The following is a 72,089-nucleotide window of genomic DNA, read 5'->3' on the forward strand; positions in this document are numbered from 1 at the left end:
GCCCTTTCCATGGACAACACACCGCGTATGCGTCAAATGAAAGCCAGCTCTGATGTGGCCTTTCCCCCACTGACCTCCTCACCCCATCCCCCCTCCAGCCTGAGACCCGGCGGGAGGATCCCAGCGAAAGGCCAGTTACAAGTATGGGCTCTTAGGTTCCCTGGGTGGGTCCCACGTTCCCAGCAGGACAGCGGGAGGGGGGGATGCCGGCGTCTGGTATGTGGGGGACCGTCTCGGGCCCCCGTGGTCCGGTCAGGTAAGGCCCGGCAGTCCTCCAGCAGGTGGATCGCAGTGGCAGCCCCGAGGGGGCATCCTGTCCTGCAGGCTCCTTAGAGAAAAGCTCCCAGGCTCAGTGTCCAAGCCAGCGCGGCTACAGGGGCCGCGAGGGGTCTACCTACCCTTTGACACGGGGCTGCTAACACCAAGCACCAGAAAACGCCAACATCCCCCTCACACTTAAACCTCAGCAGCACTGTTAACAAATGCACACCTCCTATCTGCGAGCGCGGACCCTGTAATGGCTTCAACTATTTCAGGGACAGTCTCAAGGGCGCACATCTTATCACAAGGAGTGATCCCCCTGGAAGTCTCCAGAGACAGGGAGGTCCTCCCAGGAACCTGGACCTTCCCTCGGCTACCTTGGTGATGCCCTCGTTTCTGCAACACACTTCCCCCAGGAGCCTTACCTTACTCCAGACCCTTCCTGCAAACACAAACCCGGAGCCCCATCCCTAAAGCACTGGGGGAGGGGGCCGCTCTGGCTGCAGAGGACCTTTTCTCCCTGGAGCCATCAAGGCCCCAAGGTTACCAGAAGTTCCCCTCTGCTCCCACCACAGACTACCCTGGGCTCCTTCTGGCTACGCCCCGCCTTCCTTCAAGGCCCCCAAGCCCCACCTCCTCCATGAAGCCTTCTCAGACTACTGCTTCTGAAGACGTCTTCTCTTTAATCAACGCCTGCTCCTCCGTGGCACATACTGGGCTGGTCCCACCGTCTAAGACGGTTAAACCTCTTACGTTACCGCCTCACCTCTGATTTCCTCACTACTCAGTACGATAGAGGACATGGCTGGGATTAAGGAAAAAAAAAAGGCAATTTTTGGAAATTGTTTTATAAATAGACTCTTATAAAAACAAAAACAAAAACAAAAACAAATATACAGAGCACCCAGATTCCCAGGAAGGTAGACCCGCGCACTTCTTGTCCACACTGGGAAAAGAGGAAAAAGAGGACAGGAGAAACGACTGTCTCTTGTTCTTATCCGTGTCCACTATGCGGCCAGTTTTTCCAGTAGCATTTCTACTCCTTTGCTGGTGTTCTTGTTTTTCTCCAATGTGGGAATGAGGCCCTTCAGTCCAGCCTTGACTTTCTGCACAGCTTCTTGATCGGAACTCTGGAGAAGGCTGAAGACAGAAGACAAAGATTAACAAACAAAAAACAATCATGTTTCATAAAGACCCTAATCATCTGCAATCACCATCGCCATGCGAGGTATAAACAGCTCACTGATTTGTGAGACCAGTCCTCTAATGAGAAGTCCATCTTTTGAATCCAGCAGCTGAACGATGGGGGCCGGTAGCCTATGTTGGGAAACCACATCAACAGAACATGTTCTCTCATCTTGCTGGGCCAGTCGCTCCGATGTGGGAGCACCTCCGCCCCGGACAGAACTGGTCCGACCTCCGCTGTGACTGATCATCTCAGGAAAACACCCTGCCTCAGAAATCGCTCCTGCATGTGCTCTATCTGTCCTCCCCCACCCAGGGGAGCTCAAGAACAGAAACCCCGGCTGTTACTTCGTGATCTCCCGGCAGCACACGTGCAGAGCAGATGGCTGAGAAGCGCCGAGGGACCGAATGAGCAGGAGCGGAGGGGCGCACATAGGAAAGGCGGGGGGTAAGCCAGCCTCCTCAACTCTGCAGCTAGAACATGGGAAGGGGGAAGCAGCCTAACGGCTTAGACTTGAAAGCGACCTCGGCCGCTCCGTAACTGTACAGGCAGGGGCATGCTGTTTAAATTCTCTAGGACTGTCTCCTGACCTATAAATGGGACCAACACCACAAGCCACCTGCCATCAGAGAGGGTTTCTGAGGCTCAAATGATCTCATGCCTAAAGCACCTAGACAGAGCCTGACACTTAGGAAGCACTCAATGCTTACTCGACAGGAGCCATTAAAATAAACAAACAAGTACGCTCTGCTTTCTGAAACCTTGCTAGAAGGCTCTGTCCCCGAAAGTGAATGAAGTCCTGGAGGCTGGTGACAGGAAGGCCCCTTTCTCTGTGAACAGGGGCCTGACTGCAGAATGGAGGGCTGTCTCCCGTTTCCTCCTTCTTCACGGCATTTTAATGCTGATCTGAAACACATCCTAAAACCAAATCGCATGCCGCTTCCCAGAGTCCCTGGTGCTAAGAACTTCCATCACGTGCATAGAGAGGACGGGGAGCCAGCACCACCGGGCAGCATCCTTCTGGGTGCGGGAGACCAGGAGACCCACCTGGGAAGCCGAGAAAGTTGGTAAAAGTCCCTTTTAACAGGCTGATGACTTACTAGGTAGTTTTTATTTTCTATGCTGACATGAAGCACGAAGTCAGTATTTGCTGAGCACACGCATAATGCTAAGCGTGGGACCTCCACCGTCTCACGCAGCCCAAAAACGACCTGTGATGATCCCGAATCCAGTTTTACAACGAAGAAAATGAAGTTTCAGAGAAGCTGAATAATTTACCTAAGACTACACAGTGAGCTGGGCTTGGAACCCAGGCAGGAAGCCTAGAGCCCACGATGATCTAAATGCTAGAGAATTCTGCTTCCCTGAAGCATTTTCAGGCTGTATACAAAGCTAAAGTGTTTTTTTTTGTTTGTTTGTTTTTTGTTTTTTTACCCAGGATGCCTTTTCACTTATTGTAAAAAAGATTTCTAGGGGAAAAACACCGTATGAGTTTGAAGAAAAATATAAAGAAGCAGAGAATTTCACCAAACGAGTCGAGCGCGTAACAGTATTCTAAAACCACGTAACACTGATTATTGTATTAATCAAGCATTAGGTCATTGGTAATTCAACTTCCCTTCAGAACCTCAAACACGGTATGGACTAGTGGTCCACCTCTAAGCAGTGTTCTGCAATAAGCCTGCAGCAGCCTCCCGAGGTCTGCAATCCACCCAAACAGAGCTATGATCGATGAGTGAGCTCTACAAATTAATTGCGTGGCATGGCTGAAATTTTTAGTTAATTGAGTGTTAATGAAAGGATATGTCAGTAGTACGTGTTAACACTCTTAAATGCCTGGTAAAAAACCTCCCATTAAATAAGTCCACGCTTCAGCTAAAGGATTCTGGCTCTTTGACGTCCACTAGAAAATCAGCTAATTTCAATGAGAAATGAACAAAAATGATCTGCACCACCTACGTATTTGGAGATCCTGATCTACCCAAAGAAATGAATGCCCCAAGGGATTGTGTCTGTGAGCCCACGTGTTCCAAGTCAAATTATATAAAGAATAAAGGCCCAACACTTATAAACAGCATAGATGAAACTGCACGGTGTGCTGCACGTGCCACACTATGGGAAATTCAAACTTAAGATCGGTATCTCTTTCTCCAAACCTCACTAACATGGGAAGGAGAAAAAGAATCGACAGTGACTGCTTCACAACAAACAAATCTATTTTAAATGGATGTGGTTAATGGAAGGGTTTTGCATCCAGCAACGGAACGCAAGGAAGCTGAAGTCTCAATGACCTGTGAATTATAAACTCGACGCGACTCTGTCTAGAGAATAATAAATAGGTGGAAAGCATGCCTCGATTTACCAATCATCAGTTTTCTACCATTTTAATTAGAAACAAACAATCAGCTTGCAGACTTCACTAGCAAATGCCTCCAGAATCCTTTTAAGAATACTTGAAAATCAGGAAAGAAAATTGCATGTAAAGTGAGTTGTGGTTTAAAAAGCAGCTCTGTCACAGTTTTCAGAGGGACAAGACTAATTCATTAAAAAGAACGCAATTACAATTTGGTCAAAACCTTAACTGTAGTGAGACCATCAAATGACATAAATACTGTATAATCTCTCTTAGATGTGCAATCTTTTTAAAAATATTATTTATTTATTTGAGAGAGACAGGGAACACGAGCAGGGAGAGAGGCAGTGGGAGAGGGAGAAGCAGACTCCCCACTGAGCAGGGAACCTAACATGGGGCTTGATCCCAGCACCCCAGGATCACGATCTGAGCTGAAGGCAGGTGCTTAACCGAATAAGGCACCCTGGTGCCCCTCTTCTATGTGGAATCTAATGGAAAAAAAAAAGAAAAGAAAGAAAAAAACCCAAAAAACCAAAACCAAACAAGCTCATAAATACAGAGAAGAGATCTGTGGTTGCCAGACGCAGGAAGTATGTGTGCTTGTGGGAGTGTAGAGGGGCCAGGGGAGGTGTGGATAGGGATAAAGGAGATGAAAAGGTGGTAAAACAATAAGAAGACAAAATTTTAAAGAGAAAAAAACAAAACAAAAAGCGACGCGGTCTCTTTTGCATCTCTCGGGATGGCAGGAGTGGGTCACAACAGGCTTACGGGGAAGAGGACCGGGCGAGGAGGGATGGTATTAGATAAACTAATGGCTTATTATATCATAATGTTGATTTTAAGCCGAACAAATACTAAATGCAATAGGTGAGCGTGTTGCTATGGATGTCTATTTTTGAGATAAGTAATTATTAACAGCAAGAATAAACTTCCAGAACACATGGGCTTGGCAAGTCCTCCGACTTACACAATTGAGCATAACTGGGTGTTGGAGGGCTCCCTAATCTGGGGGGAAAAGGAGGGAGTGAAAGGGATCTCGACAAACTAATCAAATGTAAAGAGCTTTCCTGAGAGTGAGAGAGAGAGAGAGGAGAGAGAGAGAATACAATCACAGTTGGTTGAAACCCTAAATGGGGTGAAACCCCGGAACGAGACCTGGTGACAACTTCACAATCCTTGAAGCCGGAACAGGGCAGGTAAGTAAGGACTGACGGGAAGAGGCAGACTTGATTTCCACTATTTGGTACACTCGTCTAGACCCCGAGTGACCGTGAGGAATCCTGAACAATTGGAACAAAGCTCGGAACCGAGGAGGAAGGTGAAGGAAGCATCTTCTGTGGAAACGGCGTTCAGGAGGGAGGCCCTACACAGAAAGGCAGAGATCATACGTACCTAGACAGGACAATCGCCCCACGGTTTACACTAGCCCAGGCCTTCAGGTTCTTCACACCAACACGCTCGACAAGTGTTTTTGCAAAACCACCTGAAAAATAGACTGAAACTCAGTGACCGCATACAAGCTTTAAACTCCCCATCTCTGTCCCTACCGCCCTTAAATCTGCAAAAGCATGTTTTAATAAAGAAGTGAATAAAAAGAGTTCTCACTCAACTTTCCTTAACACTGTAAGTTCCAGCTCTGATTTATTTAATGTCTTTTTAATACAGCCATTTCTTTCAACTCTGGTCCAAGTCTCATGCTATGTTTACTGTAGTTACTCAAGACAAAACTTGAATTCCTATAAAAAGCTCACTTGCTCGTGTTTGCATCTCTTTGTACTCTTTAATGATTTAACCCTGACCTGAAAGGTATTCAGGAAGTCAATGTTTGACAGCAGTACCTCACGCTTGGATGGAATCAAGTTCTCCCCCGTGAAAAATGCTCACTGGGAAGGTCCCACGAGGAACACTAGTGGTCAGGAGACTGTTCCAGCCGACACCAGGTAGTTCCTCTCCACAAAGCTAGACATTCACCCATCAAGAAGATTATTCATCTTTTATTATTATTTCGTGTGTTGTTACCAGATTTCTAAGTTCTCGGTATATCATCTTTAACTCACTGTGCCATCTAAGCGTAACCAATTCTTGGACAACGGAAAAACTCTGAAAGCTAGGACTTGGTGCAGATGGAAGTATGGGCAGCCTATCTCGAAGGCAAGTATCTTGGGTATGCAGAATGCATAATTCCCCCAAAGATACCCAAGAGGGTATCTTTAAAAGCCAAGAGGCCTACGGCTACGTAGCTCTTCAGGGCACACGTTAAGGAAGGACTGTAATCAACTCACGAGACAGACAATGTTTTTGAAACGTGAGCGCAACAGCACTGCTAGAATGCTGCACACCCGCACCCCCAGCCGTGGGGGAATCAACGTCTCCCGAATTCCAGCGGGCCTCTGTGACGGACTGAGCCAAGAGAGTGTGGAAAGAGTTATGTGTGATAACTTCTGAGGCTAAATCAAAAAAGCACTGCGCACTGCTTTCTTCTCTTAAAACCCAACCAAGGGTTGGGGACTGAGTCTGCTGGACTGAGCCCCTGCCAGCCACCATCCAAACAGACATTCCTACCCCAAAGAGAGCAGCCCAAGAGGACTGCTTGGAGCAAAACCAAGCTCCACCGAGTCCTGACGGGATGTTGTTCGAGAGCCACCAAGCTTTGAGGCATCCTGTCACACAGCAACAGATAACGGAGACAGCCACACTGGTTCAGAGTGCACCTGATACACACACAAGGCCCATGCAGGCCTGCTTCATAACTGTCGGTGTAAATGAATTAAGGAAAAGTATCACTAGGAAATTCTTTGGATTTTAAAAGCAAGCCAGACAGCGTTTTGGACAGGAACTCCGCTCAACTGTGCACCAACTTCTTAATAACAAAAAATGACTCCGTATGTTATTTTTTGTTCAAAATTTATTACAAGAAGCTTTCTCCTTCACACCCCTGAGTCTCTATTCCTCAAGGCAGAGTGAGAAGGGACAGTGCGACTGTGTATCGACTGCCTCTCCGGCCTTCAGAACTGCAACTTGCCTCAAGACATAAATTCATGATCTGTCACATTTTTTTCAGACACAATGACAGAAAACCCAAACTGTTCAAACTCGGTGTGGGGAGATCTCCTTAGTGGCTAAAACGCTGGATGGAGCTCGAATTTAGTAACAGAAGGTCTGGTCAAAGACGGGGCTGAGAAAGGAATGGTATGCGACTTTTCAATTCGATTAAAAGATGCGGTCCTTCTCTTGAAAGCGGAGTTTCTACAGAGCAGCTGGGAGTGTTGTGAAAAGCCACGAAGGCGAAGGCTGGCCTGCTCTGTGGTCGCATGTAGTTCAGTGCCCAAACAGGCGTTCAGTTCAAAATTCTGATGAGGACTACCTTCCTTTGCTTTTCCCTTTCTCCAAACTCCAGACAGATATCCTGCTTTACAACTGTACCCCAGTGACACTCACAAATGTCCCCCTCCCAAGTCTCACCAACCCCAACCCCCACCTCACCAAGGAACATAATGGCATTTTTAGGGCCCCGGCAGCACCTGGTCAGAAGACTGAGGTAGCCCGCGAGGAGAGGCAGTGAGGGCGGACAGGAAAGAGCAAGGAAATTCAAGGACCCCAGGACATCAATTTCCAGTATTTCTAACGCATTATCTGCAAGCACTGAATCATTTCTTGTCCACAGACACCATTTCTAAACACTCAACAAATTTCCTGTGAACATAAACGGCGGGCATCGAGTTCAGGGCTGCCGGAGGTTAGGAAATTCCACAGACGATTCAGGAAAATCCATGTTTTATAGCCTACCTTCTCTTCCACTTTTCTTCATCTTCTCATCTTGTTCTATTAACCACTTCAGAACAAGGTGTCCTGCGGGATGCTCTGCAACGTGCAGCTGGAAGGAAAACATAAAAAAGCTGTTTTCAGCCACGCTGCGGCCTACCATGTGTCCTCTACCATGCACAGGTGAGGACGTGGCTACACGGAAAGTTCCACTGTGCTGCGGAGGTCAAGTCACTGAGAACGGACCATGAGCAGCCGGGGGACCAGCAATCTAGTCTAATCCCCACACCGACAGACGGATATTCAAAGGAGCCGCTAAAAAGCTCTGAGGCTCCGCGTCAGGTGCTCCCAGCTGAACAGCCCCAGCACAGTGTGCGCCTCAGATCAAGCTGAGCACCGTCCAGGTGGCAGTATGCAGTGCTGAGGTACAAAGAAACCTTTGGGACAAAAAGTGACAGCAGAAAAGCACGGAAAGCTGGCACTGCTGGTCCCACATACCTAGGATCTCTCCTTATAGAGCAGGGGAGCAAAGGGGGGAACTCATTATGCGTCCATCTTCCCGCCTGCTCATCTGCGCGGCCCCGGGCGGACAGGTCCAGGGCTTCTCTAAGGCCCAGGAGCCACATCAGGACCCAGCAGACTCCACACACGCACCAGCTTGCGATCCAGTGCAGCACAAAGCCTGCAGCGTCGGCCTCCTGCCCTCCTCTCTTCCCTCGGCAAACCCATCTCCTACCCCGAGTCCCTGAGCCTTCTGTTCTCAGCCGAGCCAAGCCCCTTTCTCCCTTAGGGCTGCTGCGTATGTCTTCCCCCCGCCTATGATCTTCTTTGAGGGGTGGGGGAACGGTGCTGACCCTGCCTCACACAAATCAGGTCCATGAATCAATGAACTTCAGATACGAGGCAGAATTACTCAGGGGCCAAGTAAGACAGGCGGGAGGTATCAGAAAGAGAGGAAATTGGGAACAACGTCCATGAGAAGGATGCTGGGGACCTTGCAGGAGGATGAGCAGGGCCTTCTACAGCGACAGCACAGCAAAATGGAGACACAGGGAGCATCTAGGCCCACGGAAGAAACGTGCAAATGCAGAGAGGTGCAAAAATCCAAAGCAAATTCAAAACAGAATTAAGAACACAGCATATGCTAGAAAGGCGGTTTTGGGCCAATCGTGGACAACAGAGAGCCACAGTACAAGATTCTGTTTCTCCTCCTCTGTAGGTACTGTGAAGTCAGGGGAAGACTTTTAAGAAAGACAGGGTTATAACAGCACCGGTATTTCAAAATCGCAACGATCAGATGTGCTGTCCAGCATGTGCAGAGTTGAGACAATTAGCATTCGAATTCTCTCTACGGCAATATTCTCAGTGACTGCGGTTATGCAACACTGCTGCTTTCCACCTGTCTGCCAGTAGCACGTTACCTCTCCATCCTTGCCACCGGGATGGAGCTCGGCCGCTGCCACGCTGGCAATAGAATTCATGGCAGGCTGAAGGTCTCCAACGGCGGCTCCCAGAATGTTGGCCACCAACACACATGCAGACTTATCCAACACCAATTCTTGGGCGTGTCCTTGCAGGTAGCTTAACAAAGCAGGAGAGATGGCCTCTAAGAGCTCACGTCGGCGGATCGCTGTATCTTTCTTACTGTGGGAACATGGTGAATGAGGCGTTAAGGTAAGATGAAAAGCAAAGGGAATACGGCGATCTTATTAGCACAAAAACCTCTAAGGGCTTAAAACAGTCTTTGTCAAACTTACTGTAATTGTCTGTCTCTGTTGTGCACGCAGGTAATAAGCCATTTAAGGGTGGGAGACCCGTCTGCCATCTCCATGCCCCGGCATCTGAACTGTGCCCGGCACAGAACAAGCACTTACTAATAACAAACAGCCCAAACCAATCCAAAACCCAAACAACAGCAACAACAAATTATAAGACAGAAGTAGACCACTTTATGGACACTACTCTCTAGAAGACTTCATTATGTGATGCCAGTAGCTTTAAAAATAAAGAAACCGACTTCCAGGGCACCTGGGTGGCTCAGTGGGTTAAAGCCTCTGCCTTCGGCTCAGGTCGTGATCCCAGGGTCCTGGGATCGAGCCCCGAGTCGGGCTCTCTGCTCAGCGGGGAGCCTGCTTCCTCCTCTCTCTGCCTACCTGTGATCTTTGTCTGTCAAATAAATAAATAAAATCTTTAAAAAAAAAAAAAGAAAGAAACTGACTTCCAGGGAGGATGCCTCCTCCCATGAACACTACTAGGTAACACCCACATCAGTGTAAATAACCCCAAGAATGACCATGGGATTGGCAGAGCAGACTCTCCATAGCTAAATGTAGTCAAGAGGCCATATCGTAGAGGCATGTGGGAAAGCTAAAAGGACCTCCATGACTGACTGTAGGAGGGAGGGATACAGTGGGCGTGGAGAAGGGAGGGAATCAGACCCTCACGTCGGGTACCCCACGCACAGGGTATCTGCGTGGGGAAGACAAACCCCTGTAATATCTGGCTTTGAAGTTCAGCAGGGTCAAAAAAAAAAAAAAGAAAGAAAGAAAGAAGTTAATTAATTCAGTGGGGCATAATTTCATGAGTTTAATGCCTGGAATTTTAAAAAATTAGCGTGCTTGGCTTGAGAGAACTGGGAGGGTGAGAGAAAATGGGAGTCCCTGCCTTTTTTGTGGGGCGGTGTGGGGGGGGGGTTCCCACCTTAAGGACACCGCACAACAAATAGCCCCGTGGAGACACGGCATAGAAGCCAGCAGTTTAAAAAGCATCTGGGGCACAACAGGAAGGAAATCTGTTTACTAATCTCACAGCCTGTGATGGAAGGTCAGGGATCCTTGGGAGACTTCCACGGGAACCAAGAAGAGTGGACATTTCCCTTCCTTGTCCTCTAGCCAAGATACATGGACACCTGCAGGAACCAGTGCCTGGACAACACTCTCCACCCGATTTGGTAATAGCATGCCCTGGTCCTGAGCACTTCTGCCAGCACAACCCCTCCCCAGCCGGCCTCCTCCCACAGCAGACCAGGGCAAACCTTGCTCATACCTCAGCTCTACACTGCCTTGTCCTGTAGACCTCTCTCCTCCAATACCCCCTTGGGCAGAGACCAACCAAAGCAACTCTACAAGCTGAGAGGGGCCAGCCCACTCCAAAGTAACTCCTGCCCTGGCAAGAGGGGAAGTTAACCACACACACCAGTCCGGTCCAGCTCCAGCAGGGGCTGCGGACAGATTCTGGTCTAACTGCAGGCCCCACCCACCAATGAAAGCTGCTCAGGGGACAACAGGGCAGTTCGGTGCTACTACATCTCTGGCAAATGCCTGGTCTGACTCACATCAAGTCCAAGGTGGGCCCCCACTGGCCCACTAACAACAAAGGGACCAAACACTGCCCACAACAGGGAAAGAGAGCCATTGTACATAACGACAATGAAGGAAAAAGTAGCTCAGCCACAATTATAAGGTGCACACAACATACACACTAGATACCCCTGAGTGCCAGCTTCTGGTGAACAAGGGACATGGCACTGCGGGGCGCTCCAGGACTTCTTTTTCATAAGAACACTACCTCCAAGAGCAGGAGACACAGCTGAATGTCTTAACACACAAAAACAGACAGTTAGACAAAATGAGGAGAACAGAGGAATATGTCTCAAATGATAGAATAAGACCAAAAGAGACCTAAATGAAACAAAGATAAGAAGTACGCCTGATTCGGCGCCTGGGTGGCTCAGTGGGTTAAAGCCTCTGCCTTCGGCTCAGGTCATGATCTCAGGGTCCTAGGATCGAGCCCCGCATCGGGCTCTCTGCTCAGCAGGGAGCCTGCTTCCTCCTCTCTCTCTGCCTGCCTCTCTGCCTACTTGTGATCTCTGTCTGTCAAATAAATAAATAAAAATCTTAAAAAAAAAAAAAAAAAGAAAAAGAAAAAGAAGAAATACGCCTGATAATAGTAATGGTCATAAAGATACTCACTGGACTTGAGGAAAGAGCAGAGGACCTCAGTAAGACCTCAACAAAAAGACAGAAAACAAAAAGGAACCGATCAGATATGAAGAATATAACTAAAATTAACAATACAATAGATGGAATGAGTAGTAGACTACAGGAAGCAGAACAGATCAGTGACCTGGAGGACAGAATAATGGAAAGCAATCAAGCTGAAGCAGGAGAAAAAATAAAAAATGAAAACAGATTTAAGGGAACTCAGTGATAACACCAAGTGTATTAATATTCACATAATAGGGATCCCTGAAAAAGAAGAGAAAGTGGGGCAGAAGACTTACTTGAAGAAATAACAGCTCAAAATTTCCCAAATCTAGGAAAGAAAAAAAGATACCAAATCCAGGAGTACAGACAGCCTCCAACAAAATCAAACCAGGGAGGTCCACGCCAAGACAAGTAGTAATTCAAATGACAAAATCTAGTGATAAAGAGATAATTTTAAAAGCAGCAAAAGAAAACATTTATATACAAGGGCAACCCCTAAGACTATCAGCAAATTTTTCAGTAGAAACTTTACAGGCCAGGAGAGAGTGGCTTGATACATACAAAGTGCACAGAGGAAAACCCGCAACCCAAAAAACTACTCAACAAGGTTATCATTCAGAACAGAAGGATAGAGAGTTTCCCAGACAAACAGAAGTTAGAGAAATGCGTCACCGTTAAACCAGGCCTACAAGAAACGTTAAAGTGGACTCTAAGAAGAAAGGAAAGACGATAAGCAGAATTAAGAAAAGCAGGAAGCATAAAAGCAGTAGAATTAAGTAAATATATAAAAATCAGTCATTAATCACAAAATAAAAGGATGTAAAGTGTAAGACCATATACCTACAATGGAGGCGAAATGAGGAGACAATGACGAGAACACTAACACATGTAGCACTTTTGGAATGGGTTCAAACTTAAGTGACCATCAACCTAACACAGACTGTTATATGCAGAAGATGTCTGACATCTTGATGTTATTACTATTAATGATACTATTACTATGATTATTATTAATGATATTATTACTATGATTCCTATTAATGATATTACTATTAATGATAACCACAATTAAAAAACCAGCAATAGATATGAAAAGAATAAAGAAAAAGGAATCCAAGTACATCACTGAACGAAACCAGCAAACTGTGAAAGGAAAGAGCAAGGAACTGAGAACCATACACACAAACAAAAACACCCCATGAAACAAGTAACAAAAGGCAATATGTACATATCCGTTAATATGTACTTTAAATGTAAATGGACTTAACACTCCAATCAAAAGACACAGGTTGATGGAATGTATTAAAAAGCACCTATGTGAATATTGCCTACAAGAATTATTTCAGACCTAAAGACACGCACAATGCAAGTCAAAGGGTGGAAAAACATATATTATGAAAATGTAAGTAAAAAGATAGCTGGGTACCAATACTTATAAGCAACAAAACAGACTTTAAAACTAAGGCTGCAACAAGAGACAAGTGAGGATACTACATTATTATTAAGGGGACAATCCAACAAGAAGATGTAACAATTGTAAATATTCATGCACCCAACATGGGAGCACCCAAATACCTAAAGTTGCTAGTAACAGACATAAAGGAAGTAATCGACAGTAATACAAAAATAGTAGGGGACTTAATACCCCACTGACATCAAGGGACAGAACATCCGAACAGAAAATCAACAAGGGAACAGTGGCTCCGAATGACACATTGCACCAGAGGGATTTAAGAGATATATTCAGAACATTCTATCCTAAAACAGTAGAATACACATTTTTTGCAAGTTCATATGGAATATTCTCCAGAACGGATCACATATTAGGCCACACAACAAGTCAACAAATTCAAAAAGAATCGTGTCACACTATGTATCTTTTCTGACTGCAATGCTATGAAACTAGGAATCAACCACAAGAAAAGATCCGGAGAGAACACAAACACATGAAAGTTAAACAGCTAATATGCTATTAAACAATGGGTCAACCAAGAAGTCAAAGATGAAATCAAAAACTGCTAGAAGACAATGAAAATGATGACACGACACCCCCCAATCTTTGGGATGCAACAAAAATGGTGCTAAGATGTAAATACATAGCAATACTGGCCTGCCTCAAGAAGCAAGAAACATCTCAAAAAGACAATCTAACCTTACACCTAAAGAGATGGAAAAAGAACAACGAAACCCAAAACCAGCAGAAAGAAGGAAATAATAAAGACCTGAGCAGAAATAAACAAAATAGAAACTTAAAACAACAACAACAACAACAAAAAACCACACACACACACACACACACACACACACAAACAGATCAACAGATCAATGAAACCAGGAGCTCGTTCTTTGAAAAGATGAACAAACTGATGAACTTTTAGCCAGACTCCTCAAAAAGAGAGCTCAAATAAAATCATAAATTGAAGAGGAGAAAAAACCATCCACACCACAGAAATACAAAGGATTACAAGAGAATCTTATGAAAAATTAAATGCCCATAAACTGGACAACCTGTACAAAATGGATAAATTCCTAGAAACATAAAACCTCCCAAAACTAAATCTGGAAGAAACAGAAAATGTGAACAGGCAGACTACCAGCAATGACATTGAAAGAGTAATCAAAAGATTTCCAACAAACAAAAGCCCAGGACCAGATGGCTTCACCAGTGAATTCTCCCAAACATTTAATGAAGAGTTAATAACTATACTTTTCAACGTATTCCAAAAAATAGAAGGAAAGCTTCTAAACTCATTCTAGAAGGCCAGCATTACCCCGATACCAAATCATATAAAGGCAACTACAAAAAAGAAAAAGAATCACAGGCCATTATCTCTGACAGACACAGATGCAAATACCCTCAACAAAGTATCAGCAAACCAAACCCATTAATACATTTAAAGAAAATCATTCACCACAATCAAGTGGAACCTATTCTTGGGACGCAAGAGTGGTTCAATACTCACAAATCAACCAACATAATACACTGGAGCAACAAGAGAAAGGGTAAGAACTGTAAGAGCATTTCCATAAATGCAGAAAAAGCATCTGAGGAAGTGCGACATCCATTCGTGATAGAAACCCTCAACAAGGCAGGTTTAGAAGGAACATATCCCAACATAATCAAGCCCGTCTATTCAAACTCACAGCTGACAGCATCTTCAATGATGAAGAACTGCGAGCTTTCCCCTAAGATCAGGAGCCAGACAAGGATGTCCACTTGCACTATTTTTGTTCAACAGAGCACTGGAAGTGCTAGCCACTGCAATCCGACAACATAACGAAACAAAAGGAATCCAAAAAAGTAAGGAAGAAGAAAAACTTCCACTATTTGCAGATGACATGATACTATATAGAGTAAACCCTGAAGATGCCACCAAGAAACTACCAGACCTGATAAATGAATTCAGTAAGGTTGCAGGACACAAAATCAATACATAGAAATCTACTGCATTTCTATACAGTAATAATGAAGTAATGGAAAGAAAAATTAAGAAGTCACTTCCACTTGCAACTGCACCAAAGAAAATACCTAGGAATCAACTTAAACAAGGAAGCGAAAGGCCTCTACTCTGAAAACTATAAAACACTAATGAAAGAAATTGAAGGTGACACAAACAAATGGAAAGATATTCTGTGCTCAAGGATTGGAAGAATAAATATTGTTAAAATGTCCACACTACCAAAGCAATCTACAGACTTAATGCAATCCTAATCAAAATACCAATCGCATTTTTCCCAGAACTTGAATAAATAATTCTCCAATTTGTATGGAATTACCAAAGAGCATGAATAGCTAAAGCAAAATTTGAAAAAGAGCACAATGGGCTATACTGCAATCCCAGATTTCAAGATACACTACAAAGCTGTAGTGATCCAAACAGTAAGATAATGGCACAAAAACTGACACATAGGTCAATGGAAAAGAACAGAGAGCTCAGAAATAAACCCACAATTATAGGGTCAATTAATCCTCAAAAAGATTGTGAGGCAAGACTATGCAATGGGCAAAGGACAATATTTTCAACAAAGCTGCTGGGAAAACTGGACAGCTACATTTTGCAAAAGAATGAAGTTGAACCACTTTCTTCCACCATATGCAAAAATAAACTCAAAACAGATTAAGGGGGGCGCCTGGGTGGCTCAGTGGGTTAAGCCGCTGCCTTCGGCTCAGGTCATGATCTCAGGGTCCTGGGATCGAGCCCCGCATGGGGCTCTCTGCTCAGCAGGGAGCCTGCTTCCCTCTCTCCCTCTCTGCCTGCCTCTCTGCCTACTTGTGATCTCTGTCTGTCAAATAAATAAATAAAATCTTAAAAAAAAAAAAAAAACAGATTAAGGACCTAAATGAGAGACCTGAAATCATAAAAATCCAAGAAGAAAATACAGGCAGTAATTTCTCTGACATCGGCCGTAGTAACTTTTTTCTAGATATGTCTCCTGAGGCAAGGGAAAGGAAAGCAAAAATAAACTGAAAATAAAAAGTTTCTGCACAGCAAAGGAAATAATCAACGAAACTAAAAGACAAGCTACAGAGTGAGAGAAGATATTTTCAAGTGAAACATCTGATAATGGGTCAGTATCCAAAATATATCAAGAACTAGCACAAGTCGACAGCAGAAAAACAAAGAATCTAAATACAAATGGACAGAAGACATGAACAGACATCTCTCCAAAGAAGCCATCCAGATGGCCAACAGACACATGACAGAAAAGATGCTCAACATCACTCCTTATCAAAAAGCAAATCAAAACCACAACGAGATACCACCTCATATCTGTCAAGATCATTCACACAAGAAACTACAAGTGCTGGTGAGGATGTGGTGAAAAAGGAGCCCCCGCGCACTGTCGGTGGGAATACAGACCGGGGCGGCCACGGGAAAACAGTGTGGGCGTTCCTCAAAAAATTACAAAAAGAAATACCTTATGATCCAGTAATTTCACTACTAGGTATTTACCCGAAGAATATGAAAACACTAGTTTGAAAAGATACATGCGTCCTTACGCTTCCTGCAGCAATATTTACGACAACCCAATTCTGAAGGCAGCCGAGGGCCCACTGACTGAGGACCGGGTAAAGAAGAGCTGGTGCGTGGATAACGGGGTATTATTCGGACACAGAAAAAGGATGAGAGCTTGGCATCTGCAACAACATGGATGGGTCTATGGGGTAGAAGACTAAGTGAAATCTGTCAGAGAAAGATAGATTCTGTATGATTTCGCTCACATGTAGAATTTAAGAAACCAAATCAACATAGAAAAAAGGGAAACAACCTGAAAACCAGACTCTCAACTCTAGAGAACAAAATAGTGTTACCGGAGGGGAAGGGAGGGGAGGGGAGGGGTGAAACAGGGGAAGTGGATTACAAAGCACACTTAACCAGACGAGCGCTGCGTTATCCTAGACCCGTCCAGTCACGACATGCACACGCGCAGCTAACACGACACTGTATGTTACTATACTGGAGTCAAAAACAAAACAACAAAACAAAACAAAACAAAACACAAGCCTCAAAAAAGTTGCTATAATTTAAACTAAACAAATGAATAGAGCAAAATCAAACCACACCACATATACTGAGCATCTACTATGTGCCAGGCACTCAAGAGGTATTCTTCTGGCATGATTCTTTTAATTCTTTTTCCAGACAAAACCCTTAAGATTATCTGTCAAAGCTACAGGCTTAAAAATGGGATTCACCTTCCAAGGGTTCTTTTTGGTTTTTTTTTTGTTTTGTTTTTTAAATATTTTATTTATGTATTTGACAGAGAAAGATCACAAGTAGGCAGAGAGGCAGCAGAGAAAGAGAGAAAGGAGGAAGCAGGCTCCCTGCCGAGCAGAAAGCCAGATGCAGGACTCGATCCCAGGACCCTTAGATCATAATCTGAGCCGAAGGCAGAGGCTGAACCCACTGAGCCACCCAGGCGCTCTCACCTTCTGAGTTTTAGAGAAGAAGCACGATAGAGGGTGCGCACGCATGAGCACATTTCTGGAAACACAAGCTCCTCAAAACTAAGAAGCAGGCAGAGCAGAGGAGCAAAGCGCTCCCGCGACTCGGCTCTTACCTGTGTGCATTGCCGTCTCCTTTCTGCAGAACCTCAATGATCTCTCGCACCGTATGTGCAGGGTCTCTGGGGCTCAGTAAATACAACAGAACCTTCCTTCCGTATTTGTCATTTACTATGTTGGGCAAAGAACTAATAATTTCCTGGAAAATTATAGAAACAAAAAATGAACATATGTGCTTAAGACAAGGTACGCTTGCAATCTGAAGGGTACAGAAGGAGCCATGTGCGACACTTTTCTCCCATGGGCTTCGCAGAAAATGTGGAGCTGATTTTGAAATTTCACCCTTAAAGGCACAAAGCCTGATGCTCAGAACACAGAACGGCTTCTGGACTGTGACCAGCATTACTGAACGAGCCGTTTATATGGCTGACCGAGCTCAAGGACTTAAAATCTTTAAAAGCGTTCTCTTCCTTCACGATGACCAAGAGTTCTCAGGCCACTCTTACTAGGAACATGGCTTGCTGGGGTCACCGAGCAGATACAGTTAATCTGCAGCTGCTTTACATGTAGAATCCGCATCGATGAAGGACATTCTTACTAGAATTTCCCCACTGAGATGTATGTGAACGGAGATAAAGGACCTCTGTTACATCGAACAAGGGAAGAAAGGCCTTTAAAGTTAGTTGCTTATTCATGGCAAATGAAGGCTGTTTAAGGACTGCACTGACAACAGAAACGGGGGGAAGGGGAATGAATGCAGAGAGCATCCACGGAGCGCGTACAAACAGTCACACTCTAGGACATTTCCAATCAACTTCCCAAGAACAATGATCTCCTTTTCTAGTTGTTTGAATTGAAGTAACAAAGGCAATGTCATCCCCACCCCAGCTAAGCTCCTATGTCAGTGTGCTGATGTTTCCAGACAGCGAAGTTACGGTTTAAAAATTCCTCGATTCTTAACAGAGAATCTGCAACAGAAAAAAATCGTGTTTTTTTCCCCTTTAACATTCCTAATTCTTGCAACAAGCCTAACAGGTATTCACAGCCATACGTGTTTGCGCATCACAGGTCCTGCACAACTAGCTGGGGCCACCAAAACCGCTCTGCACAGGTCATCAGGTTTACCAGTGAGGGACCCATGGAGGAGAGAAGGGACCTGCCACAGGACACAGCGTGTCAGTGGCGGGCCTGACTAGTCTTGGTCCCCCGACTCCACGGAAAGGAATTCTCCATGGGGAAATCTACTCAGATGGGCTATGTTCTTAAATAACCATTACCTTCAATGAGATTTGAGATTAATAATTCAATGCAAGGAGCCAAGCTAAAAATGAAGCTGGTCATGGAGGAGATCCCAATACTACCAAATTTGTGACCCCAAGGTTGGTGATCCAACTGCAGAATCCACACATCACAGTTCTCTTTTAAAAATGTCAACCTTCCCTCATTGTTTACACAAAAATATATTGTGCTTCCTAAAACTCATAATAGCAGCTAACACTTGAAAAGGCACTCGGAGGAGCCAGACCAATGCAGACAGCACTACGCCCATGATCCTAAACACTCTTGCCAACACCAGGAAAGAGGGACTACAGTCATTTCCATTTTACTAAGAAGAAGCCCGAGGCTTAGATATGTGACTTGTGGTAGATGCGTAAAGGTCACTTACCAGGACGTGGCCGACCCAAGACCATGGGTTTCCATGATTTTTTTTAAAATTTATTTTTTATAAACATAAAATGTATTTTTATCCCCAGGGGTACAGGTCTGTGAATCACCAGGTTTACACACTTCACAGCACTCACCCCAGCACATACCCTCCCCAATGTCCATAACCCCACCCCCCCTCCCAATCCTCCTCCCCCAGCAACCCTCAGTTTGTTTTGTGAGATTAAGAGTCACTTATGGTTTGTGTCCCTCCCAATCCCATCTTGTTTCATTGATTCTTCTCCTACCCACTTAAGCCCCCATGTTGCATCTCCACTTCCTCATATCAGGGAGATCATATGATAGTTGTCTTTCTCTGATTGACGTACTTCACTAAGCATGATACCATCTAGTTCCATCCATGTCGTCGCTAATGGCAAGATTTCATTTCTTTTGATGGCTACATAGTATTCCATTGTGTATATATACCACATCTTTATCCATTCATCTGTTGATGGACATCTAGGTTCTTTCCATAGTTTGGCTATTGTGGACATTGCTGCTATAAACATTCGGGTGCACGTGCCCCTTTGGATCACTACATTTGTATCCTTAGGGTAAATACCCAGTAGTGCAATTGCTGGGTCATAGGGTAGTTCTATTTTCAACATTTTGAGGAACCTCCATGCGGTTTTCCAGAGTGGCTGCACCAGCTTGCATTCCCACCAACAGTGTAGGAGGGTTCCCCTTTCTCCACATCCTCGCCAGCATCTGTCATTTCCTGACTTGGTAATTTTAGCCATTCTGACTAGTGTAAGGTGGTATCTCATTGTGGTTTTGATTTGTATTTCCCTGATGCCGAGTGATATGGAGCACTTTTTCATGTGTCTGTTGGCCATCTGGATGTCTTCTTTGCAGAAATGTTCTGTTCATGTCCTCTGCCCATTTCTTGATTGGATTATTTGTTCTTTGGGTGTTGAGTTTGCTAAGTTCTTTATAGATTTTGGACACTAGCCCTTTATCTGATATGTCGTTTGCAAATAATCTTCTCCCATTCTGTCAGCTGTCTTTTGGTTTTGTTAACGGTTTCCTTTGCCGTGCAAAAGCTTTTGATTTTGATGAAATCCCAATAGTTCATTTTTGCCCTTGCTTCCCTTGCCTTTGGCGATGTTCCTAGGAAGAAGTTGCTGTGGCTGAGATCGAAGAGGTTGCTGCCTGTGTTCTAAAGGATACTGATGGGATTCCTTTCTCACACTGAAGGTCCTTCATCCATTTTGAGTCTATTTTCGTGTGTGGTGTAAGGAAAGGGTCTAGTTTCATTTTTCTGCATGTGGCTGTCCAATTTTCCCAACACCATTTGTTGAAGAGACTGTCTTTTTTCCATTGGACATTCTTTCTTGCTTTGTTGAAGATTAGTTGACCATAGAGTTGAGGGTCTATTTCTGGGCTGTCTATTCTGTTCCATTGATCTATGTGTCTGTTTTTGTGCCAGTACCATGCTGTCTTGATGATGACAGCTTTGTAATAGAGCTTGAAGTCCGGAATTGTGATGCCACCAACTTTGGCTTTCTTTTTCAATATCCCTTTGGCTATTCGAGGTCTTTTCTGGTTCCATATAAATTTTAGGATTATTTGTTCCATTTCTTTGAAAAAAATGGATGGTATTTTGATAGGAATTGCATTAAATGTGTAGATTGCTTTAGGTAGCATAGACATTTTCACAATATTTATTCTTCCAATCCAGAAGCATGGAACATTTTTCCATTTCTTTGTGTCTTCCTCAATTTCTTTCATGAGTACTTTATAGTTTTCTGAGTATAGATTCTTAGCCTCTTTGGTTAGGTTTATTCCTAGGTATTTTATAGTTTTGGGTGCAATTGTAAATGGGATTGACTCCTTAATTTCTCTTTCTTCTGTCTTGTTGTTGGTGTAAAGAAATGCAACTGATTTCTGTGCATTCATTTTATACCCTGACACTTTACTGAATTCCTGTACAAGTTCTAGAGGCTTGGAGTGGAGTCTTTTGGGTTTTCCACACATAGTATCATATCATCTTTCAGAAAGTGGTTGTTTTTCTGTTTAAAGAATTGCTGTTCTTCTTCTCTTCGATCTCCCATTGGATTTGTGGGTGTTTACAATCTTTAGATAAGCTATCTAGCTGATCGTCTGCTAGCTGAAGTAGTCTCAGCCTGCTACTTCTCCGCCATCTTGACTCCTCCCCCGGTTTCCATGATTTTAAACCCTGTCGCATTCTTACTTTTGAAGATGGTTAAGGTCACATATGAAGATCTCTTTGTACAAGATAAAGGTCTGCAGAGAACAGGTGCAAAAGATCTAACCACCTCCAAATGGTTATGAATTTCAACCACCCAGGAAGCAAAAAACTTAAAATTTCAGTCAGAAAAGGAAGACGGAAAAAAATGTTCATACCATCTCATGAGGGAGGGAGTGCTTTTGTAATTTCAAGGTAAACAATGTGTCCCAGAGTGGGCTCAGAATATATACTTTTTATAACGAAGCATTCAGTACCACAAACAGAGGATACCTTCAGAGTGACTTTTCCAATTTAAGGCTTAACCAACTCAAAAAAGACAGATGCTTTAATTTGTTGAAAGAAGAGGAGTGAAAATGATACCTAGCTTAGGCCAATTTCTATGATCACTAACCCGCCCCTGCTAACTCTACTGTCCTAAAGAAAACCATTCTGGGGTATAGTATCTTCACAGCAAATGCTTTTATTTTTTTAAAAAAATAATGGTGGTGGTGATTGTTTCACTTTATTAATTTTTACAATAAGGTTGTAGCCTTTATACTCCACACACACAAAATAAAACAAGTGCTTATGAAAGAGTCCCTGCCCCCACGCCCTTTCCAAAACATGCTGAACATAGCAATTCAATAGAACAGAAAAATCAAGACATGTTTGATTTCAAAATTTCAATAAAAAAACCAAAGTAGGTAATACAACAGCTGTTCCACTTCCAACTCTAAATAGGCACTGTAAAACAAAACAAAAACTCAGTATTTAACTTTCTCCAGCACACTTTCCAGTATAAATGCTCTGTAATCAGCTAGTAATAAATGGGAACAGAACCTTAGAACAGAAGCTATATTGCTTCCCTGCTCCCCCTTTCTCTGATAATTAGAGGGTGGAGGTATTAGGGGATACAAAAGTCAGAGGAAGAAGAATTAAAAAGAAAAATTCTGAAAGCTGTTGGGGTAACAGTGAGCAGTTCCAGACTCCGATCCAAACAGGCTAGATGCACAGTATCTAACTTGATCTGAACTGAACCTGTTTTCCTGATGAAGCCCAAAACTGCATCCATAGTTTCTGGTGAACCTGTAATGCAATTCTGAAAGTACAGTTTTATATAATAAGATGCTGTTAACTTTATCCTTTCTCGTAGGAGTGATGGCGGGTGAACTGTGCTGCTCGCCTTGGGACTTTGTGAACATTCGTAAAACGCGGTGTTCCTTTCTAGTCCACAAACAGCAGCACGTGCTTTTTTGAAAAACAAAAAACCAAAAACATCAAAAAACAAAATAAAACCAACAAAACAAAACTCTAGGGGAGTATGCAATAAAGAGTTATAAATGGCTGCTGTTTATTTCTAATTAATGGTTTTTCCTTTGGCGAAGAGGAAAAGAGGAGGCATGAACCTGACAAAGTACTCCTCAACCTACTTGACTTTCTCTGCGAAGGCTACACGTAAGAGCTAGTACAACACGCATGGTTTGGGAAACGCACATGCTTCACTCAACACAATAAGCTAGGGCTTCCAACATAACACACAAAACCCAAGCACAAATATTACTTAGGACTAGTCTCCAAGTTCACTGAACTTTTCCTTCCTTTCAGTTCGTCATTAAGAAACTCAGAATCTAAATTTAAGGTGTTTCAGAGAGTGCAATGTTTATAAACTGTCATATGAAACTAAAAAAACCTTTACTTAAAAATGTGGTATCATTAAGAGGACCTGCGTGGCTCAGTTGGTGAAGCCGACTCTTGATTTTGGCTCAGGTCATGCTCTCAGGGGCGTGGGATCCAGCCCCATGTCGGGCTCCCAGTGGAGCTCTGTGCTGGGTGTGGAGCCTGCTTGGGATTCCTGCTCTCCCTCTGCCCCTCCTCATTTAAAAACACTGTGGTACCATTTAATTCTCCCCATCTCACTCTCATCCAAGCTTTCCTACCATCAAAAACATTCATCTTGGGAAAAATAAAATACTACGAGCATGGCTATATTAAGGAGTACTAATTCATTTTTCTTTAACGTGCATTACAGAGAAAGCAGAGATAAATTTCTAGATGATCCTCCCAAAACACTGCTGACTACCGGAAGAAGTAGAAATAGGTAAGGGGTAGCTATGGTACAGCTGTGTGGTGGATTCAATCTTTGGGTTCAAGCTGTGTAGCCTTTGGCAAATCAGTTAACCTCTCTGCCTATCAACTCCCTCATCCATGCAAGGAAATGATAGACCCGCCTGACTTCTGGGTCGTTACCAAGAACAATTGAGAAAATTCGCACTGCAAACTGAAAAATGCTATAAAGTAATTATATGTCCATATTAAAAACACACCTCTCAGTTTATAGGCTCTTAAACTGGGGGAGATTAAGTAAAGTTGTTAGGGTCATGAATTGACATCCTCAATGAAGGTTCAATTTTAAAAGTTTTCGACTTAACTATCCTCAATAAAACTGACAGAGAAAATCCCAAGAACCATGTGTGGTAACTTCTTTGTGTGCTTTACTCTGGAGCAGGCGCGGACGGAAGCAGAGTGAGGCAAGGATAAAACCCCTCCCCCTGAGGACATGTTTGCCCCCTTCTGACCTCCCCGTGTTGGACCCTTATGAGATTCACGGGCCTTCTTGTTTTGCTGAGCCTCTTTTAAAACGGAAAAGTAAAGGTCCCGATAAAGGGTGCACCCCGGCAGCAGGGTCAGAGCACAAGTCTCGCACTTTCGGCGGCAGGAGGACATGCAGAAAGCAGCGCACCATACCGAGAACGGAGCCTCTGGTGCACACACCTCTGTGCGGGGCTCCGTGTGGGGCCAGAAAGAGATGTACACCGGCCTTAACCTCACAGAGCCAAAATCTGGTGGAAGAGGCACGAGAAATGGAATAAAAGTGAAAAATACCAGTAAGAGGTAAAGGATGGGTAAGTATAAAAGGAAGATCACTAGGCAAGGATGGCAGCCCCTTAAGTGTTTTCTTTTAAATAAAAACTACGGTGATTCCGTGCAGAAGTACACCTCCTTGTGATCAAACTACTGGGAGACAGAGTTTCATGAGTGTCCTTTCAGTTCTGCAAGAAGAAAAAGTTCTGGAGGTTGGTTCCAGAACAGTCTGCATAAGCTTAATACTACTGAACCTAAAAATACTGGGGATTTCTCTCTCCATCCCCTTCACCAAGGTCGATTATCACCGCCCACACCCAACCTGCTGCAGTCACCAGTCTGTTCTCTGTATTTACAAGTGTATTTTTTTTTAAACGAGTGTATTTTTAATGTTTATTTTGTGTTACAAAATAGGTAAGTCACAGGCTGTAAAGTACAGCACAGGGAAGTCAGCAATCCTGTAATACCTCTGGATGGTGACGCATGGGGACTGCTACTTACCGTGCTAAGCACACAGGAATATATGTAATTGTCCAATTGCTATGCTGGGTACCTGAAACTCAGTGTATGCCAATAAAAAAAAAGAAAATGTGCAAAACAGGGGGAAAAGGTTAAGGTGACAAATTTTACATTATGCATGTTTTACCACAATTAAAAGTAAACAAAAACACAACCAGGAAAATATATCCCCGTGACGCTCAGATTCCCAGAAGCTGGCAGCTCCCACCCTGGACAGGCAGCTGCAGCCTCTCCTTCCCCCACAGCTCACCCCCCACACCTGGCCGCCTCCTCCTTTTACCTGCCCGCAGCCTGGGGCACAGCACCATCAACTGCTAACTGAACAGATGGCAAAGGCAAACTCGAGGAGCGTGAGGACAGGGAGACCAGAGCTGCCTGGGAGATCAGAAAACCAGCTAGAGACAGAACTGGTGCTGCTTCTTAAATAAGAGAAGGCGGAGTGTTTATTAGGCTATGATTTCAACCTGACATTTCAGGAAACCCAGTTACTCTGAGCCGAATGCTTAGCAACACTAAGCCATCTTGGTTATTTTTAAAAAGCACTGCGCGACGCAACAGGTTTTATAATGGCTGGGTGGGAAATACGGCGTGTGACTCTATGAACATGAGCAGTGTATCTGGCAGCCCACTGACTGTGCTAAGTAAATGCCTTAGAAAAACAAGGAGACATACAAGAATGCTCATAAAATTTGAACAGCAAAAAATAACGAAAACTCTAATGTTTTAAAAACTACCACCCATCTAGTCTCTATCAACAGAAAAAGGGAAAACTAATTTACGGTATACTCATAGTACAATACTATCTGGCGCTACAAGTGATTTAGAACAGGGTGGGCAAACCATGGCTCATGGGTCAAATCCAACCTGTGGCTTGTTTTCACACATTCTATGAGGTAAGAATGGTTTTCATATTTTAAAGGGTCGCTAAAAACAAACAAAACATAAAAACCAAGAAAAGGCAACAGAGATCATAGAATGGCTCACAAACCCTAAAATAATGACAGCCTGACCTTATACTAAAAAAAAAAAAAGACTTGCCAAGCCCGATGAAATCTCACAACCTAATGCCAAAAGAAAAAAAGCAAGTCGCAGGAGAAAACATACAAGACATGCTTACAAAGAATCCATAAACATGCAAAACAGGGCCATATTCATCTGCATACAGCCGAAGGATAAGGGAGTGTATGCAAACAATACATAACACAACTTATTACAGTGGGTGTGGAGGAGGGGGAGAGGCAAGCACGGGCAGGTACACAGAAGGCTTGAACTTCAAGTGTCAAGTTTTACTTCTTTCTCAGATGGTGGGAGGCTGGGTGTTTGCTGTATTAGTCTTAGTACTTCTCTGTGTATTTAGAAAATAGTAGTATTTTAAAGGGACACTGCAATGCTTATTCCTTTCAAACAGCTGGTCAGGGTACTTCTCTCCTGTTGAGAGGAACGCTGCTGTCAAAGCGGCTGCATCATACCAACAATTCCAGAGGTAAATGGATCAAATTCTATAAACATGTTTATTCTGGAAAGTCAAGTGGGTGGGAGAAGTTGAGGGCTCAGCTGACCCGGCTGGGATTCCGACCTGACATTTCACGAAGCCTGGTTACCCTGATCAGAATGCTTATTGGACACGCTATGCTTCCTTGGGCTTTTTTTTTTTTTTTTTTTAAAGCACTGAATACTGCAACAGGTTTTGTGGTGGTGGGAAAAACACAAGAGCGATTAGCATTCCTGGATTTTATCACTAGCTATATAGTTTAATGATACCCAGAACCCGCTGAGCCTTCCGTCAGTTAGAAGCGAGAGTCCATCAGGCCATTCTCAGGGAAAGCTGCCCTAAGTATGAGAAAGGCATAAGGAATGCAGCTCAAGTAGTTGTGGGAATCAAACGGATAAGCACGAGGAATTAAAACTGTTTCAACGGCCACTTGAAGAGGGACGACAGTTTGGAAAAAACTGATCTAGCAGACAGTGGTGGCCAATCCTGGTTTCTTGTGAAACCCATTTGGAACCCTTATGCAAATTTTAGTTGTTATGAAAATATTAAACAAAGCAACTTTCAAAAGCCCAGCCTGTTTCCATTTTCATGAAACAACTTTATTCATTTTGCCAATTTATGGCCTCCCATCTCTGTCACCAGAATGAAAAACAATCATTATTGATTGGAGTCAAAAGGGTAATAAAGTCACAAGGAACATGCCAAAATACTCCGTCTGTGACATGCAAGTCTTGCCAACTTGTTTCTTCCCACAATCCCATCCCAAAGAAAGTCATCGCAATTTTAAAACAGTCAAGGGGAAAGTCGGAACATGACAGCAAGGGCATGAGAAATTCACACACACTGGGGCCCTCCGCTGGCACCTAACCTTGCCCTCGCCGGCCTGTTTCCCCACTACGCCAGCTCTGCGCTTCCAGAAGGGCTGCAGAGAGAGGCCACAGCACCCCCACGTGCCTACAGGTAAAGTCTCTTTCTGCACATCCACACGGCTCCTCCCTGCTCATGGTGGGAAAGTAGCTTTTGTCACTAAGATTTCCCGAAGGGCCCCATCTGTGGGTATCCAGCAAAGGTCTGTGTAATGCCTCAATGAATAATCCAGGTCTGTACAGATCATATGGTTTTAAGAATGTTTCTAAATTTGGTCACTGTTACCAACATGGCAAGGGCTGAATCTCACCCTGGAACCTCGACCACAAAGCCCCCCCAGCCCCATCCCCCGCACACCAGAAAGAGAGGAAGGGAAGAAAGGATCACACATTCAGAAGTCAGGAAAAGAGGCAAGTACTGAAGAAGGTAAATGTTACTCCGAAGTGCTTTTACCAAAGGACCACAGTTTTTCTGAAGACCAGCTTAGCGTTAAATGAACTGCATTTATATTACCACTCTGTGGTCACTGCACCACACTCAGAAGGAACTGCTGAAATGAAAAAAGGAAGCTGGTCTGTTAATTTTAGTAAGAATTTTTAATAGGACTCTGAAAAAGCTTTCATGAAAGCTCTAAGGAGTATCACAACTGAATGAGATTTTATGGGTTTTCTTCTCCAGCCCCACCCAGCACTGAGACAATGATAAACCAGGGAACTGTGCGGAGGTAGTTTCTCCAAAGGGAGGCGAGAATAATTGAGTCCCTGAATAATTAACTGCAGAACTACTACAGCAATGAACTTCTCATCACATCTGAATACATTTTTTCTTTTAGCAAATCATGTGGTCAAAAAGCCATGGGATCCTAATGCAACCAGTCCCTTGCAAATCCAAAATAATATTAATATCAAGTTCCAAGACCATGGTTTACACAGGAAAAAAAGCAAATGTCACAAAACAGAACTGAGACAACTGAAAAAAAAAAAAAAATCCCAAAATACCAGGAGAAAGCACACTTCAACATCTTTAAACACACAGGTGTAAAATCGAACTGACCGATGTATCAATTTAACATATGTTCAAGATCATGAGAATTACTTACGGATATGATTATCTGCTTCACAAGCTTAGTATCATCGATACAATCAAATGCCGCCAGTAAGACCAAATGGGAGTACTGGCCCTGTAAGAAACAGAAGCTAGGGAACGTCAGAAGAATGCACAGCTTCTCCCTTTCATTCTCCCCATGGAGGCACTTTATAAGGTTACCAGCCTGACAACTGTCTAATATAACACAAAAAGAGATAAAAGCCATTCAAAGGAACTTCCTCTCTTATCAGGACCTAGTTAATTATATTCTAGGTTGATTTAAAAAAAAAAAAAAAGAAAAACAAAAGCACATTCTTCAATATCAAGTAGCCGAGTCTCATTTCTCTTAACTAACCAGGATATAACACCTCTCAAAAACAGGTATCCTGTTAATAAATACTCCTTGAAAATTACACTAAAAAATGCAAGTGTAAGTTGGGGGGGGGTGAGGAACCAACAGCCAAGAATGTAAAACTATTTATATGTACATATGTATGCATGTATTTATGTACAGATATACATATCAGTATTTTAATCATAAAAAATAAAGCAAATAAACTCAGATATAATACAAAATATACACAATATGTGTACAAAGAAAATCAGGGAAGGAAAAGCACTGTAATGTAATGGTCCCTGCTGGGTTAAAGGGTTATAAATGATTTTTCTTTTTCTTTTGTATACTGTCTAATTTCTCTAAAATAATCCTATATAATCAGAAGAGAAATACTAAATAATAAAAGCATATACTTAGATACTATGAGAATAAAAGTAACCACTTTACAAAGTATAGCAGCACAAGATTAAAAAATGTTGTGACTTTCACAATGGTCATCTCTTGAAATAACAGAACTACTTCTGTGATGCTAACATTGTTTCCGAAGTCTAAGAACTTCTACCTCATGACAAAAGAGGGAAAAAAGTGTTTTCAGAGCTGGTAGCATATTCTTTTTGTATCCTACATAAGGATAGCAATCTTCTACCTTGAGAAGGTTATCTGAGTTCTGGTAACACTCATTTAGAGTCAGGTCTAAAGAACACGGCAGGTAATAATGTTTCAATTAGAAATAAAATAGAAAAAAATAACAAAGGTCTAACGTCTTTACCATATAAAGACCAACCCTCTACTAAAAATGGGCAAAGAACCCAAAGAGTAAGTTCACAGAAAAAAAAGGGACAAGTGGGGGCACTTGGGTGGCTCAGTGGGTTAAAGCCTCTGCCTTCAGCTCAGGTCATGGTCTCAGGGTCCTGGGATCAAGCCCCGCATGGGGCTCTTCTGCTCAGCGGGAAACTTGCTTCCTCCTATCTCTCTCTCTCTGCCTGCCTCTCTGCCTACTTGTGATCTCTCTCTGTCAAATAAATAAATAAAATCTTAAAAAAAAAAAAAAAAAAAGGACAAGTGGCTTTAAGCGTATGAAACAGGGGCACCCGGATGGCTCAGTGGGATAAGCGTCTGCCTTCAGCTCAGGCCATGGTCTCAGAGTCCTGGGATAGAGCCCCACATCAGGCTCTCTGCTCAGCAGGGATTCTGCTTCCCCCTTTCTCTCTGCCTGCCTCTTTGCCTACTTGTGATCTCTCTCTGTCAAATAAATAAATAAAATTTTTTTTAAAACGCATATGAAATAATACTTGTTTTAAGGACAATAATTAAAGCAATGAAATACCATTTTCCACCTATCATCTATGCAAAAGGGAAAACCCCTGCTAATATACTAACTTGGCAAAGGTCTGGGAAAAAGAAGGCATGTTTCTTTATTTTTGGTGAGAACGTATAATGCTTCAGCTTCTTTAAAGAGCAACTGACATTTATAAAAATTTAAAGTGCATGTATTTTCTGATCTAACAATTTCATTTCTAGGGATTTACCTTACAGACGTGCTTCCACAAATGCACTAAAAGAGTACTTGAGTACTGTCTAAAATAACAAAAAACTAGAAACTATTCAAGTGCCCAACAGTAAGGACTGGTTAAGTAAATTATGTAAATCATATAATAAAACATTATCAGGTCATTAAAAAGAATGAAGCAGATAAAATGTACATATATATTGAAATAAAATGACCCCTGAGGTGGACTGAGCAGAGAACACGAAGTAGAGAACGATACGCAGAGGGTACACACGCACTGGTCTCTGGTTTAAGTCTCACATGCAGAAAGATGCCCAAACACAAAACAAACCACTGGCTGAAAACAATAGAAGCTGGGACAAAATTTAAGTGAGGAAAAGACAATCCTACAATTTCAGTTGGAGCTTTTAATATTTTTCAGCAACTGAGAGAACTAGCCAGTGAAGAAATCAGTAAAAACACTGATGCTTTGAACAATACTATCAACCACCTTGATTTAATTGACATTTGCAGAGAACCACACCCACTAACTCCACAAGATAAGTTCTCCTCAAGATACTGAGACACACAGAATGTTGGGCCACAAAATCAGTCTTGAAAATTTTAAAAGGATCGAAATAAGAGAGTATGTCAAGAATCGCCAATATCTGGAAATGTAAACGCTTCTAAATAACCATAAATCGAGCCCATGGGCTGCCAATAGCTTCTCTCCCCTCTGTGGAGGCAACTCCTTGAGATGCAAAAGGCACTGCACTGTTAATCTCTCCTTCCCATGGTGCCTGGCTGGGATTAGGGTCTCAAAGACAAAAAGTAAAAGCAAAAACTGTTTTTACCACTAAACTGTAAAATTAAAACAATCTAATTTTATTATTTTATGATGTTTTTTACTAGTAATGCTTTCCAGAATTTTCTATTAACATTCTATTTTTATTTATTTCTAATTTAAAATATTCAAATTAAAATGTTATACAGAAGATTTACTTCGTGGTGAATAATGACTAATAAAATCCTGTCATACTCTGGAAACCGCTCCCTAAAGAATCTCTTCTTTCATTTCATTATAGAAAAGAGAGCTGCCTTCCACAGGGCCTTCCGTGCTCTCGCTAGTCTCCAGCCCTACAGAGATGACAGGTATGTATGTGGTCACACAGTACCAATTCAGGTGTGTGTGTGCAGCAGCACTGGCCAAATCAAGTACTCCCCAGATGCTAGCAGCTCTCATTGGACTCTTCAGAGGAAATAGTTGTTTTCAACCAATTTTAGTTCCCCAGTAAATTAGAACTTCAAAGTAACTCAAAAGTAAAAAAGTGCTTACTATTACATATATTCCAGAAATACTATGGAAAACCACTTAGTATTTAAATACACACAAATACTTTTTTTTGAGGCAGCTAATCCCTCAGAAAAATCTTTTCATATCCTCTACAATTTCACCTGGAGAGCTGTTACAGCATCTCCAAAGGAACCCAAAGAACTATAAAACGTAACTAGAATTTTCTCTGCTGACTTTACAAATTTATTCTAGGCAGTAATTTCCATGCTTAATAACATAATTGGACAAATTCATTAAAGAAGTACATACCAGGCCCTCACAAAGTATCTACTAAAAATGGAAAACTGTCACAAGAGAATGTTAAATTAAAAAAGGAGAAATCTTATTTAGTGTAAATTTAGTATTATTAAAATACAAACCTATGCACAGAAAAAGTAATAAAACAAGGAACAATTTTCTTCTTGGCAATTTTCTGCAGTTTTCAAATTTTCTGCAATAGATGTGATTTCATTTTATTATTAAAAATAACTTCAAAAAGAGGGGTGCCTGGGTGGCTCAGTGGGTTGGGTCTCTGCCTTCAGCTCAGGTCATGATCTCAGGGTCCTGGGATGGAGCCCCCCGAGCTCAGGCTCTCTGCTCAGCAGAGGGCCTGCTTCCCCCCACCCAAACCACCCCCCTGCCCCACCTGCCCCTCTGCCCACTTGTGATCTCTGTCTGTCAAATAAATAAATAAATAAAACCTTAAAATAAATAAATAAATAAAGCTTAAAGAAAAGCCAAAACCAAACAAAAACCCAATAAACTGTGGTTTTATTATACTTACATTGGCCACCTTTTCAATATAAGTCTTCATTGTTTTCACAATCACTTTCCTGTCCTTAAAAAAGAAGAATTAACTTTTGTTATAGCTTTCAGTGATCGCTTAAAAATTACAGCCAAAAATTTTAGATAGTACTAAAATTCCCACCAGTCTGGCATTCTCTTCACTACTGAAAACAGTTATGAGCCAGAACGCCCCACCCAAAAAAATGGCAATATGCTTTAAGTCCTTTCAGAACCATTACAACCTTAGACCTGTTCGTGACAATGCAGAGACCGAAATACAGAAGCACAGAATTATTAGCCAGAAGACAAACTTAGTGAAACTACCTTCTTTTACAACAGTGAGAATGGAGAGAACTCATTCGGTGTCTGAACTCCTACAAAATGCCTGAGAGCACAGTGTAGACAGTATTCGATACTTACTTGCTGAACAGAAATTAAATCTGTATTCATTTAAAAAGTGGGCAAAGCAGAACTCTTTTAAAGGCAAAATTATACTACCAAGGAAGTGCGGGTCACCCCTGTGAAACTTCGGTATTTAACAGGGATTTTCACCTTTTCCCTGCAAGCATGAACAGCCACGTGAGCCAACCGAGCGGCTCATGAGGACCTCCTGCCTCTCCCGCCCCCACGAAGATCATTAAATGAGGAATCGAAGGACCAGAGAGGTACCAAAATTTCTATAAAGGTCAGCCTGGCATAAACATTGTGTTGACTTGCTCTACGGGTCCCTTCCCAAATAAAGACAACTCCAGCTTTTCATACTTAAATGAAAATTCCAACAAAGAAACACCAGGCCTTCAGAAAATCCCATTCCCGGGAGGCCCCGAGGTGCAACCACGCAAAGACAATGCTGCTTGCACGCGTCAGGGCAAAGCCCGTGGGAGAGGGCAGGCCTCTGGGACCACTGACCTTGGGTGTGCCGTGCCACAGGCAGTGCATGGCCACTCTAGCGCCATCGTGTGTGTGCGCCAGGTAGATCACGGCTTCGCGGATGGCTTCGATCGTTTCCTGCGGGAATAATGCCACCAAAGCTTTATTGTATTCTTCCTGCCTTTTTAAAATCTGTCTACTGAGGGGCAGTTATGCACAGAGGATGAAGGAGAGTACAGGGAGTTAACAATTTAAGTTTTCATTTTGTAGAGACGGATACAGAAACAACTTTTGTCTAAACATTTTCTTCCCCATCAACAGCAGCAAGCAGTGGTAGCAATTTCTATTAAGATATCTGAGGAGTTTTACCAATTATCCATTCAAAAAGGTATATAGATGTGTAGTATATTCCAAAAGATTTTTCAAAAAAAAGAAATCTAGGAAGTGACTGTGGTAAGAAGGGGGTTTTTAACAGTAAAACCAGATAAAATTTAAAAAATGCTCTTTCCTAAGAGAATAGTGTATATAATGAACAAAAAACCAAACACTAACTTTGAAAAAAGTTTCTCTTTTTCAGCTTATCATTGGATTCCTTCTAGAAATCATTTTAACAATTCATAAAAACACTTAATAGTTCCCTAAGAAAAATGAGTCTATGAGACTAGGTCCTCATTTATCAACGACCCCTTAGTAAAAACACAGTCATTAATTTCTTACAAGGTAGTTCAGTTTATTTATAAACTGCCTTCTTCATCGTCCATGTACATAAGTGCATAATTATATCTGGGAAGTCTGGCCTACAGAGGTACATGGGTTCTGACAGCTAAAAGCTGCAGGACCCCACTTGAGTCTGTTCCCAATTTAAAAATTTATCTCAAATCAATAAAATAAAAACAAAGTCTCAGACCATGAAAGAGAAAGGTAGGTGCCTAGTTTCATCAGTAAGGAACAAGTGATTTCATCTTTAACTATTGTTATCCTTCCCCAGGATGGGTCTCCAGGACACAGCTCTCAGCTTACATATCTCAACTTACGAATCTATTCAAAGCCACCCCACTGGAGAGTGAATGCCCCAGGGCCCGGAAAGATTTGTCTCATTAATGTATATTCACACTAAGTCCCCAATGACTTTTGTGTTATTAATACATTCAACACTAAAAAAAAATATTTTCTACCACTGAATATACCCAAGTGCTCATATTCTCACTCCCAAAATACAGTCCTGCCTTAGTAAATCCAGACCTGTCAGAAACTGGGCTCTGCAAAAAAGAGAGAGAAATCCCCAAAAGAGAAGCAGCAGCTGCTATGTTCACGGGACCATACGCTTAGGTGAGCAGCTACTCTCGGGAAGGTCTTTTCTTGTGTCAGTTTTTTTTTTTTTTAAAGATTTTATTTATTTATTTGACAGACAGAGATCACAAGTAGGCAGAGAGGCAGGCAGAGAGAGAAGAAGGGAAGCAGGCTCCCTGATGAGCAGAGAGCCTGATGCGGGGCTCTATTTCAGGACCCTGGGATCATGACCTGAGCTGAAGGCAGTGGCTTAACCCACTGAGCCACCCAGGCACCCCTTCCCTATGTCAATTTTGAGAGGGTCAAAATTCCTATGAATGTTTAACCCGGCCTACTTGTTAACAAGAAGTCGGGGTCATTATTTCAGTTACCCTTTACCACAGCAATGAGGACAAACAGGCAATGAGTTCGGTTTGACGAGGCCAGCGAAGTTGGGGACTAAATGATGAGTTCTCATTTGTATTCCCATCAGTGACTTGAAGGGCAGGACAAATTATCTCCATTCTGTGTTATCCTTCCAGCGTATAAGGTCCAGGTGTTCATGGTCCATTTAGTTTTACAGAAGTGTCCTCCCCTAGCCTTTTAATGCTGACATGATTTTTTATCAGCACAGCGGAATTTCAAACCCCTGGCATGCCGAACAACTATTTGTGAGTTAATTTTCAGTATGGTTAGCTGGAGGACAGTTTCTGGCTAATAATTAAAATATAAAAATCTAACAAGAGTGATAGAATTATGGTCAATTCCACTGTCTTCTGGCAAATATCTAAATGGAATTAGTAGGCTTGTTCAAAAGACGTTGATTGGCTTATCGTCTTTAAATAAGGAAACAGGAGTGCCTGGGTGGCTCAGTCGGCCAAGCATCTCTTGATCTTGATTCAGGTCATGATTCAGGGGTCAGGAGATTGAGTCCGCACTGGGCTCCATGCTGGGCGTGGAGCCTGCTTAAGGTACCCTCCCCTCTGTCTCTCCCAAATAAATAAATAAACAACTATCTAAAATTTCCAAAATTTTCAAAGCAGTGTTTTACATTTTAACATGGCTCTTCCTCTGTGTTTGCTTTAAAAACCAACAGCAAGAACTTACTGATCTTAGCTTTGGGGGCGCATGGGTGAAAAAGTCCAGGAATACTTTGTGCACCAATGAGTGCTTAATCACAGCTTCCCTGAAAAGAGAGAAAAGGGAAGGCAGACTGTGTCAGATCTAGCACTCCATACAGTAACAGAGACTGAGGCAGCCTCAGTCGTCCTAAAATACTCAAAGCCAATGAAATGGCTTAGCAAATGTAACGTCGTAAGACAGAATACATCCTTCAGCAATATACTAGGAATTAAGAAAAAAAAAAAACCACCTTCTAGCCTCTAAATCTTTTAGTAGCCTCTACAATCAAAACCAGCATACAAATTTCTAGTATCTAGTCGGCCAAGACTTATCATCATTCCAAGTACACTCTACCATCTTCAGTAAGGACATCTATGCTTTTACCCAACAACGGACATGTGATCAGAAATCCCTATGTGCACCGGCTTTTTTACAGTTATTTTCTTTCTGTCAAGGACCCTTCACAATGCTTAGCTTCATAAAATAATTTTAGCTCAATTAAAACATGAACAGAACGAAACAGCACCAGCAACTGCAACAGGCCCGAACCGACGTAAGGTTCCCCGTGTGATGCTTGCGGGATACAGACGTACAGTGGAGGCAGACCGTCGCAGCACGAAGGTATCAGGCTGACATGGACCATCTCAGACACCGGCTGCCTTTATGGGCAAAGCACTATTTCTGAGTGTTTTGGAAACATTAACCCTTTTAATCTTCATAAGCTTCCATGGAACATGTACTACTATTATCCCAATCTTATAGATGTGGAAGCTGAGGTTACGTCACCCGGCTGTCACAGAGTTGGTAAGTGAGGGGGGCACCAGGATTCCCACCTGGGCAGTTTGGGTCCCAAAGGCTACACCTTAACCACTCCACTACGGTGCAAATGTTAAGAAGGCCACACGCCTGAACATCTAAATTTCAGGATCCAATGTCATTAGCACAATTTATTTGGGAAACCATCTACCTTTTCTATGTGAGGGTTATATAACATTTCTTTCTTTCAAATGCTAAGAAAAGACAAAATCAGCTTTCTTACTTTTGGGCCATTGGAGTTAGAATCTGCTTCATTTCATCCATAATCAGCTGTAGTTTTTCTGGCTGTAGCTCTAATACTTTGTCCAGGGTTGGATGATCTGCCGACTACAACGAGAAAAATCAAACCCCTCTAGGTTTAATCAAGTTTCTTCAACATAATTAATTCAAATAAACTTAATATAAATTTCAGATTTCCCTTATTTATGTAATGAAAGGCCTGCTGTAGATACACTCATGGAGTAACTCGATTGTCTGATTTTTACTCTATACACCCATCAATGTATTTAAAAAGCCAGCCCAAACAGCTGACCAATTCGACCAGTCGACAGGTGCCAGCACGTGCTTAATCTTAAGATCAAGTAGTCAGCTCACAAATTCTTGCCACCATACGCTTTGTAATTAGGGGGATATTCCTACTGCGGGAGTCACAAAAGCAGTAAAGCACTCAGTTCAAAGCAGGAGCTGAACCTGACTAGGGGAGGCAAGCCAGGAAATAATCCGTATCCCTGGAGACAGAGGGGTGTGTTTATGTCACAGGGTCTGAAACAGACCCTTTAACTGTCCTAGTCCCCTTCCTGGCCTCCTTCTGATTCAATCCCTGTACTACATCCAAGACTGGTTTTCTGTGCTCCCTTTCCTCCCTGGACACAAACTCGAGAAGCACAGTCCACACCATGAAGACACACGGAAGGCAGCGATGGGGAGCCCGAGGCACTTCAGCCAGAGCCGGGGGCGGGTACAAAGCTTTGCTACCTACTAAGAGTCGTCCCCCCCAGTCCGTCAGAAAACGGACACACCGAAGCACTACACAGAGCACTTGGGAGGGAGTAACAATGTGGTTTTAAAGGGGATTTAGGGACAGTGCTCTGGGAGGAAGAGCCGTCAGCATGACCACCTGGCTCACACCAGCGAAACCGTCTAAGAGAACAAACGGTGGGAGAAAGTGTCTTAACGGACCAGCCAAAGCAAAACTACTTCCTGAGAACAGGGCACTGCAGAGTCAGGCACAGCACACGGAGAAAGAGCGAGCGCTCACAGAACGTCTGGGCTGTCACCTTGTAAAGCTGAAACGTGTTGCCGTAGAGCTCCTCGGCCAGCATGTTCCTCTGCTCCAAGATGGCCTTGTCGTTGTAGGCGTACTCCACGATGGCGGACGCCTCCGCGTGCCGCAGCATCTTCCTCACGTGGCCTTTAAAACTGCTTATGATCGCTGCGATCTGTGGCTTACTCCTAAGCCCAGTGCGACGGCAGGAAAAGCTCAGTGATGGGAGAAGAAAGCCGGGCGGCCACAAACCCTAACTGCCCTGAGCCCAACCCATCCAAATGCTGGCTGCTGGGCCCCCCCGGAGAAACGCAAGGGAGAAGGCCACCTCCAGCTTGCCAGCCTCCGCAGCAGCCAGCCGGCTCCCGGCGTCGGAGACCAGACTCTGCCGGGCAGCTGAGGGATCCTGAGCAAGTTACTGGAATTCTCTAGGATGCAGCTTCTTCGGTCACAGGACACAAAGAATGTGGCTGGGGCGAGGGCCGAGTGACCTCGGGTGCACAGGCACTGGGACTGGCACACAGTAGGTGCCTGGTGTCCCTTCCCTGTAGTACACTGTTCCTTTACACCCCGAAATACTTGGAAATTTTGTTCACTATTGGCGAGCACATTATGGCACCTTATGCTCAAAAAAAGAAGTCAGGACAAGTAGCAATTCCTGCTAATTTAGGAAACCATCCTGTCTTGACATTTTCTAACCCTAACGCCACTATTTCTCCTCCCCTTCCCCCTCCTAGCCCTCCACCTTCTAAATACTGGTCACCTTTTCTTCCAGGGCATCAAAATACCCTCATAAGAGTGTTGAAGGCAAGGCCACCGTTTATATTACTTCAATAATTGCTTTTAAGATCACGTGCCCCGCCCCAGAAACATCACAAGCATCTGCCTGGGGCCATTATTAGGATCCCAGACCACGTGCACAACTGGTATCCCCACCTTTAAAAAACCAGTGACGATATATTTTATAAATAAAACAACTCACCCATACATGAGGAATTTCTTCACAATATTTCTGGAATACTTCGCTTTACTTAACTGGACCAAATCATCTGAAACACAAAATACATTTACAACGATTGGCTAGCCTCACTACAGTCCCCCAGAAGCAAAGAACCACAAAAATGCACAATCCTGGGAACACTGACAGCTCTCCTAACTTGTCTCACGCCATGAACAAATAAAACAAAAAAAGGTGCTACAGAGAACACACGGCTTTCCCTCAGTAAGAATTATTTTCCAGGGCAGTCTTGGGTATTTCAAGAGAAAAAGGGACTTCGTATGAATAATCACAATTAATCTTCCGCATAAAAGAAATACCTTGCAGTTCTTCAAACGCCTGTTTTCTCTGCTCTTCAGTCCCGTACTGAATGTAACACTGGATCACACGGGTGGAATCGTGCGCAAACGCGATCTGCAGGAAAGACCAGTTTGGGCCTTTACACTGATTCTCTCTGAAGATGGGTGTCTTTATCACAGTATTATGTTTTACTGCTACTGCTCTTATTATTCCTTGCTAGTCAAAAGGTAGGGTCCTCATGGATAAAATCAAACTGAGCTTGATCGGGAGAAGAAATGCTTGTTTCAATTGTACAAAATGACATCCTTTGGTTTTGCCACCTATCATACATACCATGCATTTCAGAAGAATTTCCTTAAGGAACGTTTAGAGATATTTTTGATAAAACTAAAAGTTTTTAAAAAGATGGCTGTTTTGTACATACTGATCACTTACTACATAACCAGGACTGATGCTTCAAGTACATTTTCCTCATTTAGATGTCAAAGGAACCTTAGGAATGTGCTGTTGCGGGGCGCCTGGGTGGCTCAGTGGGTTAAGCCTCTGCCTTAGGCTCTGGTCATGATCTCAGGGTCCTGGGATCGAGCCCCGCATCAGGCTCTCTGCTCAGCAGGGAGCCTGCTTCCCCCTCTCTCTCTGTCTACTTGTGATTTCTGTCAAATAAATAAATAAAATCTTAAAAAAAAAAAAAAAAAAGAATGTGCTGTTGCTCTATGCCCATTTTACAGATGAGAAAAGCAAGTTTATGAGAAGTTAAGGAGCAGACTATCCCTATGACCCAGGGGATGAACTTTAACTTCTCTGAATCCCAGATGTATCAAATGTCCCTCATGGACAAAGACATTAAGTTAAAGGAGACAAAGTATGCGATGGTTACGCAACCCCTAGCACACAGTAATCGATACAGAGGTTGTTACTGCCCAAAGGCACACACATTTTAAGCTGCAGAGTAAGGATCTGAACACCACCTTCACTCCCAAGGCCATGCAGTATTAACCGAAGGGTAGTTGGGAAAGTTGAGTGTAAAATACTCATGAATCAAGGATCACAGACTACTGCTGGAACTGAGAAGTTCTAGCCTAAAAAGACTTCTTCCTGAATAAAGACGAAAACAACTGCTGGGAACTTGCGTAGTTCAAGACTTCAAACTGCAAAACAGCATCTGATTAGACCTACGTATGTGGTCTGGCAAAGGCTACCCCTCCAGGGTCCCCAAAGCTACTAAGTCTGTTGTCTCACAAGTGAACAGTCAGCTAAGTATTTACCCAAATACACAAGCGTCAACAGAAGTTTATTATAAAATACAATTTAGGAGCAACATTGAAAATTAGTTTAAACTCCCAAATCTGTATTTCAAAGATCTCTGTATGATGTTTGTAAAAGCAATGATGAAAGAAGTAATCATCTGTTAACATCATATATTCAAAAAACCAGCAATTTAGAACATATGGAAGCATACGGAGTTCAGAGAAAGACTCTCTAATAAATTCCTCAAGGCAACTTTAAAGAACACTGATTTACCGCAAGTAAATTTTTGAAAAAAGTGACACAGCCAAATATTTGATATTTTACTAATTTCTCAGCAGTAAGGTCCCAACTATCAAATTTTTTATTTAGTGAATATTGTAACAGGTACTTGAAATCTGTGGCCAAATACATTTAAAACAACTTCACAGATCACGAATGGTCACCCAACCCCTCCTGACAGCGAGTCGATTTCAGTTGTTAACACAGACAACTGTGAGCCTGCCCTACTTACAGTTTTAATTTTCCCTTGAATCAACTTCTGCAAATCACTCATCAATTTCACTCTCTTTTCTTTGTCACAGTCTTTTCTATAAATGAGAATAAAGAGGGAAACAGAGCTTAAGTAAAGACATTATTTTAAACAGGAGAAACTAAAAACCCTACCAGCGTACATTCACCGAGGTAGGTGTGATTTTCTCTTCGGAGGCAGCAAACCTCTGACATTAAAATTACTATTCCAGAGCAGCCAGAGAAAAGCAATTTTCTCAAAGACAAGAACTCATCTCACAAGGTGTAATTTTATGCATCAATTTAAATCTTCGCAGCCAGAACCTCGGAAGTAAGGAAAATAATAAAACATGTCCACGATACCAAATACTTAAGTATCTCAAAACTGAGCAGATAAGAGACTATCCTCCTTTTTCTCAGAACTCTGTCAGAAAGCATTTCCGATCCATTTTCATTCTCACCCATTTCCATAAGCGTGTCTGACCCCATCCACGTCACCCCGCACACTCCTGCCACAAGCGGACGTCCCACACCAATGGGCCTAGCACAGTGCTGAGGGCTCCCTGAATAACGCCAGGTCCGGGTAGGACGGCTCACTACCCACGAGGGGCACACGCAGCCCTCCGTGCTCTCCAGGGACTAATAATGATGCCACAAGGTAGCATTACCTTCGTAAGATCTCCCAAATCTGTTTCGCCCGAACAACAATGTCATAGTTGGTTTTGTCACTGAGTTGCCTGCTTTGCTTTAGTTCTTTCTTCTGCTTTTTGAAGTCGTCCCATTTAGGTTTCTTGGCCGCTGATTCTAGTCATTAGAGAAATTATTCTGGTCATTTCAGAAATTACATTTAACATTCTGAACACCACAAACCAATACGAATGAGGCACACAGGGCAATCACTTATCAGGACCAACATTCGCTGTAAAAATATCATTTCCTATAAACTCAGACTTTTATTTCATTTCCTGAGCAGTTTATACATTCTAAATTTGGTTGAAAACAACCACTCATTCATTCAACAGCTACATATCAACTCTTAACAGAGTGCACCTGGGTGGCTCAGTGGGTTAAAGCCTCTGCCTTTGGCTCAGGTCATGGTCTCGGGGTCCGGGATCGAGCCCCACATCAAGCTCTCTGCTCAGCAGGGAGCCTGCTTCCTCCTCTCTGCCTGCCTCTCTGACTACTTGTAATCTCTATCAAATAATAAATAAAATCTTAAAAAAAAAAAAGGATTGTGAAAGCAACTGAAAAATGTTAAGCTTCCTTTTCAATTGTGAAATAAAAATTCTACTATAAAACATTACAGTCCTCAGACTTTAGGTATAATCAGTTCTCACTATAAACAAAATTAGTTCTTAATGTAAACAAAAATCAGTCCAAACTAAAACAGGGAAAAATGTATGAAAATTTTCAGTACCCTGAGTGTTGTTATCTATCATTTAATTCTCACAACAACCCTATTAACATGACCTTTCTCACAAAGGCACTAAGAAATTCCTTCTGTTCCTTGTCCAAGGTCACACAAGTCCTCAATTGTGGAACCAGGGCTGAAACCCAGAGACAACCCCGAAGCTTCGTGGTCTGCTGCCTCTTACTCATGATGGTACCTAGTCCAAATGTCTCAGTTTTCTACAGAGTAATGCTCTGGAAGTCCAGTGTCTTTCCATTAGAGCTTTCTGGTATTCAAAAGCTAAGTATCTTACCAAATGAATCAAAAAAACCACTAAGGCCAAACAAAGAACAACTTAATAAAATGGGTACTATTTATCTGAGTGTCCTCTGAGAAACCCTTTGGGGAATTACCACCTTCTAAACGTCTCCCTCCTCAGATTAGAAAACACATGCATTATAAACCAACTTAGAAAATGCAAAAAACAAAATTCCCCTATCATCTCAAAACCGACGCAGAAGTAGTAACATTTTATTTTCTTCCTGTCACTTTCCTATGTATTTTATTTTTTAAAGATTTTATTTATTTATTTATTTGACAGACAGAGATCACAAGTAGGCAGAGAGGCAGGCAGAGAGAGAGAGAGAGAGAGAGAGAGAGAGAGAGAGAGAAGCAGGCTTCCTGCGGAGCAGAGAGCCCGATGCGGGGCTCGATCCCAGGACCCTGAGATCATGACCCGAGCCGAAGGCAGCAGCCCAAACCACTGAGCCACCCAGGCGCCCCATCCTATGTATGTTTTATATTAATCTTTAAAAATTCAGAATCTCACTGCTTCACCGAAACATTATTCTACTGTAAGCGTTCCTCCACAAAACTAAATTATTTCTCAAGAACATAATTTCTAATGGCTATACGCTTTACTACAACGTTCTTCATTATTCCCCTTACTTATCTGTTCCCCGGTGGTAACCAGAGACTGCCCGAACAGAGGGCGTATTTCCTGTTCGTATCAGGGTATCGTGTACCACACAGAACAGAAGGGCTGACCCTGACCGAGCTCACTTAATTCCACCAGCTTCTGGGCGCCCTGACATCTGCCACGGCGAGCTGCGGTACACATGAAAGCTTCAGGGACCTCCAATACCCAATCCCCTTCAGTGCCGACACGCAAATATATGAGAAAATAAAAGCAGAGATCCATCCTGACACGTCAGGAACATCGCTCCCACAGAAAAGGAACTAGGGCTACCTCATGACAGGTCTTCACGTGAGAATGTGTGTGTGTGTGTGTGTGTGTGTGTGTGTGTGTGTGTGTTTAAAATGCCGTGCCAGTGGGGTGCCTGGGTGGCTCAGTGGGTTAAAGCCTCTGCCTTCTGCTCAGGTCATGATCTCAGGGTCCTGGGATCAAGCCCCTCATCCGGCTCTCTGCTCAGCAGGGAGCCTGCTTCCTCCTCTCTCTCTCTGCCTGCCTCTCTGCCTACTTGTGATCTCTGTCAAATAAATAAAATCTTAAAAATAAAATAAAATAAAATGCCATGCCAAGAGCTCCAGCTGACATGGCACCTACACCCCTATGGGCTGTGACAATTCTTCTTTCCCATCTCCTGGCAAAATGCACAGAAAACTCAAATATTTGTTCATTGAATCATTCAATCAACCAATAAAATTCGGCGTCCAGAAAGGGATGTTTCACGGATGTTCTGTTGCACAAAGTCGCTCCAGCTCATCCGAACTCCACAGCGTGGAGAGTCCAGCAGGGGTCTGGGAAGGAAGGTACTCCAGGCACCAGAAGACAATTCTGACTGGGGAAGGTGCTTTCTGGGGCTTACTTATTCTCACCACCCCAAATGCTGCCTGTCAAGGAACAAGCATGGGGCGTCTACCAGACCTCTAGAGCACCCCAGCACCACCCCACAGTGTGGGCGCCAACAAGGCTTCCACAAAGATTATGTTGAAGGAATCGGTGCTTACCATCACTTTTACCGTCCGTCTGGAATTTTCTCTTTCTGTTGAATTTATTTGCCTGCTGGAATTTGTTCTTTGGTGTTTTATCCCCTTGCTGCTTATTTCTGAACTGCTTGACACCTTTTTTCCCAGGTTTTACGGCACATTTCTCGAAGTTCTTAGATGTGATTTTAGGTCCAGCTTCCTTGCCAGCTTTCCTTGGAAACGTCTTTGCCAAGCCAGAATCTAGGGATAATAATCACCAACGCCGTTCAGTGATCCTGCGCTGAGATCTCTTTCATTCACTGGGCTGTACTTGTCACATAAAATTACACACTCCTTAGGGAAACCTACTGTGTCCTACTCTCGAATACGGAGAACTGGATTTTAAAAAGTAAAAACAAAATTTAAAATTCCTGGTTTAGGGACGCCTCAGTGACTCAGTCAGTTGAGTGAGTGTCTGACTCTTGATTCTGGCTCAGGTCACACTCTCAGGGTCATGAGATCGAGCCCCGGGTCCAGCTCGGTACTGGCCGTGGAGCCTGCTTAAGATTCTCTCTCTCTTCCTCTGCAACCCCTCGTCCCTCCCCTACCACCTGCATGTGGGTGCTCTCTCTCTCTCTCTCTCAAATAAATTTCTGATTTATAAAATCATAATACAGATTCACTATAGAAAATCAACAAACTAGAGAAATGCATAATAAAAACCCATAATGCTTTGGTTAACTGTTATCGTCAATCAGATGTTTTTCTGTTTTAAGCACGTTAACATCACTTAAGAAGATAAATTATTATTTATATATCTTGTATTCTACTTTAATGACTTCTTGTTCAAGTCTTCATGCATAAATTTCAATTATTCAGTAACAACGAATCTAAAATTAAAATGAACGCCTAAAACTTAGAAACGCCATTTTAAATCACATATCAAATTAAAATTAAAGATGTTAATTTATTTTAAAAAATGTTAAGGATGTTATTATTTTATTAAATAGCATATCAAATTAGAGACCTTAGTTTTTCTCAGAATTGATAGTTTTGGAAAAATTTCCTCAAAGCCTATATATAGTACAGTTATTTGATAAAAATCACTAGCTAATTCAAGCTTGCAAATGAAGTAGCTAACAAATGAGGAGAAAACTATAATAGCTAAGCTCTACGACTGTTTCAAGAAAAAATCCGTAGATGCCTTAGGAATCATTTAGGCCACTGACGAGTCCCTGACTTTTCCGCTCTGCAACAGTGACACCTGATGGAATAATAGAGACTGCACAGTTAGAACCACTGACGATGAAAGCTGGTTTTCCAGTAGTCTGCATTAATCAGGCACAATTTATCGAACAGCAAATTAATAAAGAAAATGTGGCAGCAGCATTCCCAGCTAAGATGAGAGATCTCCCCTGAGCATAACATCCTCTGATTATCCCGGCAATTTCTAAAATGTCTTAGTTTTATGGGGAACATGCAAACTGGGACACAGTTAACTCCTGCTTTTTCCAAATCCCAACCCAGGAAAAGAGACTGGCATCTGCTCTAGGCCTCCTCATCCCGCCACCCACTCCCTCCAACTATAGGGCCACATCCTAGAGGAAGCGTGGTTTGTTATGGCTCTCTTACCATTCTTTTTGTGAACTCTGTTTTTTTCTTGTGATGTCTTTGCACCTTTTCCTGTGAATTTTTTTTTCCCTTTAACTTCCATCACAGCAGTTCTGGAAGACAAAAACAAAACCCCAAAAGGATCACTGGGTTGTTCTCAGCCAGGAAGTGGCATCAACCAGGGTCACACTTAGTCCAGGGCCTTCATAGATGCAGGACAAACCACCCGCGTCCACCATGGGCCCATGAGTCCAGGAACTACACAATCCATGCTTCGAAGATTTTAAAAATGAAAAAAGACAGCAACACAAAATCTAAGAACACACACACCTTGGCTAGTGTGTGATGTATTTGGGGACAACAATTTAACAACAGCTCTGGGTAAAAACAGACCATTATTTAGGTTAACTATGATTCAGTGTTGTGTTTCCCATAATCTAGGACAGCTTTGTGATGAGAAAGCAACGACATCACCATTTGATTTCTTGGTTTCCATCCTAAAAAGTCCAGAACAAAAAATAGGCACTTACCAATATTCATGTTAATGAAAGAAAATCCAAGACTGCTTACAAGTCCCCTATGTAACCCAGTATAGCTATAACAAAAACTTCTAATATTCAATGTTCAATTGGCTATTTTTTTTTTAGAGGTGACCAGTAATTTTGAGTGCCTTCCAAAGTAAGATTATGTTGGGATATTTCGTATTTCATTTAGAGGAAACCTAACACGTCACTTCTGGGTACAGAGACTTCACCGTGCACAGGGCACACAACAGAAAACCCCTTAATTAACCAAGGCTCCTGAAAGCAGAGACTACATCAAGAGCAAAGACCATCTGGCTATTTCTCTACCTTCCAAAGTTGTACATTCAACTGATTTCTAAAGTTCTAAAGCTGACCCCCTAAAGGAGACCTGAGAAATTCTAGATAATACTATGTATTTCTATTTTTTTAAATACTGTGTATTTCTAAAACAAGAATTTTCCAAGATTCTCCAAGACGTTGAAATTTTCCAAGAACAACTAATTTTGGCAAGATTATTAGTGGGTATAAGGAAAAAAGAAGGGTTCAAAGACGGCACAGATTTGAGAAATAGTGAATTTAATGAAAATAATTAACTAGGTTTTTTAAAGAAAGGTTTTTCAGATTCTTTTCATTTGGTTCTCAAATACCTGGAAAACTAAGCACAGGCTGAAGTACGCAAGATTTTCCAACCCCAGCTGACTCACTTTTCCTTGAAACATCTCAAGGGACCAGTAAGATTCCAAAGAACTCTCTAGAAAGTGCAGCTTAGTGTAGGCTTCACCGTTATTCTTCACCACGGATGGCCCCGGAATCACACCTTTTCCTTCAGTCATTGGTAACCGTAGTGTCATTTTATCACTTGGCTGCTTTGTCATAACTACACCTGCATTTCTTAGTTCTTCTGTGCTTGTCTTCATCTAAAAGTGCAATCATTTATAGATTTTCTCTGTACATTTGTTTTTTAACTGTTTATTTTGAAATAATTTTAGTTTAAGAGGGGAGTTTGGAGAGAGAAACAGAAGGAAAGCTCCAGCTCCCTTCTCAGCTTCCTCTAAAGTTAACATCCCACCCCAAGAGACGACATTAGCACAATACTTTGGTACCAGTACTCTGGATTTTGCCAGTCCTTTTCTGTTCCAGGATATACTACATTTAGTCATCAAGGGACAGTTTCCTGGTTTTCTTTCTCACAACCGAGACACTTTTGAATAGTACTGGTCACGCAATTGGCAGAAAAACCATTTGGGGTTTGCCTGAGAGTTACTCACCATCAGACTGGTGTGATGGGCATTTTTGAAGAGCATCGCAGACACACAGTGCCCGCACTGGTGATACTAACTCTGATCCCTTGGATAAGGCAGTGTTTGCCAGATTTTTCTACTGTGAAGTTACCATCTCTCCCTTTCCATACTTATTAGAAGCAAGTCACCAAGTTCAGCCCATTACCAGGAGAGGGGAATTAACCTCCACTTCTGGGGGATGGGGGGGGGCGGAGGGAGTCCTAAAGAATTTCACTAAAAATCTGTATGTTAAAATCACCGGAGCAACTGATAAATATTTGGGGTGACATTTTGAGATTATGCAAATATCCTAATTGTCACCCTCTGATTTTAGTGCTCTCCAGTGGATCCCGCCTGCAGCCGTCACTGTGGTTTCTCATGGTGATTTCCCCTTCTCTCATTATGTCTACCTCTAGTATTTTTTATTTTTCTGTAAGGAAAGTTTGTCGCTTCTCCATTTATTTATTCAATCAGTTATTGACATCAGTATGGTCTCACACATATTTTGCTACTTGGTGCAAAACCTAATCCTTTGCTGCTCAAACTGTTCCAGCTTTGGCCGGTGGGAAGTCACCCAGGTTGCTCTGTGTCTTGGTGACATGACCTGTCCTGTTTTTCCTGTCCTTACTTCCTAGCACTAGTTCTAAGTTCATCTTCTATTTTCCCCGACTAGCCCTGAAATCAGCCATTTCTCCAAGGAACCCGGTTCCCTTTACTGAGCACGGTATGATCTCAGTGCTAGGTGTGCTTGCTGTCACTGCTTCTAGCTATTTCCACCGGAAAGAGCTGGTAATACGCATCTGTACCCTAACCAGTGTGGACACAGGACTCTTATTTCTTTACGAAATAAGCTTCTCCTAATGTATCCAACTCTAATTCATTCTAGTCTCCCCCTCTTGCTTTACTTGTAACTTGTCTTGACAGTGAGAAACTTGCCTCCCAGGATCACCCTTGATTTGTGCAGCAGATTCAGAAGGCGCAACTGTAGGGCTATGGTAAACAAACTTACCAACCGGAGTTTAGTTACAGCTTTTTTTCCTTTCCCTCACAATATTAATTCAAAATACTGTTTTTCAAAATTACTTAGGTCAATTTCCCCCTACCACCCTGCTGAGTGAAGCTATTTTATATGTTTGTACCAGTTAGATTTACTTTTTGCAGTCTGCATTCTGTTTCCAGACATGCTGGCTGACTTTCTTCTCATCTGCAGTCAGGTGCACACTCCGGTATACAGTGTTGATTCTGAGACATGCAGTCACATCTCCTCCCCACAGTACCTTGGAGAACAGTTTCCTAACTCCAAAAAGTCCCCAGTGGAGGCCTTTTGCAATCACCCTGTCCTGGCTCTCCTACGAAGTCACTGATCTGTTTTCCACCCCTCTAGTTTTGCCTCTTTTCAAATATGTCATATAAATGAAACCAAACTGCGTATGGCCTGTTGTGTCTTGCTTCTTTCACTTAACAAACTATATCTGCTTGGGGACTCTGTACCATCATATCTGACCATCACATTCCCGTGGCTCTCACAACTGTCTCCTCTTTTTTCCTTCTCTCTTTCTATTTTCCTTCCCTCTATTCCTGATTCAGGCTGTATCTCGCACTCAGATTGTTTCTCACTGTATCTCGTACTCAGATTGTTTTTTGCTGTGGATCTCCTCTGCTGTGACCACACACAGCTGCCTGATCAATCTTCCACAAAGTCACCAATTTCAAGTCACCTTCCTGCTCCAGCACCTTCAAAAGTTTCCCACTGACTCCAGGAAACACTTCAAACTCACACTGGCATTCAAAGCCAATCAAGTTTAGTGCCAAACTTCCTCAGTTCTCTTTCAGGATCCAAACTTAAAAGCCATTCTATTAATATTAACCCTACCCCTTCTTCGAATCTAGCTTAAATGACAATTTCTTATCATTTCTCCTCCATATGCCTCCTTTCCCAAGTGACTGTCCTTCTTAATCCTTTTTGGAACACCTGGATGAACTTCTTAGAACTTCACACCACGGACCTTCATACCATGCCTACAAACACACTATGTGCTGAAAAGCTACTAGGCTGAAAAAAAACATGAAAAAGAAATTCAAAGTAGTGGAATACAAGCAAACAAAATAAAAATACAGCACACTTCAGTGTTATCGCTGAATTATACATAAAGTGTTCAAAACCATACAGCCTAATTTTGCCTTCTGAGAGGAAAGAGCAGAGACCTCCTGGACATGGAAGGACCGGTGACTGATCCCACGCCCTCAGCAGGATCAGCACTGTCCTCTGACAGAGGGACACAGTCGATATCTAACCTCTGAACACTGGCATTTCTCAAGTCTTCCCCCCTCTCTCCACATGTCTCCCTAAGTGATCTCGTCCAATCCCGAAGCTTTCTATGCTGAGGACTCCCAAACTGTTTCCCACTAGGAACTTCTCCTGCATTTCTAACCGCCTATCTGACGCGTCCGTCTGCCTCTCTTACAAGCACTTAGCCCTTAGTAAGTCCAGAATGAAACTGTTAACTGTATCTCCACTGCAAAACACCCGCAAACAACTACACCCTCATCTGTCAGACCCATCTTACGCTCCCCCTTCTCGGCCCGCGGCACACCATCCACTCCACTGCTCAGGGAGAAACCCGAGATCTACCCTTCACGTTCTTCTCTCCCTTGTCGGCTATGTTCAAGCCTTCCCTAAGTTCTTTCGCATCCCTTTAAAAATACCGCTAACTCTCCAACTTGCACCTGCACTACCACCACCCTAATCCAAACCATCAAAACCTTCCCTATATACTCAGTAATAATCAGAATTCTACACAATTCCAAAACAGAACCTGCGTCTCTCCTGTTCCTTCCTTCCTTAGAAGCCTCCAATGCTCCCCGCAGATGAGGACAGAAACCGGCCTGTTTCCGCACTGGATGGAAATAAAACCTCAACCGGTCGTCGTGGTGCCCGGAGAACCGCCCCACCCCTCTAACTCCATCAGAACCCCTACCTCACACCGGCCCCCTTTCCCGCCGCAGGAGCTTAGCCCCAGGTACTGCCTCTGCTTAACGTAGCCTTCCCCGGGCTTCCAGATTTCAGAGCTGCCCCTCGTCCTGCTTTGGGTCTCAGCTTAAAGACCGCTTCAGACTCCCCTACCCTCGCCCCGGGCCCCAGTTCGTTTCCTTCCCAGCGAACATTCCCTCGGGTTGGAAACTCGACCCGCAGCGCGCGCAGGGCGGAGGGCAGGTGTGCCAAGCGCCCGACAGAGAGGCGGGCCGCAGGCAGCACCCGCCGGACTTCACCAGGCCAAGGGAGTCCAGCCGAACCCAGCCCTGCGAGGTCGAAGCCGTAGGAAGGGCAGCCGCCAAGCTCCCGTCAACCCCCCCAACTCCCGGAACGGGAAAGGCCACGGAAGACCGTCCGGCAGGGGACAGGCGCGAGCTCCCGTGCCCGCTCTGGCCGCTCGGAGAGACCGTGCCCCTGCAGCACCGGGCCCCAGGAGCGGCCGCCGACCCCGCCGCACTCACCGCGCACGTGGGGCCCAGGCAGGCGTGGGGCCGAGGCCGGCGCGGGGACACGCTCCGCGGCGCCGCTTCCGCTTCCTCGACGTGCTCCGCCCCCGGGCCCGCCTTTTCCTTCTTCCGCTGCGGAGCTGGGGTTAAAGGAATAGGAATTCGCCAGGAAAACGGAAATCGGGCATTTCTATTGGTCCGCTTGCGTGACCTCATCTATAGGCGCCACACGCGAATTTTGGCCCTTGAAAGGACCCGTCGGGCAGCCGCGGATCACAGAGGCCCCTGAAAGTGACGTCGTTCGTTAACCCTGTCGTTCCCGGCCGGGGGAAGGAAGGCGGTATCTCGCCCAGTGGTGGGTTCTTGAAGTAGAGTCGGGTGGCGCCTGAGCTAAAGCCGAAACAATGGACGTTGCTAGGGAGCTTTCATTTGTATCCTCTCTGGCAGTCTAGCGTGGAGGATAAAATCTCGGAACTCGCCCCCCCCCCCCACCCCGCTTGCTCGCCGTGTGGTTTGGGGCAAATGACTGCATTTCGCCGAGCCTTGGTTACCAGATCCGTAAAACGGAGACCAATAAGTCATGCACGAAGGGCTCAGCGCGGCGCACGAGGACGGCAGCGCTCAGTGAATGTCACGTCCGAGGGCTGCTCGCTTCCCCAGCCGGCCGTGACCCCATGGCCCAGCCCAGGAAGTGAGACCGCGGTTAGGGCATTATCCCCGCTCGAAGGTGGAGAAGCGAACCATCTGGCGACGGGCCTTGCCACTGGACGTAAGGCCCACGGGGACGATGCAGGATGACCTCATCCGAAGGCCCTTACTTAAGGACATGTGCACAGATCTTTTCCCAAATCAAGTCTCTTTCACGGGCTCCGGGGGTCTGGACACTAACATGTCGTTTGGCCACCTGAAACGTTGAGGAGTTGGGGACATGATCTCAGGTGTGTCCAGCATCGGATTTTACTGCCTGGCAGACCGCACCGTTTCTTGTTGTTCAGGCTTTGCCCTGGTCATTCCCTAGACCGAGGCGGGTCGCCGTTACCTCTCAGGCACCCGTCCCTCCGCTCAGCACGTAGAAGTTTACTAAGTGCTTACTGTTTGCCTTAAGTAGTGTAAGTATGTTTGCATTTCAGCTCCCTTAAGTAGGTCTTCTCCCTTCGTTATGGGGAAACAAGGGGAAACACAGCAGAGTTGCTGGGATGAGCCTGACTCCAAAGGCAACAAGGCTGCCTCCGGGGTGCTTTCCCTAACCCATCAGTTCCCTAGTAAATGCTCGAGAGCAGAGATACAGCGTGCCACACGATACCTGGAACGGGTACATTTCTTTCTTTCTTTCCTTCCTTCCAAGATTTTATTTGAGAGACGGAGAGCACAGCAGGGGGAGGGGCAGAGGGGGAGGGACAAGCTGACTCCCAGCTCAGCAGGGAAACTATACATTTTCCTTTTTAAGGCCAGTACCCCATATCTTCTCAGACACATCCATGTAAACCCTACTGTACATTTGTCTTTTCACAAGGGAGAGGGAAAAAAATCACATACCTAAGCCCTAGATGATTATTAATAATGCAATTTATCAGGTCCTTTGTGCTGCCAAGAAATGAATTGACTTGAGTGTTTTTGTTTGGAATGAGTTGAAAGTGTCTCCTGGTTTTGCAGAATAGTAACAAAGAAAGCTTATCTTGTTAATTTTGCAGTTAGCCAATTTAAGCCCATTAATTCTTCAAATACCTAATGGTCTCAATGTGGAGCATTAGGAGTATGTGTATTCCTGGAAGCATAAACTGCTCTCCTTGAATGATACAGCATAGAACTTAACCAGAGCAGCTAGACTTCTACACGGCTAAGAGGTTTTAGAGCACTGTAATTAAGACGACTGGCATTGGAATCAAATGAATCTGGCTTAGAATGCCAGGTCTGTAGGACCATGGACAAGAGAGTTAATTTGTACAAACCCCAGTTTCTGCATAGATAAAATGGGAATAGTAGCACTTAATTTTTGGGGTTGCTGCATGACTCAAAGATAGTAACTGTAGAGTTCTTAACCAGGAATAAATGTTGAGTGATGCATAGCTTTAGAAAGGAGAAAGACACAGAGAACCGAGCTGTATCCGTTGGAAATGCTTTTGGCTGCAAGTAATGGAAATTCAAGCTATTCGAGGCTTAAGTACTAATTCTTCACACAACAAAAATTCTAAAGGTAGTTAGTTTCTTAGTTCAATGACACAATGATGTCGTCAAAGACCGAAGCTCCTTTACAGTTTCTGGGCTCCACAAGCCTCAGTGTGTTGACTTTCAGTGTTCACACTTGTTGCTTTTATTTATTTTCTGTTTCCCCCTCTGTACCTGTTGATCACCCTCGCCTAGCCTCCCTTGCCCCTTCACTCTGGCAACCGCCAATCTGTTCTTTCTGAACTTCAATTTTTTAGATTCCACGTATAAGGGAAAGCATACAGTAATAGTTTTTCTCTGACTTATTTCACTGTTGCTTTATGAGGTCAGATGGACTCAGGTTCAGGATTCATATCAGAGTTTAGGACTAGGAGAATGGGGAAAGGGATGAAATTCACTTTTCACTTTTTCCACCCAATAGGACTCAGTCCTTTGATCCTAGAAAGGATCCAGCAGGATCTACCTTCTATTTCAGTGCCTGGAATTGAGTTACATGGCCACCCTCAGGATCAGAAGCCCATCACACACAATGTTAATCATAGTATTTGGATTTAATTATTTTTCCAGTACTCCAGGAAAATGAAAGCCCCTTGGCAAATATGCTTCCATCCCACAGTAGGGATTTAATCTGCAATTTAAACTAATCTGGTTTAAAACTTAAAATAACTGTGAAAAGCTAAAACTTAAAATAATTGTAGTATTCAAGGTTGCAGATCCCAGTCTTGGCCACACATCAGAATCGCCTGTAAACAAAACAAAGCAAAACCAAACCAAACCGTAATGCTGATTTAATTAATCTGAAGTGGGACCTGGGCTTTCAGGATTTGGAGAGTTCCCCCAAACTACCATGTGGCTAAAATTAAGAGCCACTTGTTTCAAGAATAGATTTCTAGTTGTTTATTTGATTTTCTAGTTAACTGAGGATTAAGCCCTGTAACCCTCTTGTCCCTCCTTTTCTGCCACCGGAATTAAAGAATCAAACGTATAATACACTTGTTTCTTTAGGTAGAATGTCTTGGACATAACTGTATCTTTCTTGCTGCTTGATGTGTCCATTAGTTATTTAATATTATGTTATATTGAAAAATGGTTTAAATTTGAAATAGATACTTTCAAATGTATTCTGGAAAATGTTTGCTTTTTTTTTTCAACTCCTCCTGGGTTTGTGCAGTTTTTCTCTTTTTCATAAAAATAAAGTGTTAGGTGTTAGCTCCCACACATCTCCCCTTTCCTAAAATCAGTTTTTTAGAGTTCTAATTAATGGATTTTTGACTAATTGGTGTTGTTTCTCTGTTTCCCAAATGTGTAAGCAGGGATAAAGGGCATGTTATTGATATAAAGCACAAGTGAGATTTTGGCAAAGATTGAGTTTTATTTTCAGGGCCTATTAGAATCACAAATCCATGGAAACGGAGCAGTTGCCAACACATTTTCTTTTAGTAAAAAAGAACGGCTTCTGAGTAGGGTAGATTATGTTTTTCAATACCATAAATTTGCTACAAAGTGTACTGATATAGTCTAAACATTAATTGTGCATTCATAATGTCCTGGTTACTATCTCATAAACACAAAATCGATCTTAGCCCTAATTTACTTTCTTTGATCATGCTTAGGGGTAGAAGGAAAAAAAAAAAACATGACCGAAATGAATGTTTATCTGGTTGTAGTATAAAGCACCACTTTTAATGAAAGATCATGTCTGCATGTGATGGGGAAATAAAAACCAAGGTTAATTAATGTCACATAAAGCCCACAAATGATCATTTATATAGAGAGCACTTACAATGCACTATGGTTTTATAAGACAAAACTCCGCAAACAACATGTTCCAGTTTTGGGTTTTGGTTGAATAAGAACAATTAACATGTTTTTGAGTTTTTGTTTAAATTTTGTTTAAAGGCTTGATAAGAGGTATTTCCTTCGGACAGTAGTGACTGGTTTTAGCCTCTGATTTCCTTGCTTTTTGAGCAATAAAGTCTTAAGACCAAGCATATTGATAATTATACATTTCCAAATTGTTCCATTTAACTTTTTACAACTATAGAAAGTTTACATCAGGAATCGCAGTGATGATCTAATTCTACCTACCCAAATTTCCTCCTCCTTTTTGAGATACAGAAAAAAATTAACTGACTGGACGACACCCATTGTGTCAGTGTGAACTCTCCAGGAAGCCGATGCCAAGACAGAATTAGGAGGCCAAGAAATTTTTGGTGGAAAAGCCTGCAAGGGATGAGAAGACAGGGGAAAGCAGTAAGTGGGAAGAACATCAGACCACAGTGCTGATCTGACACCCGTATAGGGAGAGACGGTGAGGCCAAGGATGTGGAGGGATGATGTTCAGACTGTTGTAGAGCTCTGGGGGTCTGAGCCCTCACAGGGCTGCAGAGCAAAGCTTGTCCAGTACAGGAAACTGAAATGTATAGCTCTAGTACCCCTCTGTGCGCAGTCCTTGTTTGGGAAACCAGGGAGAGCATGGTCCCAGTGTGGATGCTGTGGGAGAGCCTGAAGTCGTGGCCTCTGGGGGCTGTCAGCTCACCCTACCTCTTGAAGTGTGTTCTTTCCTGAGAGGAGGTTAGAGCAGCTCACTCCCATGGCTGCCAGGGTCCACTCCTTGCACACATGCACACACACATGCTTCTCCATCCGTGTTAGGGGGAGCAGCTCCTTTATCACTCCCATGGCTCTGTTCTCCGAGGGGAGGAAAGCTGCGAGAGACAGATGACAGGTGAAGTGGAATCTCCTTGGGGCTACAAGAGATACTCATCATCTCCTCCGCACCGTCCATCCTGTTTTTACTTCGCCCTCAGCTACTAACTTGCCAGGTCTTGGTGGGTTACCTGCTCGTGCCTCAGCCCTTACTCAGGGGATCAGAAACCCAGGGATTTCTTTCTAAGGTGAGGGTTGCTACACAGGTCCATCTACGGTTCTAGTGGGAGCTGAGGACAGCTGAGAGGCACTAAGTGGGTCACGTGGGCTCTACTGGTCCCTCCAGCCTTCCCTCCACCTAGTGATCCGAATCAGTAGTCCCAGCCAGGACACTGACTCCTCTTCTCACGACTGGTCCTGGACACAAGGAGTCCAGTGGGTCCAGATGGCATCCATAGTTCAGTGGAACTCTGGCTCTGTCTCCTGGCAAGAATGCACTCCCTCTGGGAACAAGGGCCTCTAATCCCACAGGGTCCAAACTCTTGGGGGCAGGAAACACAATCCCCCCACCCACAGAGTTTCACTGAAAACCACGGTAAGCAGGATCGTGCTTTCTTCTACCCCTTAGTTCCCAGACCCATGTCCTTCTTACAGCACCACGGAGAGACCTCGGATTTGCAGGGGTTCTGCATTCTGGAGGGGAGCCCCCATGTTTGTGGATTATGGCCTCTGTGCTGGTGCCTCAGCTGTGCCTTCAGTAGGCCATTGCAATACCCTATCAGGCTGACTGCCTCTGGCTTGTACAGTGTGTAATACGACTTGTGGATCACAAGTCTTCTTTGACTTGAAGTGCATCCCCTGTTCACGTGCTATGTTACGTAGGGTTCTGTACCTATGGACCAGGCACTTTGTAAGCTTTTAGAGCGATGCTGGCAGAAACTCTGTGGCCAGGAAAGGCCAGCCCATACTTGGACTAGGACTCTGTTCCTATGAAGTGAATCTGTTGGCCATTTAGGAAGGAAAGGAACCCAGTGTCACCAATTCACCACCAGTGGGCTTGTTGGTCTCCTTGGGAAATAAAGTCCCATCAGGGGCTCAGCATTGGTCTGCCGCTGGCCGGTTCTACATTCAGAGGAAGCCGTAGCTGGGCTGGCATCGGTGAGTAGAAATGATACTGCTGGGGCCGTGCGTGGCCTCCATCTCTGACATCATGGCCGCTCAATGCATGCACCCATCATGCTGGTTCCAGGGCGCTCCATGCTGAGAACTCATGTCAGCGGCTGAGTCATTCTGTCCACCTAGTTGTTCGGTGTTCAGGGTGGATGTTTTTGGTGGTATTGATGTGGGAAATGTACGTATTCTGTGTCCATTCCCACCCACCCGTCCATCCACATGCTTTTACCCTGGACCTTCTTATTTCCCATCGTCGTTTGCTTCCAGGCTCTGACCAGCTGGTTGGGCCGCCGGCCAGTGATTAGGAATCTCAGTATGTTCCCGTCTTGGGCCAGTTTTCTACCCCAAGAAGTGGATGACGGGGTGCACTGTTTTACCCTTTAAGAAGATTTGCCCTCTCTGCCAGCTTCCAGCCTGTATAAGGCTGTAATGCTGCTGTCCAGTTTCAGTCTCCATCCACAAACGGAGCCGACTTGCTTGGGCTTTCTCCTCCTCCGTCAGCTGTCTTTGCAGCACCCTACATCAGACCCTGGAGGGGAGCTGGGCAGGGCGCTGGTACAATCATGCGGGTGACATGGAGGGCTGTGCGCCCTGTTCACGTAACTCACTCGTGCCCTCTGGTCTTACTTGGGCTCAGTTCCCGATCCATCATTTCTCTCTTACATTTCTGGGCCCATCTGGCTTTTTGAATCAACAGCAAAGACAGAACTGGCTCGTAACGCGTGGATCCGGATGGAGGCTCATTGCTATGCTAGAGTCAAGTCTCCCATCTCCGTTGGGCTCAGTAACATGCCAGGGGCTCTTTTTCTGAGATGTGTCTGCATGTGCAATGGCATGACCTTGAGCCACAACCCCAAGGTCCTGTGGCGCGACCTTCCTAAATGGGTTACCATGAACTCAGCACTGCATTTTTTTCTCACCACTGACACCCTCACACCACAGGGTCTGTCAGATGATCTGGTCTAAGTGGGAAACCCACGCTCACCACAGCCTGGACATGCCGAGCAGCTCTTTCCTGAGCCAGGCGCCCCCTAGAGCTGGCACCCTGCGATGTCCTCTGGGGTATGCACTGGAGCAGGGTTCCTACCTGTGGAATATGTGTCTTCCAGAACCAGAGGAAGCCCCCCAGGCATCGTACTTTCTATTCTGTAGTGGGAACGTACAGAAATGTGTCCTTACTGTGGAGCAGACCTCCTGACACATCCCTGACCTTAAAAACCTGTGCCTACTTTTTAGGCTCAGCTTTTAGGATTCCTGAAAGCTTTCCTGAAGTAGCTCATCCCTGAGTCTTTGTAGGGCGTGTCCTCTACCTTCTGGAGCACACGCTCCTTACCAAGGTCTCTAGCACACTAGCCATGGATTTATTTTATTGACGTGACGGATCAGTGTGATGTTCTGCAGGTTTCCAGATGGTCCAGATCTCTTCGGACTATATTCAGACAGGAGGTGGGCGAGCGAACATGGCCCTGGCACAGAACTGTAAATGAATATTGCTGTTCATTCCAACGAACATGAACTGCTTCTGATCCTCTTCTACGTCTATTTTTTCCCCATCCTCGTTCACCATCTGCTACGGCAAACTCAGGCATTTCACCTTTGCTCCCTGGGCTTTGGAAGCCACACGGCAATGTGTTCATCCCATTCCCTGGGTCCTTGCCAGGGTGTTAAATCCCATGTCCTGAGCGAGTGACTCCAAGTCAATGTCTCCCTGCTTGTTCACTTTTACCTTCCAACGCTTGGTCACGCACCCTCAGAATCCACTCCCGGCTTCTCCTCGGCGCCTCACAGTGTGTGCTGCCTGATTCTTGGAAGTCTCCTGGGGCATCTCTTTTCTCAGTCCTCGGGCGCAGCATGTCCCCAGTCGGTTACCCTGGGATTTAACTCCCAGAAGGGGCAGCTAAGGCAGATCCAAGGGGTAGTGAATGGGGAGAGGAGCAGGTGTGGTCTTGTGGGGAGACGTGTCCTCAGCGTCTTCCTGCACAAGAGAACGTTAGCTCTTAAGAAGGCATGGACCACCTCTGTGAGTTACCAAAGAGGCCTCTGGCTCTCCCACTAGCCTCTACCTGCCTAACTGCTTTCAGTTTCTTGTTATCCCTCTGCAAGGAACCCTCCAGTGCCCTCTCCTTCAATACATTGTACCCCCTTCACTTTCAAATGCCTCAACCAACGTATTGGCAGCTCCACTCCACCCGATGTCCCCCCGGTCATCAGAGAGTGTCTGTCTGTTTTTTTTTTTTTAAGCAACTGAGTGACCATCTCATGCCAAGGACTAGGTGTGCCTCACAGGCCACTTGGGTTGTGATCCTCCTTGACAGCCGTGATGGTGGACAGTCCAGTCTCCAAACCCCATCGGATCGCCAGCTTTCTGGAGTCGGCCTGGTACCATGTGTGTTTTCTGGGAAGCAAAAGCAAAGGCACAGTGAGACATGCAAGAGAGTCATGCAGGGACTGTAAAGGAACGTGGGAACAGGACAAGTGGGAGAGCCACCAACTGCCGCGTGGGAAGGAGGCACTGACGGGAGGGGACCCCGAGAAAGGCCGAGAAAGTTTCGGCCAAGGTGGAGGGGCAGCCCCAAAGTTAAGTACCATTGGAAGAATCCCAGTTGGGCGGGACTGTGGCTCTTGCATCCTGGGGCCAGGCTCTGAGTATGGCTGGCAGTGGCCCTGGGGGACAGTGGCCTTGTTTTGTATACCATGGTGGACCTGGGGTCGGAGAGCTGGAGGCTTTCAGTCAACCAAGCCTCCTACCGCTCTCAGCAGGCTCGTTCTTGTCAGGAGACAGGAGAGGTACACTCTCTGCTTTCCTCAGTCATGTGATTAGTTCAGTGGCAAGACGAGGACAAAAACCAGAATCATCACTAGGGTCTGAAAAGACTCATTCTTTGCTCTTTTAGTTTTTTTTTTTTTTTGACAAGATTAATTTCTGCCACATAGTCTTCAATGAATCATCTAGTATTTAGCAACTCAAAGCAATAGGCCCTCAAAAAAACCTCCTTGGACAAAAAATAATATAAACCATTGAACAAAAATGCCTCCCACCATTGAAAGTAGAAGTTAGGTTTTGGAGAGCTGTACAATCCAGGGTTTGTCTTGATACGTCTTTGTTGTGATTTAGTAAATAGAAGGCAGCGTGCTCTGTCTACAAAACTGGGACAACAACATAACAATCGAGAATTTAAAAGTCGGGGGCCAAGAACTTTATATATATTAATATTTGTTCTTTCAAACATCACTGTATCGTTTCAGAAGAATGTGCCATATGAGAGCCAGGAAATTGTCTTGTTTCCTGTAATATCCCCATGGCTTAGAAGATGGTCTAGCATGTATTTGCTTGGCAGAGTATTTGCTAAGTAAGTATTGTGGCTCCAACAATTCCAACTATCAATTCCCAAGTGTAGGGACCAGAGTCAATGTATTCTCTGGCACACAGTAAAAACTCAACGGCAACAAATTCAGCCACTAGGTTTATGCAGTGGCTACTGTATCCTAGGCACTGTTCTAGGCACTAGGGATGTATCAGCCAACAAAACTAAGACTCCCTGCCAACAGACATCAAAGAGCAACACACCAGAGCTGGGTACATTGTAGGATATGTTACAAGTACCACCGTGAAAAGAACAGAGCTGGGTACTGGGGGGTCATCTTGGGGGGACAGATTGTGGTACTAAATAGAGTGGTCAGAGTAGGTCTCATTGAGGAAGAGAGATTTGAGGGAAGGCTTGGGAGTTTGCCAAACATTTCTGGGAGGGGAGACTTCCAGGCAGAGGAAAGAGCTAGAACAAAGGACCCAAGGCGGGAGCCATCATCACACATGACCAGTGTCTTCGAGGAAGAGGGAGGAGGCCAGTGTGGCTGGTGTGGGCCAAGGGAAAGGCGTAGCGGAAGTCAAGGTCGGAAGGTGAATAGCAGTGCTTGGCCGGAAGTGAAAGGATTTTTGGCCATTGTAAGGACTTAGGGTTTTACTTTGAGTGAAAAGAGGAACCACCTTAGCGTTAAGAGCAGTGGAGAAAAATGACCCGACTAATAACAAATCAATAAACTTTGCAGAATTAATGAGTATGTGAAATAGACATGATCATCCGATTCTCTTGCCCAAGAATGGGCTCTAGAAAACTCAATGTAAGGATATATATTTTTCTGATTTTTCCTGATAGTCACATTCTCCATCTCCAGGGAGCTGCTGGTCTTAATGCCGCGGCATCATTCCTGCTTTCAACAGCGGCAGGGGGATTGCTGGCCAACCACGTAATCCCGACGAACTTCTGGACACCCCTTGATAGTTCCTAGAGCATTTTTAATATTTAGTAGGTCACCCAAATTATCATGACAACTATATGTGACAGGCATTAGATCACAAATACAGAACAAACAGAAAAACAGGAGTTCAGAGGGGTGATATATATACATACATTTCATATGACACATATGTCATTTGTATCATCTGATATATATGTATATATCACATGGTTCATATCTCACACACACACACACACACACACACCATCGTCACACAGTTAATAAATGCCGGAGTCTGAATTTTGCCTTTTCATCTAGTGTTTACAGGGCCACATTCTAGGTCTGAAAGATGCAAAATGGTTTATCTTCCCTAGGCAGGGCTCACAGTGCAGGTGGCAGGCCAGGATGGGAATAAACAAAACTGGGGTATATATCAGAAGAAAGAAGTAGAGACAAGGTGCCAAAGTACTGGTGTGTTTAGCAGAAAGGTCCACAAAGGGGACGATGGTTGTAATTGTTGGTAGTCTGGATACACTGAAATGAGGGCATGTGGCCGGGGGAGGGGAGGGTTCAGGCAGTGGGAAGAGCACCAGCAAACGCCTGGGGGTCAGGATGAACACTGGGTCTCCTGGGATGGAAGCGTAGACCAAACTGTTGGAATCTCCATTCTGAGTGGGTTATAGGAAACGGAATCACAGCAGGTAAAAAAAGGCTATGTTACAGAGTCCCAGGCCATAGACTAAAGACCATTTGTACTCAATCCAAGGGAAGTGGCCGGTAATTTCTGAGTGGAGATGGTGATGCTTGCGAAGTTTTGTTTTTTTTTTTTTCTTTTAATCTCTTTGAACTTATTAAGGAAACTCAATGTAACAACAGTGTGCCAACATAGTTTAGTCCGGGTAACCATGACAGACAGTGTCTTAGAGTGAGTTTCTCCTGAAGTCAACCCCAAAACAAAGATTCAAGTGAAAATAACTGATTTTGGAGGGGACATCAGTAGATACCCATAAAAGACTAGGAGAGAGGGGTGTCTGGGTGGCTCAGTCAGTTAAGCATCTGCCTTTGGCTCAGGTCATGATCCCAGGGTCCTGGGATCAAGCCCCGCCTGGGGCTCCCTGCTCAGTGGGGAGCCTGCTTCTCCCTCTCCCTCTGCTGCTCCCCCTACTTGTGCACGCTCCCTCTCTATGTCAAATAAATAAATAAAGTCTTTAAAAAGAGAAAGAGACTAGGAGAGAAAGGAAAGAAGGCTGCCAACCAAGGGTTCCTTGTCAAGCTGTTTACCACCGTGGGTGACCGGTGAATCATCTTGTTGGGGAACTCTGGTAGACAATGCAGAACACACACTTCGGTAGCTCCTCCCCACCAAGGGGTGTAGGAGCTGGGGTGTTTACACATGAGCTCCCACCAGTTATTGGCTGAGGGTTGCTCCTGGGGGCAGAGGCTAAACATCCCCAATACTCAGCCTGCCACAGGGACAATAACAGTCATCTGGCAGCCCTGGGAGAAACCCTCCAAGATGCATCTGCTAGCACGGGGCGGTGGTGGGGGGTGGGGATGGAGACTGTGCAGTGAACAGGTGAGGGATCTGCTCAAAGATCTGCTACAGGCAGGTGTGACTGAGGACTATGTAAGTCCCCTGAACAGAGAGTAACACGGGTCCAGACCAATATGCCAATAGCAGGGCAGGGAGTGAAAAGAAGGAACAGGTTTTAAGAGCTTTTATAAAGGAGGAATTGCAAGCTTGGTCTAACAGACTCTTGCCTTATAAGGTGACAACTCAAGACACTTAATGACTTTGGAATTAAACTCAGAGAAAAGTCGGCCTGGCCCCACATGCCTTCTTGTGATACATCTGGGGAAATACGTCCTCATAAGAGTAATTTAAAAATACCTGCAGATGACACGTATTAGAACAGGACGTGGAGAAGGGCGTTCTAATACTCATAAACACACTCATGGGAGAGCAGGGGGGCATGTGACCCAATTCCAGACTCGTTCATTTCAGCCACTCTGCCTTTTTCATGGGAACAAAAGAAAACATGATGAAGAAATAATGCGCATCAAGGAGCATTACCTAGGAATAACTGAGATTAAAAAGAAAAAGAAGTAAGGTAAGTACAAGCGAATGGTGGGCTCAACTATTTCAAGCAGGAGCTTTTGAGAAAACTCACCAAAGTCTGAAAATCAGATAATAGAAGCACCGGAGACTAATTTACTGGGGCATTAATTCCACCTCATTCTCATGGTTATAACTAAAGGAATGAGAGGCATTTCCCCCTTTTTCTCACCCCCATGCTCCTTAGCAGGACAGAAAGACTTAAAAAAAAAAAAAAAAAAAAACAGAGAGGGAAGAAAAGGGAGAAGAAAAAGAAAAAGAGAGAAACAGCCCGGATTCTGGAAGAACAGAATGGCAACGGAAGGAAACCACTGCAGATGGAAGAAGAGTAGAACGAGGCAGGGAATTGGGGTGCGCTAGAGGCTGGAGGTGGGGTCAGGGTTGACGGGGCTCCTGGAATGTGAAGGAATCGGAGGGAGGCGGAGCGCAAGGACCTTGCTCTGAAGGTCATGGGGCTTGGGGACTGGGCATTTCCTTGGTGATGGTAATGAACTAAACATTAAAGGTCCCACTCCTCAAGTTTACAGGTAGGACGAGCCCCAGAGGACCCCATGATCCATGAACAAGGGTACTTTGAATACCTCTGGTGAGTGGGAGTGTAGCCAAATCAATTTGATTAAAAAAAAAAATGCTGCTTTTTGCAGCAAATTCACACGTGCAACAGAAGGAATGACTGAGACATAACCCCTACTTCTCTTTTTTCTGTTTGTTTTGTTGGAATTACGCACCGGGAAGCCCTGTTTTGAGATTCATGCGGTGGGGGTGGGTGGGGGACAGTGGGTGACAGTTTGCCAAGTTGACGGCTGTAAGCACCGTCTGCATGACTTTTCTCAGACCCTGTCCGTCTGCATAGGCTCCTCGGCACCAGCACCCCCAGTGTCAGAACAGAAATGGTTCCCCCTCCTCTTTTGAATTCTTCTATTCCCGCCATCAGGATTCGATTCATGAACAAGAAGGGGTACATACATATGCCCAAGGGGTTTGAAAGGTACAGGCCCGAGAGGCATGAGGACCAAGGAGGGAGAGGAAACAAAGCAAGGACCACACGGAGACCGAGCGCGGGAGTGAAGCAGACGGGGAGGCTGGGAAGAAAGGCAGAGTAGAAAAGCAGAGAAAGAAGAGGGGGAGGCAGAGGGACTGTCGAACCCCTGATCCTGCCGCTGTAGCAAAGGCTTCATGCGCCTGAGAATCCAGGGCTCAGCGCTCCCTCCTCGGTCAAGGAGGGAATTCCCCAAAGTGCCTCTGCGCCAAGTTGCTAGTTCAGCGTCATGGTCACAGGCGCCTTGGCTAGATGTCTCCTGCTCATACTTCATTTACTTAGAGACAGGCACCCCCTTAAAGCCACATTTAAAATCACAGCAAACGTGGGGCTCTTGCTCGCTCTTACCCTATTTGACTTAATGAAGCCCCCCTATTCATTTTCCGGTGGGAGCACCCTTCTTATCAAGGGACGCTCTTTGGAAGTCACCCAGTACTCATATTCAGAAAGGAATTAGAACATTAAACTTTAAGAAGTAATGACTATATAATTTTTTTTTTTACCTTTTTTTAAACAAATTCTTTCAGGTGCCCTCCATTAGCATCCACAGTCCGCATTAATGGAGCTAGTTAACGGCTCATCTATTCCCAGCAATACTGTGTTTTCCAACAGAAAGTAATTGAGAGAGAGCCCTGTAAATGAGTCGTTGGCAAGGACTGTATTCAAACGTGATTCCCTTTCCTATTTCTTAGAAGAATTCAGGCAAATAGGATATAGTTTTTCTAGAAGAGAGAGCGTGATGGCTCACGGCTAAGGCTGATTAGTTTTAACTTAAGAGAGTCCGGAATTTTCCGAGAACTCTGCTGTCAGGCTGGGCTTGGGACAAACTTCAACCAAATTATACAGAGAAAACACATCCCTGAAGCTATTTCAGCTTCCAGTAGGTTCTAGAATATTCTATCCAGGTCAGCCTCTCTAGAAACTGTGCCCTGAGAGAACATTAGCCTCATCTCCCGCCCTGGGGCGATGTCTGAAGACAGTTGGGGTTGTTTCTACGGGGGCTGTATCAGTCAGAGTTCTCCAGAGAAACAGAATCAGGAAGATCTGAGTGCACACACATAGAGAGACTGATTGTAAAGAATTGGCTCACACAGCTATGTTCAAAATTGGTAGTCAAAAAGCCACGAGGCTGCTGACCTAGGGGAGAGCTGGTAGTGCAGTTCAAGTACAAAGGCTATCTCCTGGCGGAAGTCCCTCTTGCTTTGGGGACGTGAGTCTTTTGTTCTTCTCGGGCTATTGACTGAGGGGAGGAGGCCCGTCCACTTCATCAGGGGCAATCTGCTTTACTCAAAGTCCACCGGTTTCAACGGCAATCTCATCCCAAACCAAGCTCACAGAAACAGCCAGGATAGACTTTGACACCAGAGCTGGGCACTGTGCCCCAGCCACATTGACACAAAATGAGCCTCATGTTCCTGGCATCTGGCAGCTGGGATGCTGCTACAATCCCACAGTGCCCGGGAGAGCCCCCGCAACAGAAAATTATCCAGCTGCAAATGTCAGCAGTGCCCAGGTTGAGAAAGCCCGGATCCCAGGCTCCGGTCAGGCACCTGGTAACGTGACTCTGACATCGCTGACTGGAAGGTGACGGGTGTTTCTCAGTTTGTGGGGCACCGTTAGGTTCATCTGGAAAGCAATCGGTGACAACATCTTAATGAGGATCACTCTTCCCACTCTGACTTTCTGGGAAAGAGAATTATTCCACCGAGACCGGCTTATGACAAGCCGCTGCTTTGGGATTTCTGAGCAGACATAAATTTAATTTCTTTATGCCGAAGCTTCAGTCAATCTTTCAGCGGCAGAAATGCTCTGGAGAGAAAGAAATGAAAAAAGGGGTCCTCTGACCTGGGGAAATGTGAGCTCTGACGGGCCTGGAGTAAAACCACCTGGGGCCTAACGTTCTCCTGGGCAGCAGCAGAGCTCGGAAGCAGGACAGACACACACAGACTTGACAACAAATTTGCCAAGAACAAGAGAGCCGATGGTCGAGGGCACAATGGCTACATTTGTTCATTCGCTCAGTCACTCACTCGCTTACCTCACTGTCGGCCTAGAATGTGCTGGAGGCTGGGCAAAACAGGAGAAGACAATGAAATGCAGTTGGAAGAACATCACCAGGAGAAGGTGAGGTTATGTATGGGTAGACAACATCTAGCAGAGGTGACTTTTGCTGTCCTCCGGAGGGAAAGAGTTCTGGATTTAGGGCCAGAACCGGGTTCAAATCCTAGCTCTGACACTTCCTGGCTGGCCCAGGCATCCTTTTGGGTCTCCTTTAAGATGGGAACAAAAACACCCACCATCCCACCTGTCACATGGACTTGTGGTGAGAAGCAACACCAGTAAGGTCTGGCTCTGTTATGTCAGTCATAAACCGCTCAACTAGTTCTCTCAACACAGCTTGTACATTACAATCAGTGGGGAGCTTTATAAACTACCCATCATGCCCCCCACAGCTCAGACTGGTGGCGTCTGAATCCCTTAGCGGAGGGGCTCTAAGCACTGGTATATTTAAAAAGCTCCCAAGGAGAAACTAAATCACAGCCCTCCTAGGTGAGCATTCTCCGTTCATATACTGTAACTTTTCCCAAGTATCTGAAAACGTCTCACTGAGTGACCCTCATGTCCCAAGGTTGGTTCAAATGTGACATGAAAAGTAGATTTGGGCCATTCTGCTATTTGGGGGTTTGCTCTCAGTGAGTCTGGGGTCCGGGGTGGGGGACCGATTCCACTGCAGGCAACGAAAGAAGGTCCATCTTCCAGGCAGAGTGTGATTCCCTGATGGCAGGAAACACGGGTCTTCAATCCAACAGACACCGGATTTTCTGCTTGGTGACTGGCATTTTTTAGACATGGGGGATGTGGCAATAAACTGAAGAGACGATAGTCAGTGCTTCCATGGAAATCATGTTCTGGCAGGAGAAGGAAGACAATGAAAAGTTAATAAGTAAAAGATGTAAAATGTTAGATGGTGATAAATACTACAGGGGAAAATGAAACAGAGGAAGGGCACAGGCGCCTCTGATCCTATGGGAGGAGTGAGAGAATGAGCCTTGGTGGCACCTGAAGGTCCCCTGTTTTAGGCAGAAGGAAAAGCAAGTGCAAATGTCCTGAGGCAGAGGCAGGCCACACGTGATTTGAGGAACTACCACGAGGCCAGTATTGTTGGTGAGAGTGAGTGTGGTAGGAGTGAGGATCAGAGAGTTGTCTGCGGGCCTGATTACAGCGTCTTGTAGGGTAGCGTGAAGGCTTTTATCTTTACTCAGAGTGAGGAGGATTTCCGGACAGAGGAGTGGGTGATGGGACTTTGTCTTTGCTGGATGCTCCCGTCTGATGGGATGTGTCTTTGCTGGATCATCTGCTCTGCTATGTGGAGAATGAATGCAGGGGGACAAAGGCAGATGAAGAGAGACCAGATAGGACACTGTCCTGATAATCCGAGAGGGAAGGCTGGGTGCTAAGACAGGGAGGGGGTGGGGAAGCTGGGGAAGTGCTGGGGGAGGTGGGGAGAAGCACCAGCCTTCACGAAAGACTCTGGCTTCAAAACTGATGATTCAAGGACAAGTTGACCAAAGCACAGGAGCCAGTCCAGTGTCCACGTATCCGAAAGCCAGAGTCCATTCACTCAGGTCAATGCCACCTGACGCCTCTGGATAGACAGAAACCCCTTCCCCGGCAGCCCTCCGACCTCCTTGTGCACCTGGCACTGGAAATGCTCCTGGCGCTATCACAAATAAGAAAATGAAAATGCTTTCTTGATGGGGGAGAGACTTCATTCACCATTCTGAAGCCCTGTGAGATTGGGACTTCCAAGTCCTGCCAATCACCGGCCCTGCCTGAACATTTCTAAAGAGGAGACCTAAGATGTGATTCTGCAGAACCTTCCTCGACCAATACCATGCATTGCACCTGTTAGAGTGGGAGCTGGCAGGACGGGACAGATGTGATGCAGGGAAACAGGGTAGCGCCCCGTACTGACCCCTCTGCCAAAGCCGTCTGCCCTGAACGTTCCTAACTGCGAGACAAATACAAGCAGGCGTCGGAGGACCAACACCTGCCACCAGATGGCGCCATTTGCCCGGAACTGCCCGACTACTCAGACCCAGGAATAACTTCCAGGATTCTTAGCAAGTGATCATTAATTTCTCCTGAAGTCGAGTGCCTGGAGCCCCAGAGCGAAGGGGTGAACGTAGTCCTGTCTCTTCCTCAGCAGTTCTGCAGGCTCCCCTGGCACGAGCGACTTGAAGATTTTGTTCTTCCCAGTCGAGCTCTCTATAGGGATCAATACAGGGCTTCTTTGCTCCTTCGGCAGCTTCTCAACTCTCCTCGGCATCATGCTTTTCAGTGCTTGAAACAGAAGGCACAGGGTTGCAAAGGAAGCCAATTCTGTTGCAGTGCGGTTATCGGAATATCTAAGAAAATGTGAGAGATAATATATGTGCTTCTTTTTTTTTTTTATAATTTCTTTCTTTTTTTTTTTTAAGATTTTTATTTATTTATTTGACAGAGAGAAATCACAAGTAGATGGAGAGGCAGGCAGAGAGAGAGAGGGAAGCAGGCTCCCTGCTGAGCAGAGAGCCCGATGCGGGACTCGATCCCAGGACCCTGAGATCATGTCCTGAGCCGAAGGCAGCGGCTTAACCCACTGAGCCACCCAGGCGCCCAATATATGTGCTTCTTAATGCAGCAAAGAATAAGCTCCAGGGGCAGGCTTCTGTCAGTGTGCTTTTGACACGTAATGCCCCAAAACATACCCCAAGCTATCTGCAACAAGCGTGATGCGACGTTTGTGGCCTACAATCGTATCTGATGAAACTGCCTAATTTTAGTTGGAATTTAATGAAAGCGAAGATTGTTTCCCCTTCCTTTCTTCTTCTCCTTCCCCGTCTCCTCCTCCTCCTCCCCCCGCTCCTCTCTCTCCTTCTTCTTTTTTAAAGATTTTTTAAAAATTTATTTGACAGAGAGAAATCACAAGTAGGCAGAGAGGCAGGCAGAGAGAGAGAGAAGGGGAAGCAGGCTCCCTGCTGAGCAGAGAGCCCGATGCGGGACTCGATCCCAGGACCCTGGGATCATGACCTGAGCTGAAGGTAAAGGTTTTAATCCACTGAGCCACCCAGGCGCCCCCTTCTTCTTTTTTAAACTAGTCCATGAACCTCTTGAATTCTATGCAGGGACCTCCTGAGGACTGCAAGACCCTAGGTTAATAATCTTTGGCTCAATGGCTCTCGCATGCGTCTAGCGCACATTTGCCAACTGAAGGAAGCAAAACTCCGCTCCAGCTAGCCAGGCTCAAGTTAAAGGAAGACCGGTTGAGATGGGGACCCAGCACGCCTTTTCCCTCCGCGCTCTCCCTGCGTTACCCTGCCCTAGAGCTCTTTCTCTCCCCATCCTTTCTTGTCATACCTCTTTTTAAAGATTTTCAAATTTATTTGTTTGAGAGAGAGAAAGAGAAGGAGAGCATGAGCGGGGGGAAAGGCGGGGGTCGGGAGAGGGACAAGCAGATTCTCCGCTGAGCTCAGAGCCCGATGGGGGGCTCAACCTCAGGACCCCGAGATCATGACCTTGGGATCAGGACCTGAGTCAAAACTAAGAGTTGGACGCCTAATGGCCTGAGCCACCCAGGTGCGCCTCTTGTCACACTTCTGAAGCTCTAAGATTTCTTTACCATCTTCTCATCCTGGAGGTTATTGTTTCTCCTTCAGCAACTGCAGCCAAAGCCACTGTGGGGGACCTCTTTGCTCCTCCCCTTATTTCTTTACCCAAAGAAAAAATGAGTCTCCCTCTGTCCCAGAAATAACGCTCGTTTGTGCTTTGCTTTTCCTTCCCCTTCTACGCTCCCTGGGGAGAGGTGGAGGAGCCAGGGGGGGGACCTGGTAACTGACGAAGGTCGCCAGAGCCCATTCATTAGCGTGACAGAAAGGATGGCCGCGGGAGCTTTTCTCCATCATTCTACCTCAACCCCCTCATTAGTCTCCATCCTCTACCCTGCTTTATCTTCCTCATCGCTCTGATCCTCACCCGAAATTATTTGTGTATTTACTTTGTGACCTTCCATTTCCCGCATGGAAATAGCAGGCCTCACAGGGAAAGGAATAAGGCTTCTTCATGACGATCTCTCGAGTGCCTAGAACAGAGCTAAGTGTAGAGTCGATGCTCACGATCTGTAGATGCATCATTTGTTAAAGGAGTGAACCAGTTTGGAATGGAATGGGAATGCAAATCATTCAGCATTTCAGATTTTCAGTCTTTTCCCCTGCCACTGTGTTTTATAGACTCTAGAAGTAGAAAAACACCCTGAGGGAGTTGTACAGGGTAATATTAATGGAGTGGAATGGCGGTCTGGAAAGAAGGTGACTTCTTAAGAATTATAGCAATAAAATAGAGGATGAGCTTTGATAATTACAAGTGACACAAACATAAATATCTTCATTTTATGTAATGCAAATGCATTTTTGCCTTGTTAGATAGGCTAGGAAATATTTATTTAAAACAAATGTTTTTCTCCTCTTTTTTTGAAGTACGAAGAAAGAAATCCTATATTTCATACTCTGCCAAATACTTGTGAATTTCTATTGTGTGACTTTGTTTTAAATATGAAACTGAATATATATGTATATCATAAGGAGTTACATACACATTGCAAAATATTACAGGCTAGGAGATATGTATACAAAAAATACGTAATCTTTTAGTAGTCCAAATGCAAGCTGGCATTTTTACTACTGATAATTTCTTTGCAAACTGTCGTACTTTCTCATCATGCCAAGACAGACAAGGATATTTAATCATCTTACCTTTATTCGTGTTGCATCTCTGTCCAGGCAAATCCAGGTGTAGTTTGCTGAGACTGGAGCTGTTCCTTTTGGAACCTAAAGGATAACGTGAGTAACACAAGAGACTACGTGAAAAACCCACGTCATTTAAATTTCCCAAGAGGCGGAAAAGTAGGTTCCGGAAATCACGGACTGGGAAGCCAAGTCAGCGTCCCCAGGAGAGCCCGCCCGCCCGGAGAAGCTGTGATACACTCTGGTGCCAGGAGTGGGGGCCAGCGAGCAGTTACCCGGGACCGGCGGCGGCTCCCTAACTTTGCAGAGGGAACCACACCGGACCCGCGTGACTCCGCTACAAGGTGCCGGAGGGCAGCTCTCGTGGTGATGTGTTTTCTGACAAATGGAAAGATGCAGGCTCAGCACAAATGAGGGGATTCAGAGCATTTAAAAATAAATCACCGGCGATTCTCCTATCTTCCAGATTTTTTAAGATCTGTTACCCTACCCTTGTTTTTATTACCAGCCAATTTCTAGACTCACGCTGGCACAGGAGCTTGTTTTCATCCAGTGGGTTATCAAGAACCGGAGGGTTGATCCGGGTGATTTCAGGCTGTGCTGAGTGACGTCTAATATCCAGAGTAAGACAGAGGATGGGTTTACGCTGCATTGGGCGAGGCGGACTACCAGGAAAGTTGCCCCCAGTTTGGAATGCCATGTTTTTAAAGGAATGGGCAAATTGGAACACTATAAGCCGAATGACAAGACTGGCGAGGACTTGAGATGTGTATATGAACTACAGAGAGAAGGCCTGGGGGCGTTGAAAGATGAGGGGGAGCAAGAGTCAGAGGGAGATAAACCTCTGAGATCGTGAGGAGGACGGTCCGAGAAAGCAGAGTCTGGACAGGATGCGCCGCGGCTGGGCTAGGACCGTTAAGGGAAAAAGAACTGGAATTAGGTCCAGCAAACAGAAGAACATTGAAATAGTCACAGACGTTCAGAGATGAAGACATGTCATTAGGAAGGAGTGAGTTCTCATGCTCCGAGGTCTGCAAGCGTGGACAGGCTGTAGCAGTGCTCCTCAGGGACTGGGGGACGAAGGTTCAGGTGTCAGA

The 72,089-nt window shown here is 44.5% G+C and overlaps 1 protein-coding gene across 1 annotated transcript; it reads right to left on the reverse strand.

Moving 5' to 3' along the window:
- Positions 1 to 1,091: 1,091 nt before the first annotated feature.
- Positions 1,092 to 50,955, reverse strand: PUM3 (pumilio RNA binding family member 3). Its single transcript, XM_059411940.1, has 18 exons — positions 50,847 to 50,955; positions 45,569 to 45,660; positions 43,979 to 44,197; positions 41,286 to 41,421; positions 40,622 to 40,697; positions 38,883 to 38,976; positions 38,548 to 38,614; positions 37,579 to 37,753; positions 36,525 to 36,628; positions 35,471 to 35,549; positions 33,134 to 33,232; positions 32,223 to 32,276; positions 28,293 to 28,373; positions 17,612 to 17,754; positions 8,984 to 9,206; positions 7,587 to 7,674; positions 5,193 to 5,283; positions 1,092 to 1,401 (listed from the first exon to the last, which is right to left on the reverse strand). Exons 2-18 carry the CDS (start codon positions 45,648 to 45,650, stop codon positions 1,269 to 1,271), a joined length of 1,944 nt encoding a protein of 647 aa, XP_059267923.1. The 5' UTR covers positions 45,651 to 45,660; positions 50,847 to 50,955; the 3' UTR covers positions 1,092 to 1,268.
- Positions 50,956 to 72,089: the final 21,134 nt, after the last annotated feature.

This window comes from Mustela nigripes, chromosome 9, assembly GCF_022355385.1.
Source record: "Mustela nigripes isolate SB6536 chromosome 9, MUSNIG.SB6536, whole genome shotgun sequence".
In the NCBI taxonomy this organism is placed as follows: Eukaryota; Metazoa; Chordata; class Mammalia; order Carnivora; family Mustelidae; genus Mustela; species Mustela nigripes.

What these genes read in the sequence shown, in the direction of transcription:
- PUM3 (XM_059411940.1), bottom strand. Translation starts at nt 45,650, where the DNA reads ATGGAAGTTAAAGGGAAAAAAAAATTCACAGGAAAAGGTGCAAAGACA. An exon ending in ATATTGAAAAGGTGGCCAAT is followed by an intron (nt 28,374 to 32,222) that starts GTAAGTATAATA and finishes TGTTTCTTACAG; the next exon opens with GGCCAGTACTCCCATTTGGT. An exon ending in TGAAGCAGATAATCATATCC is followed by an intron (nt 17,755 to 28,292) that starts GTAAGTAATTCT and finishes ATAATTTTCCAG; the next exon opens with GAAATTATTAGTTCTTTGCC.